Genomic DNA, 72,089 nt, shown 5'->3' with positions numbered 1-72,089 from the left:
TACGCCCAAGTCTAAAATCATGATACAAAATTATCAAAGCTATAAAAACACAGTTCCGGGGGTTATTTTCACAAAAGTAAAAGCTTGGTCAATATTTTTTTAATTTAAACTTCTAAGTCAAGAATCAAGAAAAGCTTGCTGGAACGAAACTAACCAACCCTGTAAGTCATAAAACTATAAGCACACATGTGTGAAGTATAAAAAGGGGATAACGGGGTGCAATTATACAAAATGACCAATCGGGTCGTTACATTCTCCCTCTCTTAAAACAAACGTTCGTCCTCGAATGTTCAGAAGGGCATACCTGGAGTGGTAAATAGGTGAGTATAACGACTCTACATGTCGTGCTCGGTCTCCTAGGTCGCCTCCTCGACCGGATGGCCCCTCCATTGAACCTTCACTAAAGCCATATTCTTTGATCTCAACTTTCGGACTTGTCTGTCCAAGATAGCCACATGCTCCTCAATGTAAGTCAAATCCTCGTCGAGTTGGACTGTACTGAAGTCTAGAACATGAGACGGATCAATGTAATACTTCCGGAGCATAGATACATGGAACACCAGATCAACCGCAGATAGACTAGGTGGCAATGCAAGCTCTTAGGCCACCTCCTCAATCCTCTCAAGGATCTCGAAAGGTCTGATATACCTAGGGCTCAACTTTCCCTTCTTCCCGAACTGCATCACACCCTTCATGGGTGAAACACGGAGCAAGACTCGCTTTCCAACCATGAATGCAACATCGCGAACCTTCCGATCCGCATAAAACTTGTGTCTAGATTGGGCTGTACGAAGCCGATCCTGGATCATCTTGACCTTCTCCAATGCATCTCAAACCAAATTTATGCCTAATAAATTAGCCTCTCCCGACTCAAACCACCTAACTAGAGAACGACACCGTCTCCCATATAGAGCCTCATACGGAGCCATCTTAATATTCGATTGGTAGTTGTTGTTGTAGGCAAACTCTGCAAGTGGCAAGAACTGATCCTAAGCACCCCCGAAATCCATAATGCAGGCACGAAGCATATCCTCCAATATCTGAATAGTGCGCTCGGACTGTCCATCCGTGAGGGTGAAATGTTATACTCAAATCAACTCGCGTGCCTAGCTCACAATGTATAGCTCTCCAGAAACGCGATATGAACTGCGTACCCCGATCAAAGATGATTGATATCGGTATGCCATAACGTCAGACAATCTCGCAGATATAAACCTAAGCCAGCTGCTCTGAAGAATAGGTAGTCACTACCGGAATGAAATGAGCCGACTTGGTCAACCTGTCCAAAATCACCCATACAACGTCAAATTTCTTCCGAGTCCATGGGAGCCCAACAACGAAGTCCATGGTGAAACGCTCCCATTTCTACTCGGGAATCTTAAGTTGCTAAAGCAAACCACCCGGCCGTTGATGCTCATACTTCACCTGCTGATAATTTAGGCACCGAGCTATATACTCCACCATGTCTGTCTTCATCCTCCTTCACCAATAGCGCTGCCTCAAGTCATGATACATCTTAGCGGCACATGAATGAACTGTGGGCCTCCTGAATAACCAAATCACGCAACCCATACACATTGGGCATACATAATTGGCCCTACATCCGCAACATACCGTCATCCCCAATAGGAACATCCTTGGCATCGTCGTACTAAACCGTGTCCTTGAGGACAAGTAAATGGGGGTCATCATACTGACGCTCTCAGATACGGTCATATAGAGAAGACCGAGAAACCACGCAGGCAAGAAATCGACTGCGCTCCGAAACATCCAATCTAACAAACTGGTTGGCTAAGGCCTGAACCTCCAATGCTAATGGCTTCTCCGCTGCAGGTAGATATGCTAATTTATCCAAACTCTCCACCTTTTGACTCAAGGCATCAGCCACCACATTGGACTTCCCAGGATGATATAGAATGGTGATATGATAGTCCTTAAGCAACTCTAACCACCTTTGCTGCCACAAGTTAAGATCCTTTTGTTTGAACAGATGTTGTAGACTCTGGTAGTCGGTAAAGACCTCACAAGGGACACCGTACAAATAATGCCGCCATATCTTCAATACATGTACAACAGCTGCCAACTCCAAGTCGTGGACTGGATAATTCTTCTCATGGGTCTTCAGCTTCCGAGATGCGTATGCAATCACCCTACCATCTTGCATCAATACCACGCCAAGGCCAACACGTGACACATCATAATACACAGTAAAAGACCTCAAACTCGTAGGCAACACCAACACTAAGGCTATAGTCAAAGCAGTCTTGATCTTTTGAAAGCTCTCCTCACACTACTCGGTCTATCTGAACGGAGCACCCTTCTGGGTCTATCTGGTCATAGGTGCAGCAATAGATGAGAAATCCTCTACGAAACGATGGTAATACCCTGACAAACCAAGAAAACTCAGGATCTTAGTAGCTGAAGACGATCTGGGCCAACTCTGCACTGCTTCAATATTCTTCGGATCTACCTTTATCCCCTTACTCGATGCCACATGACCCAAAAATGCCACTGAATCAAGCCAGGATTCACACTTTGAAATTCTTACATACAACTTCTTTTCTCTCAAGGTCTGGAGCATGATATTTAGGTGTTGCTCGTGATCCTCCCGGCTTTAGGAGTACACCAATATGTCATCAATAAACACAATGAAGAATGAATCAAGATAAGGTTGGAATACACTGTTCATCAAGTGCATAAATGTTGCTGGGGCGTTGGTCAACCCAAATGACATCACAAGGAACTCATAGTGACCATACCGAGTCCTAAAGGCAGTCTTCGAAATATTCGAATCCCGAATCTTCAGCTAATGATAACCTGACCACAAATCAATCTTTGAGAACACTCTAGCGCCCTGTAGCTGATCAAATAAGTCATTAATATATGGCAATGGCTTCACTATAACCTTGTTCAACTGCCGATAATCAATACATATGCATATAAAACCATTCGTTTTCTTCACAAACAAGACCGGATCACCCTAAGGCGACATACTAGGCCGGATAAAACCCTTATCAAGCAACTCTTACAACTGCTCATTTAACTCATTCAGCTCCGCTGGGGCCATACGATATGGTGGAATAGAAATGGTCTGAGTGCCTGGCAATAAGTCAATACCAAAATCGATATCCCTATCGGGCGGCATGTCCGGAAGGTTCGCTAGAAATACATCTAGACCAAAATTGGCTCAACGGTAGGCGTATCAACACTGATATCCCTCATGAAGGCTATATAAGAATCACACCCCTTCTCAACCATCCGCTGATAGAAATGATACAACCATTCTAGGAACATAATCTAATGCACCCCTCCACTCTAACAGTGGTAAACCTGGCATAGCTAGCGTCACAATCTTGGCATGACAATCTAGAATATCATGACAGGGTGACAACCATTCCATGCCCAATATAACATCATAGTCTACCATACTAAACAACAATAGATCAACTCTTGTCTCAAAACCACCAATAACAACTAAACATGACCGATACACACAGTCCACAACAATCAAATCTCCCACATGCGTGGACACATAAATAGGAGAACACAAAGAATCACGAGATATATCGAAATATGAAGCAATGTAAGATGCCACATATGAATAAGTGGATCCCGAATCAAATAAGACTGATGCATCTCTATGGCACACCGGAACTATACCTGTAATGACCGAGTCTGAAGCAACTGCCTCTGTCCTACCCGAAAAACCATAGAATCTAGCTTGGCCTCCCCCTCTAGGGCGACCTCTACCCTCTCGTCCCTACCCCTAGCTGGCTGTGTGGGTGGAGCGGCAACTGGGGCAGCAATCATGGCCTGAGAAGTTTGTGGACCTGACTGAATCCGTGGAGCATAAGTAGTCTGGGAAGGTGTACCCTTCCTGAGTCTGGGGTAGTCTCTAACCATGTGGCGAGTATCACCACACTCAAAGAAAGCTCTTGGTAGGCGTGGCTGCTGGGACTGGCTCAGGCCTGGTTGGATGGACTGACAACTGAAGGCACCCCGTGTAGGAGGTGCACTAGAAAGTGGTTGATCAACGTGTGCAACCTGAAACCTCAGAATACCCGGAACACCCCAAGAAGCTGGAAGTCTGAGTGAACTGGACGACTCACATAGCCTTTACCATGACGGGTTGAAGCTGCATAATGGCCACTACTAAATCCCCCAGTACCTCGAGGCCTCTTGGCCTCCCTATCATCTCTCTCACGGCTCTGCATACCCTCCAACCTATGTGCAATCTCTACCACCTACTGATATGGGATATCTGTCTCCAACTCCCTAGCCATGATGAATCTAATACCATAGTTGAGCCCCTCGAGAAATCGATGAACTCGCTCTCTGTCTGTAGAAACTAAGGCAGGTGCATATCTGTACAAATAACTAAATCGAACAGCATACTCCGACACTATCATAGTACCCCGGCGTAGCTACTCAAACTTTACGCCCCATGCATCCCGAAGGGTCTGAGGAACAAACTCTCCCAAGAATAACTCTAAAACCGAGTCCATTTAAGTGAAGCTGCCTCGGCTAGGCTACCCACCTCGTACGCTCGCCACTACTGATATGTCATTCCCTTTAGCTGGAACGTAGTAAAAGCAATCATACTCGTCTCCATAATGCCTGTAGTGCGGAGAATACAGTGGCACTCCTCAAGAAAACCATGTGCATCCTTTGAAGTTAAACTACTAAAGTAGGAGGGTGATACTTCTGGAACCTCTCGAGCCTAAGCTACTCCTCCTTAGATGTTGTTACCCTAACCACGGGCTGAACCGGAGCAACAAGTTGTACCGGTATAACCTGTGGGACCTGATCAACCCGGACCTGCTACTCTGGGGTATAGGCAGTGAGAGTCTGAGCTCCCCCTCCCCCCCCCCAGCCTGAGATATGGCTACTGCAAGTGGAATCAACCCTGCATGAGCTAAGGTACCGAACATGCTCAAGAACTGTGCGAGGGTCTCCTGAAGTGCTGGGATGGCAACAGGTACCTCGGGTGCCTACCCCCCAACTGGAGCTACTGGTGGCTCCTCTGTCGCAGCCCAGGCAGGTGCTCTGGCACGTGCTCCTCCTCGACCTCTGCCCGGCCCCGGACTCTCACGGCTCTAGCAGGGGGCGTGGGTGTCTGATCTTCGGATCCAGTTGCACGTGTCCTCACCAACTGTGAGAGAATAGAAAGTCAAAGATTCAGTTTCGATATCAACCAATTCGCATGATAAGGAATCAAAGAAATGAAGTTTTCCTAACAGTTCCGTACCTCTTGAAGAAAAGTACAGATGTCTCCGTACTGATCCGCAAGACTCTACTAAACCTGCTTATGACTCGTAACACCTATGAACCTAGAGCTCTTATACCAACTTGTCACGACCCCAATTTTCCTTCGTAGGACGTCGTGATGCACCTAGTATCTACGACTAAGAAAGCCTAATAGATAACAATAACATGGCAGAAACAATTATCAAAATACTAAGATAAAGCTGGATAATTGATATAACCTTCTGAAACAAAACAGAATCTCATTAATACACTCCCCAAAACCGTTGGAACAGAGTCATAAGCTCTATAGAATAAACTAGAATATCTAATACATCACTGTATGAAAGGAATACAACAGGAAGTAAAATTGGAAAGGTGACTCTGAGGCCTGCGGACATGGAGCGGTATACCTTGAAGTCTCCAAGCAGCAACTCAAATCAACTCAAGTGCCTGGCACGGGTAGACGTACCTGGATCTGTACAAAAATTATGCAGAAGCGTAGTATAAGTACACCATAACGGTACCCAATAAGTATCAAGCCTAACCTCGGTAGAATAGTGACGATGCTAGTTTAGGACACCTACCAGGATATAAATAAGTAGTGTGTAAATGTAATATGGATAAATAATTAAAAACAAAGAAAAAACCGATACGAAATAAGATAATAGCATGAATTAATATCGGAAATTAGACATGAAAGTAACATAAAAGAAGCAGCTAAAGAGAGCCAAAATGATCATGTACGGGCAACAACTGCTAAACAACGAAGAACAAAACAACAGAAATGTTACTACCAAAACTTCTTGTAAAAAGAGATAAACAACAAAGAATCATAACCGAGGTACCGCCTCGTATACACATTTCATATTCTCAATTATAATCTTTCCTTATACCGCCGCGTGAGCCTTACATTTGAAGTAGGCTTTTTTTCTAAAATAGTTTTCCCGAAATAGCTACACGTACTTTAGCCCAGCTTATGATGCCGCGTGGCTTCACATAGTTTCCCTACAAGCAACATGCATATAAGCCCCACCTTATACCGTCACATGCACATTAACCCCAAGCCTTATACCGCTGCATGCATGTCAATATCACATCACAATAACAACTCCCACCACAAATGCTCATATATCACAACTTGCCCACAATCAACAATATTAATGTCTCTACAACAATAGCACATGATTCCACCACAACATGTACAAGAATAGCAACAACAATGAATTTAATATGTTCAACAAGAAGATGTTTCAGCAATAACAATTTCGCCTCAACGTGATAATGGCTTCACAACTTCAACACTAATAACTCAACAATGAGAAACAATGTATAACCACGATATTAAATAAGAATAACTCACAATGCAATAGATAATGTATAACAATGACATCAAATAATGGAAATCAAAAAGGGAAAGGATAACATGAACAATAACTCCAAATAATTGAAATCAACAATGAGAGAGATAACATGATCAATATCCTCAAATAATGACAATCAACAATGAGAGAGATAACTTGAACAATAACTTCAAATAATGATAGTCAACAATGAAAGAGATAACATGAATAATAACTTCAAATAATGATAATCAACAATGAAAGAGATAACACGTAACAATTAAAGAGGCAACAAGTTAAACTAAAGCACGAGAGCAATTTATCAATTAGAATATAGAACAAGTGATAACGAAATCATTTAACGCATGTAAGTATGGACTAACACAAGTAATAATAGATTGAATATGAGAATTTAGAACATGATATGATGATTAAATTAAGACATGGAAGGAGTATAAGTAGCCTAAACCGGTCAAATACCACGTACAAACTGTGTACCCACTTGTCACCTTGCGTACACGGATTTCACATAACACAAATGAATCAAACAATACTAATACTAAGGGGTAGTTTCCCCACATAAGGTTAGGCAAGATACTTACCTCAACTAGGCCAATTCAACACTCGAAATTAGTTTTTCCTTTACAAATTTCCTCTACACGGCTCGAATCTAACCAAAATAGGCTCAATATCATCAAACAATGCTAGGGAATTCAATTACAATAGATAAAGCTAAAATCTTTATACTTTTCCTAAAAAGTCAACAAAAGTCAACTCGGGGCACGCCCGATCAAAATTCGGGTCCAATGGTAGATTCCGACTATCCATGATTTCACGAGTTCATATATTTTATTAGTTTCAAAATCTGAGTCCAAATCAACTCTCAAAACTCAATTTCTTATTTTTCAAAAAGTTGACAAAGTTTCACAAAGTTTCAATTTGATTCACATGATTTTGATGTTCAAATCTAAGATATGTTGATGGGATATAATTATAAAAGGATTAGAATCACTTACTCAAGGTTTGTAGGTAAAAATCCCCTCTCCAAATCGCCTCATACCGAGTCTAGGGTTTAAAAATGAGAGAATGAGATATAAATCTCGACTTCCAGCCTGTTTGATTAGTTGGAGATGTCGCAATTGCGACATGGGTTCACAATTGCGACATGGGTTCCCAATTGTGGTGTTTTTTTCTCAAATGTAGCCACTTTCAGCCATATGAGGAGGTCGCAATTGCGACTCTGGCTTCGCATTTGCGAAGCCTGTCTCCATCGCAAATGTGGCTCTTTTGTCGCAAATGCGAACTACCCTCTACATGAAGTTTTTTTCCCGCAATTGCGAGCCTGGAATTGCAATTGCAATACCTGAGGCCCCCTGCTAAGCTCTCAAATGCGACCATGGTGTTCGCAATTGCGACACCAGAGGCATAGACACTAGTTTTTTTTGCCAACTTCAGTCCAAAACACTCTGGAACATGTCTGAAACTCATCCGAGCCCTCGGGGCTCCAAACTAAATATTCACGCAAGTATAAAGACATCATATGAACTCGCTCGCACGATCAAAATACAAAAATAACATCTAAAACTACTAATTAAACTCTAAAACGTATGCATTTCAAAGTAAAGTTCAAGAATTGCTAAAAGTACAACTATACGTCTGAATCCTATCAAATCAACTCCAAACGACACCAAATTTTGCAGACAAGTACTAAATACCATGATGGGCCTATTCCATGTCCCAAAATCAAACTCTGAGTTTGATAGCTAAAAGTCAACCTACGGTCAAACTTTCCAACTTTAAATTGCCAAATTTTGGCAAATCAATATAAATCAACCTACGGACTTCCAAAATCAATTTCAGGCATAAGCCCAAGTCCGAAATCACGATATGAAGCTATCGGAGCCATAAAAACATAGTTCCGGAGTTATTTTTACAAAAGTCAAAATTTAGTTAACACTTTCTAATTTAAACTTCTAAGTTCTAAGTCAAGAATCAAGGATCCAAATTAACCCCAAAGCTTCTCGGAACGAAACTAACCAACTACGTAAGTCATAAAATCATAAACACATATGTATGAAGCATAAAAAGGGGTAACAAGGCGCAATGACACAAAACGACCGATCGGGTCATTACAACATTTAATATCAAATCAACTAGGGAGTGATGTATCATATATTGGAGAACACAACTATAGATTGGTGTACCCTATATTTGTAAAAACTAGGGAATGGTGTACCATGTATTTGAAATGATATAAAGGAGTGGTGTACCCTGCATTTCAGCTCAATTAAACAGTAATGATATCAGGGAGTGATGTACCCTATGTCTTAAAACATCATAAACTAGGGAGTGGTATACCCTATATTGGAAAACATATCTAGGGATTGGTGTACCCTATATTGGTAAGGAGACTAGGGGGTGGTGTACCTTATGTCTAGGAATGATATCAGGGAGTGGTGTACCCTGCGTTTAAACTCTATCAATAAAGATATTAGGGAGTGGTGTACCCTGCATTTAAGATCAATTGATAATGATATCACAGAGTGGTGTACCCTGCGTTTAAGCTCAACTCAACTAGAGAGTGGTGTACCCTGTATTTAATCTCAACTCAACTAGGGAGTGGTATACCATATGTTGGAAAATACAGGTAGGGATTGGTGTACCCTATACTGGTAAGGAGACTAAGGAGTGGTATACCTTATGTCTAAAGTATCATCAACTAGGGAGTAGTGTACCATATGTCTAAAGTATAATCCATTAGGGAGTGGTGTACCCTATGTTGGAAAACACAACTAGGGAGTGGTGTACCCTATGTTGGAAAACACAGCTAGGGATTGGCGTACCCTATACTAGTAAGGAGACTAGAGAGTGGTGTACCTTATGTCTAAAATATCATCAACTAGTGAGTGGTGTTCCCTATGTTGGAAAATACAGCTAGGAACTGGTGTACCCTATACTGGTAAGGAGACTAAGGAGTGGTGTACCCTATGTCAAAAATATCATCAACTAGGGAGTGGTGTACCCTATGTTGAAAAACACAGCTAGGTATTCGTGTACCCTATACTAGTAATGAGACTAGGGAATGGTGTACCCTATATCTAAAAGAATGATATCAGGGAGTGGTGTACCTTGCAGCTCTATTAATAAAGATATCAGGTCATGGTGTACCCTGCATTTAAGATCAATTGGTAATGATATCAGGGAGTGGTGTACCCTACGTTTAAGCTCAACTCAATTAGGGACCGGTGAACCCTATGTTTAAGCTCAACTCAACTAGGAAGCTTTTGTACCCTATGTTGGAAAACACATCTGGGGATTAGTGTACCCTATACCTGTAAGGAGACTAGGGAGTGGTATACCCTATGTCTAAAATATCATCAACTAGGGAGTGGTGTACCCTATGTTAAAAAATACAACTAGGGATTGGTGTACCCTATACTGGTAAGGAGAGTAGGGAGTGGTGTACCTTATGTCTAAAATATCATCAACTAGGGAGTGGTGTACCCTATGTTGGAAAATACATCTAGGGATTGGTGTACCCTATACTGGTAAGGAAACTAAGGAGTGGTGTACCCTATGTCTAAAAGAATGATAGCAGTGAGTGGTGTGCCCTGCATTTAAGCTCTGTCAATAAAGATATCAGGGAATGGTGTACCCTGCATTTAAGATCAATCAACTAGGGAGGGTTGTAACCTATGTTGGAAAACACAGCTAGGGATTGGTGTACCCTATACCGGTAAAGAGACTAAGGAATGGTGTACCCTAAGTCTAAAATAACATCAACTAAGGAGTGGTGTACCCTATGTTGGAAAACGCAGCTAGGGATTGGTGTACCCTATACTACCAAGATTTTGAATTTTCTTCTTTTTCTTTTAATTTAGAGAATGAGTAAAATGCAGGAAAGAATTTTGAGAAGACTTTTCTTTTTGAGAGTTTTTGTTGTTGCATAGCTGCTTTCGGTCTCCGCGCGATTTCCTTTTTGGTTGCACCTGCTTCTTGCGAGGTTGTTTTTGGATTATACTTGTTTTCTATTTTTCAACAAAGAACAATTATCAGTTCGAACCAGTGGTTGGTTTTGTGGCGTGTTTCAGTCACTTGATCTCAGCCCATCTTCTTTCGATGATGATTTCAACTGCAACTGGTTGTTTCCTGAATACCGATTGCATTTTTGGCCCCGGAGAACCTTTGACTTTTTAAACTTTTGCAATGACGGCTAGTCACGTAGCGGGACTTAACCCTTCCAACTTTATTTTGCCGTTGTGAGCATTTAACTTTTGACTTATTTGTTCAAAGTTCCAATTTCAGAGCATTGAGGAACCTTTGGATTTTCAAACTTTGCAAGATAGTTAGTTGCGTGGGACTTAACCTTTTCAACTTTATTTTTCCCTTGTAGGTACTTCAATTTGATTTCCTTTTTCCTAGAGTTTTCGATTTCGAAGCATCATCCACCATGACCATCTCTTATTTGCCTTAGTTTTTGGAACAAAGTTAGACCGATGGGGATTCAAAGAATAACAAGCAATTCAATGGAGAATCAGTTTAAACAAGAGGTATCCCTTTCGGGGAACAGAAAGAAGGATTTATCTGGGAGTACATGCGGACTTCAATGAACATGACATGCCTTTTGGACTGGATGCTTGATCTGATTAAACTGTCCGACTCTCAGAAACTCGTCACAACTTTTGTCTTGAAACCAACAAACCTTGCCTAGGACTGTGTTGATGTCATGGCTGTGTGGATCCTCTTTTCGATCAACAGTGCCCATTGCGGATTTTCACTAGCTGACCTCTCTCATTTATCTTCTCACCATCGCCTTATAGTGCCCTTTGCGGGTTTTCACTAATAAGATTCTCTCATCTTTAATTTATCTACTCATCATCGCCTTGCAATGTCCGTGATGATTTTCACCAACAAGACTCTCTCTTATTTTATTTTTCTCATTTTAGTTGCATCAGATCCAAATAATTATATCCTTCAATTCTTGAAAATTCTCGCTAATTAATCGGAAGGACTTGAAAAGCATTTGGGTAAAAAAAATTTAGATTGAATTACAACTTTAGAACCTTTCGGACGAAACCAATGTCGAGCCATTATAACATCTGCCCTAGTTTTCACTTTTGGAGAATGTGGATTTTTTGTTTCGGTGTGACCTAACCTTAGAGTGAGGCTGCCTACGTATCCTTTCGGAATCAGATAGAACGTAGTTCAATAAACTTGAACTTGTTTTGATTTTTTTTTGTTTTTCTTTTCTTTCTTTTGTTTTCTTTCTTTCTCTTTTTTCTCTTTTCTTTTATTTTTATTTCTTTCTTTCTTTCTTTCTTCCTTCCTTTCTTTCTTTCTTTCTATCTAACTTTCTTTCTTTCTTCCCTTCTTTCTTTTTAATTATATAGGGTTCCAAAGAGGGTGATCAAGGAAAGGGTAACCGGCTCAGCGGGTTGGAAAAAAGGGGCAACGGTGTTTGGGTAGCGAGAATGAAAGCTTTCGTTCCAATCAAAGAGCATTAATGCTGCGTAAAGGGTCAAACATAGTACCTTTTGACTGTATCTGCATTGACATTTTCTTCGATGTTTCCCAAGTACAACACTCCCTTCGGCAAAACTCTGCTTAGAATATATGGACTTTCTAATTTGGAGTAAATATTCCTTTAGCTTCTTCATGATGCGGGATAATACGTCTCAGAACGAGTTGTCCCATTTCAAATTTCCTGGGCCACACTTTCTTATTGTAGGCACGGACCATTCTTTGTTGGTACAACTTCCCGTGACAAACTGTGGCCGGTCGTTTTCATCAGTCAAAGTCAATTGTTCCAATCGGGTCTTGACCCATTCTTTGTCCTCAGTCTCGGCTTCGACAATGATCCAAAGAGAGGAAATTTCAACTTTTATGTGTATCACGGCTTCCGTGCCATAAACCAATCAAGTAAGGGTAGTTTCATTTGGACTTGGTTTAGGCTTACTATTCCAATTCTCTGTTTATTTTCTTGCAAGCCTTATCTTCAACACATTTTGCTTCTTGATAGTCTGACAGTATTTTAGGATCTAGGTGTGAAGTCTGCATGCATGTCATGTTATTAAAATCTGCATTAACAGAACTGAAAAGAGAATAAGAAAAGTGATAAGATTAAGAAAAGAAGCGTTTATGGATGATAGAATATTAATTTCATTCATTTGAATTTTTTTTTTAAAAAGAAAGAAAGAAGGGTTTACATCAGAAGGTAAGACAGTAAAGTAAAAATGTTTGGATTACACCCTGAAATAATTCGGATGCAGAAAGGACAGCAAGACCGGCTATCGAGACTTCCATATGATAGGGACCTTTTCAAGTTTGGCAACCGTTTTTTGGTTTTTCTTCTATCGCGACAATGGCTATAATGACTTTCAGGGCCGGATCAAATTCCCTATCATAAAAAATCATTCCAATGACTGGGCCATTATTGTGAGTAGGAAAGGATTATTGGTCACATTGGGAGCCTCTTCATCCCTAAGAATGATTCTTTTAGCTTCAATCAAGTCTTCACCTGCCCTCTTGAGGGTCCAAAAGTCCTATGTATCATGTCCCACTGCTCCAGAGTGGTATTCACATCTAGCATCAACTCGGTGCGAGGGGGCTCAAGGTTCAGCCGGTTCGGGGCCATTGGCTACAGCAGACCTAGGCTCATTAGCTTTTGAAACAAACTTGAATACGATTGACCAATAAGGGTGAACTGATTTCTTCTAAGAGACTCTCTTGGGCAAGGATTGTATTGGAGAATATTTTGCTATGGATTATATAGAGTTTGGTAGGGACGAACATTTATGGAAGATGGATCTCGATTTTGTGGGTAGTTATGTGGCCATGTGTAAGATTTCACATTCAGCACCGCATAGTGAGGCGGTTCCACGGTATAAGCAACATCGTGACGGGGTAATAGTGTTTTGGAACCTTAGGAGGCACATATGATTGGTTAAATGACTTGTGTGTCCCCCTCGAGCTCGAAGCCATCATGGTTCCCTCTTCTCTCCTGTTTCTATTGGCTAGACCCCCCGAACCATTCTGGATGGCCTATGATGTGGCTTTGAAGTCATCCTGACTCGGGATTCGACCCGTTTTCAAACCATTTTCGACCATCTCTTCAATTTTAATGGCTTTAGCGAATAGCTTCCCCATAGCCGACATCATGTTTGGGAAGTAATCCAACTCCTAGGCCTTTAGGAAGACCGTAACCATTTCTGCCTCATCCATTGGAGGCTTGAGCCTAGCAGCTTTCTCCCGCCACATGATTGCATACTCACAGAAAGTTTCCGCGATTTTCTTTTTCAAATTGGACAAAGAGTTTATATCAGTAGCGATGTCCACATTATACTGGAACTGGCGGACAAAATCTCAGGCCATATCATCCCACACATGCCAATGGGCGATCTCTTGATCCATGTACCACTCGGAAGCAATTCATGTGAGACTTTCTCCAAAGTAGTCCATTAACAACTCCTCTTTCCCACTAGCGCCCCTTAGCTAGTTGCAATATCTCTTCAAATGAGCGATCGGGTCTCCGTGCCCATCGTACTTTTCAAATTTTGGCATCTTGAAGCCGTCTGGCAAATGGATATGGGGAAACATGCACAAGTTAGAGTAAGAGACACTCTTTTGGCCGCTCAGACCTTGCATATTCTTTAAACTCTGCTCCAAGCTTTCATTTTCCAAGCCATTTATTCTTTCTCGGGATTCTTGGCCATTCTTTCTTGTTCAGCCGGGAACTTATACTATGGAGAATGAGTATATGAGTTTAGAGTGACATAGGTCATGTCTTGTTGAAATTGTGGGCCCTGGAATGTAAAAGTCGGAGGCTCAAAACATGGCCTGGTATTGTTAGTTGCGTTGCGGTGAAGACAGGTGCTGCCCTTAAATGGAGACATTGGTACAAGAGGAGGCTCGAGAGACCTCGAGCGTAATATACTCTACCATCGGAGAGACTTTAGCCATATCTTAACCCATGGTTGAAGAATGAGGCGATCAAGAAAGTCGCGGGGCTCGTAGTACTCGCATACAATAGTTATGTGGAGCTTTTTGGGACGAAAACCTGTTCGACGTCAGAACCGATCTCAAAACCCTAATATCACCCTTTGAAGAGAAAGGGTCCATGAAGGGTGAGTTGGGGCCTAAGATCAGGCCGAAAGGCGTAATCGATTGACAACAAGTGAATATTCTTGTACTGCCCCTTGTTGGTCCTGAGGGACGGAGGAGGCTAGGTTAGCTGAAAGATGGTTATCGGTTCAAGAATGTAAGGTGTCCCTGCTTTTTCAGGGTAATAAGGGGTAGAGAAAATGCCTTAATCCAATGTTCGAATACCAGGTGCTACGACGCTGAAATAACCTATGACATACTACCAGGAAAAGCTCGAACAACTTTGAGCAAGAGGGTACCTGTACCCGAAACCGATACAGGTGGGTAGGTAGAGAATACCTAGGGGCGCGAGACAACTCTCCCTAAGGAACTCGGCAAAATAGCCCTGTAACTTCGGAAGAAGGGGTGCCTCCTCCCTTTAATCTAAGAAAAACTATATATGGAAATACATTGTGTCCAATAGGATTTGAACCTATTCCAAAGGTTTAAAAAACCTATGTCCTATCTATTAGACAATGGGCGCTTTTCATTCTGATTATTTTCGTATTTTAAATTTTTTATTGAAAAAAAAAACAAAAAAGAATCGGATGTCAAAGATTTTTTGGAATTGTTTATTCAATCGGGAAATAAGATTTTCCTTTTCTTAAACCAGAAAAAAAATACATCCCCTTCTTTCTTACCGAGAATTTCCGAAAAATACTAATTTATTTTTGCGACGCGGCTGGTCGTAGAATAGTCTTTTTAGTAAGTGCTTTTGCAGTTGTAGAACCATTGACCATTGATTCTTCCTCGCAAGGGGCGGAGGAAGACTGATTTTGAGGGGTAGGCATTCCCGTCCGCCCTTACACACACCCCTCCCCCCCCCCCCCAAGAAAAAAGAAATGCGGTAGCGGTTGTGATCACACACTGGACATAAATCCGTCATTCTTATACTTTAGCTTAAACGGCAAAAAAAGTGCTAGAATAATATCATAAAGTCGAAGAGGAAGAAGAATGTCATCATAGAGGGATCAACGTGTAAACTTAAAGGGCTAGTGAACTCCTTTAGCTCAATAATGAAAGTGATGGTCGATCGGAGGAGGCCTTACCTCTTAGATGACTCAAGCAAGTCATTAAGCTATTGGATGGATCCTCCTAACTGTAGTTAATTAATGTAACGATCCAATCGGTCATTTTGACTGTTAGAACCCCATTCCCCTAAATAAGTCTCCCCGTATGTGCTTTTATTAATTTATGACTTGCGAGGATGGTTGGTTCGAAATTTGGAAGTAATCGTGTTGAAATCGGAACAACTGGTTCCTTAGTTTGACTTTAAAAGGCCAAGTTTGACTTCGGTCAACATTTTGATAAAAAGACCCCGGAATCGGGATTTGACGGTTCCAATAGGTTTGTATGATAATATTGGACTTGGACGTATGTACGAAACGAGTTTTGGATGACTCGGGAGCGTTTCAACGCCTATTGTGGAAGTTGGCATTTTGGAAGAATTTTATAAATTTGGGTTGAAGTACATTTCAATGTTATCGATATCCGTTTGGGATTATGAGTCCGGGAATAGCTCCGTATAATGATTCTGGTATTGGGAGCGTGTCCAGAAGTGGACTCGGAGGTCCGTAGATCATTTTGGAGTCATTTGGCGAAAGTTGGAAATTTGGATAATTTTGGAAGTTTGGCCGGGGAGTTGACTTTTTGATATCGGAGTCAGAATCCGATTTCAGAAGTTGTAGTAGGTCCGTAATGTCAATTATGACTTGTGTGCAAAATTTGAGGACAATCAGACGTGATTTGATAGGTTTCGACATCTATTTTAAAAGTTGAAGTTTCAAAGTTCGTTGAGTTTGAATTGGGGTGCGATTCATGATTTTTGATGTTGTTTGATAAGATTTGAAGTCTCGAGCAAGTTTTTATTATGTTATGGGACTGGTTGGTATGGTTGGACGGCGTCCCGGGGGCCTCGGGTGAGTTTCGGGGTGATTTCGGATCATTCCGGATTGTTTTGGGACTGCTGTTACTGGTATCTGGTTTAATTCTTCGCGAACGCGAAGGGAGTCCCGCGTTCGCGAAGAGAAATTTGAGGGGCTGTTGGTTTGGCCTTCGTGAACGCGAAGCAATGGATGTGAACGCGAAGAAGGATCTGGGCAAGCCTTTACGAACGTGGCCAAGGCAACGCGAACGCGAAGAAGAAAGGAAGAGATGGGTCCGAGGTCGTTGGCCTTCGCGAACGCGGAGTGTGGAATGCGAACGCGAGGCAAGAACTGGTCAATCTTACGCGAACGCGACGCAGTGGTCGCGAACGCGAAGATAGAAAGGAGCTGGGCCAGGAAGTGCTTAGCCTTCGCGAACGCGAGGCATTAGTCGCGAATGCGAAGAGGAATTTTGGGGCAGAGTCTTTTGGCCTTCGCGAACGCGAGGCTTTGGTCGCAAACGCGTAGAAGGCCAGACCTGGGCTGGGCAGAACATTTTTAAAGCGAGGTTTGAGTTCATTTCACCCATTTTTCACACGGCTTGGGCGATATTTGGAGCTTTTGAAGAAGGGATTCCATCATCAAGCATGAGGTAAGTGATTTCTACTAGTTGGGAGTTACATACAAGGTTTATACATGGAATTAGGCATGAAAATTTGTAGAAATATGGAATTTTGAAGAAAAATCTAAAAATTGGTATTTTTAGATTTTAACCACAAAAATTGCTATAGGATTGGATGGAAATGGTATATTTGAGTTCTTGAGATTATGGGTAACGTTTTTCTCCAGAAATTTCCGAAATCCGGGCACGTGGGCCCGTTGTGAATTTTAGGAATTTTACCATTTTGGATAGGTTAATTTATTTAATAGATAAATTTTGAATTATTGAACGTGTATTAATTATTTTATATAACTTTTGGATAGTTCAGATTTTTCGGTATTGAATTGAGAATTTAACGCGATGTGGTGATCGGAAAGTGGACTTTGAGACAAGGTAAGTCTCTTGTCTAATCTTGTGAGGAGGAAATTACCCCATAGGTAATTAAATTAATAATTGTTGTTAATTTTGGGGGCTACGTACACACGAGGTGATGGGAGTCCGTGCGTAGCTACTATTTATGCTAAAAGTCCAGGTAGTTTAGAACTCAAATCATGAATTACTTGTGTAAATTGTGATATATATTGTGAATTGTTAGGGAAGATAGTAAAAGATGGAAATTTTATATATTTAATTTTCTATTTAAACTAATTAATTGTTAAAATAAATTATTCATCCTCTCGAATTAATCCTATAATGAATATACTCTCCTTCCAGAGGTACATAAGAAAATGTCCTCCTTTCTTGTGGAGCATGCCGAACGCCTCGGCAGGATAGATGCATCTATGAATAGTGCCGCACGTCCCTCGGTAGTGTACACGACACTCTGGATCGGGCTGTATGACCTCGGCAGAAATCGTGCCTAATAATAATAATAATTACTCGATACTTTGCTATTTTAATTGCAGCTTGTAAATTTAATTAATAGATTGAGAATTGTTGCATTTGAAGGAATTAAAATAGATAAATTGGAAATTGATGGAATTGAAAGAATTAATTATCTCTGCTTGTTAAGGAAATTATTGTTATTCCTGTATTCTGCTGGTTAAAGAAAATTATTATAAATTTTATAAATCATGTCGATCTAGATATTGCTATTTTTATTTTATTTATTATTATTAACTCTTAGTGAGCATCAAAGTCGGCCATCTCGTCTCTACCTCTTCGAGATTAGGCTTGATACTTACTGGGTACACGTTATTTTTCGTACTCATGCTGCACTTGCTGCACATTTTATTGTGCAGGTACATATATGTCTAGCGGCCTTGTGGGCATAGAGGTGTGGTTTAAATGTGGAAACTTAGGTGAGCTGCATTCTGTATTACGATCCGCGGCCAACAGAGTCTCCTTCAGAGTTATTATATTTTTCCTATCTAACTTGTATTCTGGACAGATGTTGTATTTTATTTTTAATTCCCTAGTAAATGTTCATGCACTTGTGACACAGGGTTTTGGGAATGGTTATGAATTGTTTAGAAATTTAGTTGCTAAAAATATTTATCATTTACTCTATGAGTTCTATCTTTATTATTTCATTGAAAAAATTTTGATTTCAAAAATACTAGAGTGAGTAATTAAGCTAAGTATGTATTGTTGGCTTGCCTGATAGTAGTGCCCGGCGCCATCACGATCTTTAATGGATTTTGGGTCGTGTCAACATGGTATCAGAACACTAGGTTCACTTGGGTCTCACGAGTCATGAGCAAGTCTAGTAGAGTCTTGCGGATCGGTACAGAGACGTCTGTACTTATCTTCGAGGCTACATGGCTGTTAGGAATACTTCCTTTTTTGATTCCTTATCATGCAATTTAATTCCTTTGAGGCTTGTGCCTTTGTTCCTTTCCTATTCAATCTCGTGCGTCATGGAACGCCTGTTATATATCGAGAATTGCGGAATTGTAATGATACTACGTATGTGGTGCAGGATGTTTCTCCCTGCGTAATTGATTGGGTTATTGTCATCACCTTGCAGAACGATGTTCTATCATTTCAGCTCAGTAGCTATATTTCGGATGGTTTTGAGGCTATGCACAGGTTGATATGATGTTCATGAGTTATTATCTCAGGGAATTGATGTAATGGCGGGGTGCTCGTTTATGTGGCGATGCAGTGAATGACTTGAAATAAGGTTATTCTCAATATATGATGTAGAGGTTTGACGTTTAATTCCAGCAAAGGAAAGGTAATCGTACTATGAATGTTTAGGTATGGGGTTGATGGAGTAATGAGGCTTGATATTTTCGAGCGTGGTAGAGTTTTCAATTGTGATGTGGTGGCATCGCCTTGTTAAATGCGTTAAGGTTCGCCGGTGTTATGGTTTTCTTCAACTCGCCTTCACGGCGGGGTGTTAGGAATTGGTGTAGGGGGAAGCAGTTTTTAGAGATCGCAGTGTGCAGTGGTTCAGGATCGAAGCGGTGTTCCTAGTATTGATGGCTCGAGAAGGATGATCCTCGAAAAGGTTTAAAGTTGGTAACGATATATTGGTTCAAGTGCTACAGAGACGGATTTTGAGTTAAGGCAACAACTTTGCAGCGAAGGATGAGGAAGGACATGTTAAAGGTGTCTTGTGGTGGTTAGGTTCCGAGAAGGCCAAGTGTAAGAAACAGAAGTCGAGTAGCTGCTTAAAAGAGAGGGTTTGACCAAAGTGGGAGAGTGGCAAGGTAGCATATGGATTACATGGTAGGATAATTACACGTCTTGAGGAAAGTTTGGAGTGATTTTGGATTTAGGATGGACATTGACTAGGTCTACGGACTTAAGTTGTAATATTAGCTGCTATATTGAGGAAGATTGGATACAACATGAAGGAGTTTCTTAATATGAAGAAGGATGCAACATGACTTTGGGTTAGAATGTATCGTTGCACCTTTATTTGATGTCAATGGAGAGTGAAATGACTTGTACAACTGGTAAACGAGCACGAGCTTAGGATGGTTCTGGGAGTTATGACGGAAGTTTCGAGCTCATATTGGTCATGGGTTGGGAATGAGAATTGAACTCTATGAGATCGAATCTCCTGTTGTTCCTCAGTAGCTCAGTTGTAGAGCAGTCGGCTGTTAACCGATTGGGAACAATTATTTATTTCAGTTCAGGATTCCTTGTCTCTTTTTTTATTTGAAAAAGAATGGGGGGGGGGGGGAGAGATGACAAGAAGATATTGGAACATAAATTTGGAAGAGATGATGGAGGCAGGAGTTCATGAGAACATTACTGGCGATGCCCTTTAAACCAACGCTTAGGGGCGAACCACAAAAGGCATGCCGGGACCATTAGTCGGCATTAGAGGATACACGCATGGGATAAACGGGTTGGACATAGGGACGTTGGCAGTCGCACCTGATCTCGGGATCAACTCAGGAAACTTAGGAATTGCACTCGTAGGTTCCCTCCAATTTGACCATGCGTCCTATATGTCTAGCATGTAGAGACGCAACATTCTGTTATCTTCAGCAGTTGTTGATTCTGGCTGTGGAATAACTAGTGTCGGGCTATCCTTGGTGTTGATAATTGGTAGATTGCTTTCGGAGGCCATAGGAACCTTTCTTTAGATCTTGTAAAGTATGGATAGGAAACCAGATTACCAACAAAACCAACCACCTGAGCAAAACCTGGCTAATTTGCACACATAACAACCTTGTTAGTTTGAGATATTTAACATATAGGAAATCATACGTTGGGATGCAATTCACCTAAACAGTTAAACATTGCTACCATGTGTTTGCAACGATTGCGTGTTTCATCCCGACTTTCATTACCCTGTTTCCACTCTGTAACTTTTTTCTTCCATTTCTGGCTCTTTTTTGGTTTTACCGCTCTCTTTCTCTTGATTTTTCTCCTCCTATTTTGTGTCGCTTTTTATTTTCTTTTTCTTTCTTTTTTGTTTGTTTTACACCTAATTTTTCTCCTTTTTTATTTATTTTTCACTCAGTTTGTTTATGGTTATGATCGCATCCGATGAGGATTGCCTACGTAATGAGATCACCACGTAGTTCAGGGAACAAATGGCTCCTAATCAAGGGAAAAAAAATTTGATTGTTATTTTGTTTTTTTTTCTTTTTAAAGGAAGACTTCTAAAGATTTCTTTTTCTTTTTCTTTCTCTTTAGTTTTGAATTTTTGGGAATTTCGAAAGAAGAAAGAATTTTTTTTTGGATTCGATTCGTTTTTATCTTTTTCTAAAGAAGAAAGAAAATATTGTTTGGATTTTGAATGTTATCTTTGAATTTCCAAAAGAAAGGCCTCAATGAAAAAAATTTGAATTTCTGAATTTTCCTTTTTCATTTCCGAAATCAAACTTCTGAAAAAGAGCGAACATATTTTTGGGATTCAATTTTTCAAGTTTTATGAAATTATGAAAGAAAGACTTCTAAAGAAGAAAGAGAATATTTTGGATTTTGAATTTTTTTTATTTATTTTTTGGGAGAAAGGCTTCTAAAGAATGGAAAAATATATTTTGTATTTTGATTTGAAATACTTCAAAAAAAAAAGAAGGAAAATATTTTATTTCATTTATTTTAGACTTCTAAAGAAGGAATTAAAGAAAATATATTTTTTTGAATTTTGAAAGTTGGGGCTGGACTGATGAAGGTTGCCTACGTATTTCAAATCCGGTGAGAATCACACAAGCGTAGTTCGATCAATTTTGACAAAATAGGGGAAACATGACACTTGAAAATTTTGGCTCGTTTTGAAATGACTTTTTTTATTTTTCAAAACTTCGGCAGAGTTTCGGGATATTTTCAAAAAAAATTTAGAAATCGGATGAATTTTCTCTCTCCTACCTCTCACTCTTGTTTTTATTAACTTTTCTGTCCCTATTCTAGAAACCGGTCAACATGCAAACCAGCTTAAACAAAATGAACAAGTAGCACGTAAGATGTATCAGGATGGTTTTATAATTTTGGGTACAAACATTCCTACTAGAGATTCGACATGAGGTTATGTTATTCTAGCGGACAACTTATCCAAGCGGACAGCTCGAGCCGAAATGGGAGCAACGCACCAGGAGCGCGAAAGTCTACCCAGCCTAGTTACTAAACCAACCCCGTTCTAATTGGTACGACCTCTAACAAAAAAGTGGGCCACGCGCATGTGTGCACCATAAATTCAGAAGACTCATAAGGGAGGCGTAAGAAGACAGTTTATACAGTTCAAATAATATCAAAGCGGTAAATGAGCGGCATTTAGCGCATTAAGCCCCCAAACACAATAATATCATACAACCAATAAAGCCAAGTATATATCACATTACAAGCTCGAATTTTGAACCCTGAACCAGAAGTTCTGGATTTTTTTTCCCAGCAGAGTCGCCAGAGCTGTCACACCTCCGTTTTACAAGGAGAAGAATTTTTTCACTTTAAGTGACATTATTGAAATGAGATTAATTTATTTTAATTTTTAGAGTCGCCACTTGGAATAATTATTATAGTGCCCAAGTCACCGGTTTATTTTAAAATCCCAAATCAAAGAAAATTGACTCTGTTTATAGTCTGCGAAACACAGAAGAACGGGTAAGAAATTATGTTAACCCGGGAGAATGTATTTGGCATTTCCAGATTCTGTAGTTTTAGCGCGGTCGCTTTACAATCTACACTCAACTTATTAATTTTATTATTACGTATTTTATAACAAATGTGCATTTTAACCTTTTACCGCATTTACATTACTCGATTATAGCGTTATGTGTTTATCTTGAAACGAACCACATGTGTGTGAATCCGTTTTATTTAGTGCGCTAAAAATCATATCATGCATACGTGTACACAGTTAATAACACTTTATTATTATTAAGGTTGTGTGTCAAAGTCGCATGAACGCGTACCTTGATTTATTATGGGATCATAATTATGTCATGCGAACGTGTACATAATCACGATAGTATATTAGAGCGCGCTTAAAACATTCTACGAATATTCATAAGTTAATTAATCTCCTAGAAAAAACTTGTTTGTGAGGTATGATTATGAAAAGCATTGTGGATTTAAAAGGGTATTTTTAATTGTTTAACTTTGACAGAAGACTAATGTGTGGATCAATACTCCAATTCTATGGGGTGAAAAGGGGCGATCAGACTGCTAATTCAAGTTTATACTCACGAAATTTGGTTGATTGAAGGGCAATGGTGTTGGAGTTTATAATACCACTCATGCTTTATGATTTGGGCTCAATTTGAGCCTTTGTCACAATACAATAGGCCTGACCAAATTCCAGGTGGAACTCTTATGGGTTTGGGCCTGGAGGCCAGCGAAATGGGCTAGCTTAAAGTGAGGCTCGCAACAAGCCTTAGATAAAGCTGTTTTCTCATAACTGGGCTACAAGTGTTGCCCATACGTCAAAAGAAAGGGGTAATTCAACATATGCTCATTTGCGTAAGTTTCATCAGATCTAACATCACTTACACAATCATAGGTAGGAATAAATCAATTACAAAAATTTCAACCAATTTGAGAAAACTAAAGTAAGTAACAATTGTTAACCCACTGATTAATTACAAAACTGATGAACTAAATTGTTACGAACTCTCTAATTCAATCCTTAGACTCATGAAAATGGCTTCCCAAATTCTAAACTAAATTAATTAAAACAATATACAAATGACCTTCTTTGTGTTTCTTCTTCAGATTTCCAGATGCAAATGCACAATAATCAAAACAGGAAGACATGAGATGAACATTTTGAGATAACTCAGAAAACCTCGCCTCATAATCGGTCACTGACATCTGACCCTGCTGGAACTGCTCAAACTGAAACCTCAACTCTTCCCTCTGGGAGGGTGGAATATACCTGTCCAGGAAGATACAGGTGAACCTGTCCCAAGTCATGGGAGAAGAATCTGCTGGTCTACTAAGAATATAAGACTGCCACCATCTACGGGCTCTGCCCTCTAGCTGAAAAGTAGCAAAGTCTACCACATAAGACTCCAATATCTTCATATTGTACAGTCTATCCTTGCACCGATCAATGAAATCCTGGGGATCCTCATGTCGCTCACCCCCAAAGATAAGAGGATGTAGTCTAGTCCATCTGTCCAATAGTTTCTGAGGATCGGCGGCTACAATTGGCATGGGCTTAGGTGTAGCTGCTGCCACTGGTTGGGCTCCACCCACAGGTAGTGTACCCTGGGTCTGATATACAACAGCTGCTTGTCCATGAGCCTGCGCGGTAGGGGTCTGTGCTCCCCCGCCCGCCTGAGATGTGGCTGGGTCTGCCGAAAATAAACCGGCCTGAGTCATATTATCCATGAACCGCGGCATATGACCCATGATATCCTGAAATCCCGGTGCAGATGTGAAATCCATTGGAGCTGGCTATGCCACAGGCACCTCACTCTGCTCCTCAATAATGAGATTATCTGTTGGACCCACTGGCGGCATAACTGGAACAGTCCTGGGACGTCCTCGCCCTCTACCACGGGCTAGAGCCCTCCCTCGGCCTCTGCCTCGACCTCTAGCAACTGGGGAAGTATCTCTTCCCAGGTCTGGAACCTCATTAGAGCGCGTTCTCAGCATTTGTGAGAGAATAAGAGAAGGATATTTAGTACTACATTAATTGCACGATGGAATATGAAGAAAGGTAGTTTCCTAACACCCCATAACCTCTCGTAGATAAGTACAAACATCTCTGTACCGATCCGCAAGACTCTATTAGGTCTGCTCATAACCTGTAAGACCTACGTGAACCTAGTGCTCTGATATCATATTGTCACGACTCAATTTCACCTATAGGTCATGATGGCGCCCAACACTATAGCTAGACAAGCCAACTAATAAATTAAACATATATCGATAAAATTTAAATCTAAGAAAAATATAAGACACCAAATTCTACAAATGTGTGTGCCAAGACCTAGTGTCACAAGTGTATGAGCATCTGGTAGATTATAAAAAAATCACTAATACTGTCTGAAATAAAAATAGACAGAATAAAAAATACAATGAGAGACACTGGTAATTGCAGAACGGCTCAGAAAGGCAGCTCACCACTATGCCCCTGGATAACGTGGGTGTAAGACGATAGGTTCCCCACTATACTTGCCTTAGGTCCTGCACAAAAAGCACAGCAAGTGTAGTATGAGTACGTAAACAACGTGTACCCAGTAAGTATCAAGCCTAATCTCGAAGTGGTAGAGACGAGATGGCCGACTTTGACACTCACTATGGGTCAATAATAATAATTGAAATAAAACTAGAATATCTAGATCAGCATGATTCACAGAATATAACAATAATTTATTTAACTAGCAGAAATAATTAAATTCCTTCAATTTCAATAAATTTTCAAATTTATTAATTAGTCTCATTTACATGAATAATAATAATCCCTTAACAAGCAGGAATAATAACTCATTAAATTTTAAAGATTTCCAATTTATCAATTAGCTTCACAAGCTGTAATAAACTATCAAAGTATCGTGCAATTATTATTATTAAGCACGATTTTTGCCGAGGTCGAACGACCCGATCCAGAATTTTATGTACACTGCCGAGGGACGTGCGGCACGATCCATAGATGCATCTATCCTGCCGAGGCGTTCGGCCCACTCCACAAGAAATGAGGACATTTTCTTATGTACCTCCGGAATGAGAGTATATTTGTTATAAGATAAATTCAGAAGGAAGAACAATTTCTCTTAACCATTAATAAATTTAAACAGAAAAATCAAGTATATGAGATTTCCATCCTTTAATATTTTTATCTAACAATTCATAATATATATATATATATATATATATATATATATCAAATAATATTAGTTAAACATAGAATACAATTTACATAAGTAATTCATGCTTTGAGTCCTAAACTACCCGGACTTTAGCATTAATAGTAGCTACGCACGGACTCTCGTTAGCTCGTGCGTACGTAGCCCCCACAATTAGCAACAATTATTTAATTTTAATCACCTATGGGGTAATTTTCCCTCACAAGATTAGACAAGAGACTTACCTCGTCCTGCTCCAATTTAATCCACTAGAAGGCCCCTTCCACGATTATCCAACTATGTCTAGCTCGAATCTAGCCAAAAATAATTCGATATAGTCACTAAAAATTATAGGAATCAATTCTATAAGAAAATACTACATTTTTAATTAAAAAAATCCGAAATTAATTAAAACTTGGTCTATGGGGCCCACGTCTCGGAATCCGGTGAAAGTTACGAAATCCGACAACCCATTCAATTACGAGTCCAACCATACCAGTTTCACTCAAATACGACTCCGAATCGATACCGAAATCTCAAAAATTCGTTTCTATGAAATTTCTAAAATTTTCCCAAATTTCAATCTCAAAACACTAATTAAATGATGTGAACAATGATATATTCATGTTTATAGACCAAATCCAAGTTAGAATCACTTACCCCCAATGTCTTTTCTTTGAAAATCTATAAAAAAAAAATCGCCTCTCCTCAAGCTCCAATTTGTTAAAAATGACGAATGGGACGAATGCCCACTTTTTATAAAACTGTCGAGACAACCTTCGGAAATGGGCCTTGAACGGGGCTTCGATCGTGGCTTCGATCATGGCCCTCGAGCCTAGGCCTCGATCGTAGCTTCGATCACAGGCTCGAGCCTAGACCTCGGTCATGGCCTCGATTATGGCATCGAGCCTGGTCCTTCGATCATAGCCTTAATCATGGCATCGAGCCTGAGCCTTCAATTGTGACCCTCGATCTTGGGTCTCGATCCTGGCCCTCAAGCCTTGCCTTCGATCATGGCCTTCGAGCTGGACCTTCGATCATGGCCCTCGATACATAAGCTCGAGCCTGAGCCTCGTAAACCCTGGGCTCGATACCTGGTCTCGATATCTGGGCTCGATACCTGGGCTCGATCACAACCCAGAATGTCCAACAGAAGAGGAAAAAATGCAGCAGCTTTTTAAGTCCAACTTTTGATCCGTTAACCATCTGAAACTTACCCGAGGCCCTCGGGACCTCAACCAAATATACCAACAAGTACTAAAACATCATACGAACTTATTTGAAATCAAATCACATAAAACGACGCTAAAATCACGAACTTTGCTCCCATTCAAGCTTAATGAAACTTAAAATTTTCAACTTCTACATTCGATGTCGAAACCTATCAAATCAACTCCGATTGACCTCAAATTTTGCACACAAGTCATAAATGAAATAACGGAGTTATAAAATTTTTCGGAACTGGATTCCGACTCCGGTATCAAAAAGTCAACTTCCCGGTCAAACTTCCAAACTTAAATTCTTGTTTTTAGCCATTTCAAGCCTAATTTAACTACGGACTTCCAAATAAAATTTCGAACACGCTTCTAAATCCAAAATCACCATACGGAGTTGTTGGAATTATCAAAATTCTATTTCGGGATCGTTTACACATAATTCGACATCTGGTCACTATTTGAACTTAAACTTTTTATTTTTCATCAAAATTTCATATCCCGTGTTAGGGACCTCGAAATTTGATTGCGGGCATACCCCCAAATCTCAAATCACGATACGGACCTACCGAAATTATCAAAACACTGATACAAGTCTGTTTGCTCAAAAATATTGACCAAAGTCAACTCAGCTGAGTTTTAAAGCTCTAATTCACATTTTAATCCATTTTTCACATAAAAACTTTTTAAAAAATTTTACGGATTGGACACGCAAGTCGAGAAATGACAAATAGTACTTTTTGAGGTCTTAGAACACAAAATTAATTATTAAATTTAAAGATGACATTTTGGGTCATCACAGGTATGCAGGTATTAAGGTCAAAGTAATCGGAGAAGGGCCGAATGGATAGGTATTTCTATGGGGTAATGGGAGGGGGGAATGGGAGTAAGATCTTATTATGATGGTGTAGAGGAAAAGAGGAGAAGAAACATGGTGGTTTCACGTCGTTTGGCTGACTCCGGCCGGCGGAGGCGATTTTTGGCCGGTGGTCAACTGTGGCTTTGGGATGGCACGGGTAACAGAGCGATTACCGGTGGAGTGATTGATGGCAGTTGATGATAGAGATGAAGGAGAGTGTATTAGGTTAGAAATGAAGTATTTTAGGACAGTTTTATGTAACTTAATGGGCCAGTTCTCTACAATCAGATGAGATCTGATGGACGGTGAAGATTAATTGGTGCAGGAACGGTGTTGTTTTGGTGGCTGAAAGGGCTGGACCGGGTATTGGACTGGGTTTGGGGCGGATCTGGGTGGTAATTTGAGAAGGCAACTTGGCTGTTTAATTTGTTGGCCCAGTTCAAAAATAGAAAACAAACTGCCCTATTCTTTCCTTCTCATCTTTCAATTTTAAATTTTCAACTTTAACCACTTTTAATTAATCCACCTAAAATCAAAATTAATTTGCAAAATGGTCCTCAATTATCTATTTTGATCTATCCATTAACAAATCAATTAACTATTTGACAAAAGAAAGAAACTAATTGATTAAACCTAAAATGCCAATATGCAACATGTCTAATGTATTTTTTTGTGACTTTTCAATAAAATATAATTAACTCCTACGGTGCAATCTAAAAATCAAACATGAAGGATAAAATATTTTTGGTGATTTTTCTATTATATGTTCCTAGTGACACAAAAAATGCAAAATGGTCTATTAATGCACAAGAAATAAAATCAAATAAATAAACAAAAATCCTAAACTCTATAAGAACAATTTTGTGATTTTTTGGGAGTAATTTTTGAACGGGGCAAAAATTACGTGCTGAGAGGACCCTCGTGAGCTTTGGTAGTGATGGAAGCCTCTCACCATAAAGGAATATGGTTAAAATTGATGACTTCGATGGGACAACAGATATACCACACTTTCAAGGCACCCCAGAGTACCCTCTTGTGATCACATTTTAAAAGTTTTTATTAATGCTTGATAGAACAATAGGGTCTTCAAACTTCGGTAGATTTGACAGAGATTTGATATCAATTTTTATGCAAACTAGTGGCTTAAAGTCAAAACTTAATAAATGGTTTAAATTAATAAAGTTCGTATGGATTTTACTATGAACTTTTTTTAACGGTGGTGTTCGAGTTATCTTCACGCATCTTTAGCATTTACAAAACTTTATGTAACATTTAAGGAAATGTTCAATGTTAACACAATATTTTTTAAAATTTTCATCACCTAATATTTTTTAAACTAAGTAGAAAGTCAAAATAATAATAATAAAAAATAAAAATAAAAGCAAGAAAAAAAAATCTTACACATTAAGTATGGTAATTCAATAATTGAGGTATTGATATTGATAGGAAAACTTGAAGAAATTTCTACTATAGTGTCTAGTAATAAATGCTTTGGATGTGGACTCATGTAAATTTGCTATTTTTTTATAACAAAATGCGACGTTCACAGTTTAAATTAAAGTAGGTAGTTAGAAATAATATGGTTTTCCTCTTGCTAGGATTAACTTGTCAATGATGAAGCCTGTTTAATCACAAATTAAATGTTCTAGATGTTGATATTTACTTTGATTTATTTGATTCAAAGCTAAACTTAAATTCTATTCAATTATTGATTAATAATTTAGACTTGAAAAATTATTTAAAACTACTGTAAGTTGCATAGTTTCATCAAAATGATAAACATATTTTAATAATCGGACTAAACATTTTTGGTGACTCTTGAAAATAAATAAAATAACAATCACACGATCTGGAAGTATATCTAAAAACACCTAGTAGAAAAATGTAACTTTTACAAGTTTTTGGTGACTTGTTATTCATAATGTTTTACCAATTTAGTGGGTTCCAGCTTTACTAATTTTATCTGTGCCTCAGAAGTTGCATGCGTGCATTTTGACATTATGTAGCCATCATAATTTGAGACCACAAATAAAAGGAGAAAATAACTAGAGGATATATACTTGCAATCTACATTTCCTTGTCGGTGCATAATTTAGAATTAAGCTCGCAGATGAAGAGTATAAATAATTGTATTGCTCTCTTTCCCAACTCGGTGCACAAAGCATTCTGTATTCACGTAGGGTTTGGAGAAGGGTCGCACCTCTAGGGGTGTAATATAGACAGCTTACCATAATACAAATATTAATGATTATTTCAAAGGCTCAAACCCTTGACAACCTTACCTTTGTTCCAAGACTCCCATTCAAGCGATCTAAGAAATTAAAAGTTGAAAATCTCTTTCTCTTTCCTTTGTGATGTGTTTCTTGAAAAGGAGTGATAAATTCTTTATATATGGATACTACTTGACCAGGCTTAGTTATTTACTATACTTTTACCTTTTTGAGCTTCAAGACTTCCTCTACAAGCAGAATTTCTGGAAGAACGAGATGATTACAGTCAACTAGAGAAATACTTTTTAATCTCTTTCCCATTAGAATTGTTCATTTGGAGGCTACAATTATCATAGCAAACACAAAGTTGAACATAATAAGTACTCCATCTAATAGATTCTTAAGTAGTTAATTAGTCAAAATACCCTCTAGAAACAGCATATTATAGTAACTTTCTGCGAAAGATATGCTTAAATCAAAAGCAATTTCATTTCACTTATGTCATTACTCCCTCTCTCATGAACAGACTTGCAGACATATTCCGAAAAAGAAATTGAATTATTGGAGATTCTATGGACAACCTTGGATTGCAAATTCCAAGAAATTCTGAGATTTACTAACCTTGAGAAATGCTCCCAAAATATGGCTAATAATTAAAGAGCTACCAATATACTAATGAAAAGAACTCAATTGGCAAGATTGAGGTTTGAAAAGCTTAAAGTTTGAGTTTCACTCAAGCATAACATTAAGGAATGTAATGTAAATTGAAAGTGGCGGAGGAAATAAAAAGATTTGAGGACCTTTAGCGCAAGAATATCAACTCCATTTGGAAAAAAGGTACTCTTAAAATAACCAAATTTTGAAATTTGGCCAAACAGGCTGTTAATTAAATATATTTACAATTCTGGTGCATATGTGGAGGCTTACGTGTACTCTTTGATAGACGTGATCATTATTGCTAGTTTTAATTAATTCAAAGTTTTGGCACACATGGTAACCTTGTTTTAGTTAACTTTAATTAAGGATATACTAGAATATGGTATTATACATTATGCCTGAATGGCTGTACCTTGTGTCTAAAAATACATAAATACTACAAGTTATTTTCGTTAGGGTGAGCCCTTATTATGCTTTATTGTATAAATAGAAGTTACATACCCTGATTAAGTTAAGACCAAGTTTATAAATGGATAATTTCGAGAAAATACGTATAAATAGAAGTCCAAGTAGATATTTTCTTGAAAAAAAGAAAACATTAATAACCGAAGAGATTTTGTGATAGCTAAGCTTACACAACATGATCCAACCTATCTTACATGTCATTTACAATGACCAAATCAAATAAAATGCTCCCTGATCCGAAGCACAAAGAATCTCATACAACTACTTCCCAACGTACATTAATTATGTTAAATATTATATTAGTTTATGTGTTTTTTCTCCCAGTTTTAATTATTATAATTTCAAAATTTAGAGGAGGATACGTCTTCCATTATCGTACCCTTGTATAAGAATTATTAATAGATGAAAAGGATAACTTATGAGGGGCATTAGTAGTTTAGTACTATATATGTTATGCTGGGCTGCGGGTATTAGTGGCTATTCATTCATATTATGTACTAAAATAGATTGGATAATGATTTTTTTAAAAACAGGTCAATATGGATAAGAACCATATTATCCATTTAGAAAATGAATAACTAATGGGTTTAATTTTTACATTTGTAAAAACTCAAATTGGAGGTTCTCAAGTTTGGGAGACTAGGAATTTTTCCCAAAGTGATCATATTCAAAAAGCCATGGATAATATGGATATCCATATTATCTACCGGTTAACCCATTTTCTATCCATATTAAATATGGGCCGATCGGATAATTTATCCATTTTGCATTACCCGTTTTTAACCGACCCATATTCCACCCACCCGTTTGCCACCCCTAGTGCAGAGATATACCTTGCATTATTGTTTTCTAAAGCTTGTACGCCTTTAAAACTTAGTCATATCGTCGATTTAAGTTGATTGTTTTCTTCCATATCTAACATTTCTTTCGTATTCTAATAATGTGTGATTTGGCTAAAAGGCGTAACGTAACACCTTCACCTTTAAAACTCAATGTCTTTGTTAAGGTTTATTCTACTATCTCGCACAAGCCTACGCACAAAAGTTGCTTCAACACTAATGTAACAGCTCAAATCCATTAGGGTTATCATCCGCCTTGGCTTATGCTCGTATATATGGCTTCACAATGCGTTATTGGGGCCTAAGGCTTGCACTCTTACTTAAATATTCAAAAAAATTATTTTATTTTGTCGAGGTGAAATTTGTATAGAATGTTATAATATTAATTGGAGTTCAAGTTTTAATGCTATTTTCCTAAAGAAATGGCTTTTAATTAAATATGATGTGGATTTGTGAACTGCTGGATTGAAAGTCTAAAGTGGACCTACTTATGAATCATAACATTAGCTTCTTTTTCAACACTCTTTGTTACTAAATTGACAAAAAGAATGCTCCACCAAGGCTTTCATTATATGAATCTCACAATATTTTTTAAAGAGTGGTGAACGCTTGCTTAATAAGATATCAAAGAGGTCCAATAATAGTACAGACATAAACTTTGTTTTTTGCTAAGTTGTAGCTGTTTGTTCCTAGCTATATTATCGAGCTCAGCTCGATGCACTAAGCTTCCGCTATGCGTAAGATTCGGGGAAGAGCCGGATCACAAAGGTCTATTGTCCGTTGCCTTAACATTCATTTACAGAAGAAACTGTTTCCACGGCTCGAATCTATGACATCATGATCACATAGTAATAACTTTACCAGTTACGCCAACATTAAAGAGTTTTTTCTTTGCAACCATGATGTTACTAAAAGTTCCATTTTCCTTTTTGTTTCCTCGTAATGATGGCTTCAACTATTTCTTAATTTTTTATAGTCATTAGTTTTTGGAAATTATTGCAATTTTTGTAACGAGAAACTAATGATAGCTAGCCTAGTATATATTAAAACACTGACACTAGGCGCGCATCCATTTCCATTGTCACTACATTTATATAAAAGTTTGTCTACTATTGCTTTGTTTTTGTTTTGATTATGACACTGAGAATGCTTCTAACTTGAATTTCCAAAAACATAGTGGTTTCGAATAATGATGGAATCCAACATAGCTCGTTTCAATATTTGTTTTATATAAAGCTTCATTGCACATTGCTAATCTTGGTTTTGGATGCTTTGTTGCTTAGTTATTTGTCCATTCTTCTCTTGGATGCTATAGAACCTTTACTTTCATCACAATTGGGAATGAAGGATAAGACATTGAAAAGTTCAGACCAAAAGACAAAATAAAAAGTTATTGACACCTTAGGCCTTCACCTTTTATATTATATTCTTTCTTTAGTCCAACTTCTTAAAGTACTTGATTATCTTTTTTTAGTTTCCAATCGATGAATCCAATTGATTTATGAGTAACAACTAACAAGTATGTACTTAAATCTCAACTTTAGAAAATAACAATAGCATTCAAGAAGTAAATTTGTTTAAGAATTATTTTTGGTGGGAATTACTTTCTCTTCAGTGGATCTTATAAATCGTACGTGAATCTGAATTAATCATACTCGAATACTCGATTACTTACGTATAAAAAAACGATAGAAAACAAAATGGCCAAGCACAAAAAAACGACGTTTGGCTAAAAGAGGAAAGCTTAGCTAAATTATATTTGTCTTGATTACAACCGTAAGAATTTATTCACATTGACAACAAGACATTTGTATTTTCAATCTTTCTTTTTCTTGAGAACCTAAAACTTTGTTTACAGTACTTAGAGTGAGTGGTTGAGTGTGTGTCTTCTTATGTATTGTTTTTGTCCAAAATTATTCCAAAATACAAAAATTTCACATGGGGCTTATGTGAATTTTACTCAAATGCCACGAAATCATCACATGGAATACAGATGGTAGGATTTTCATGCAAGATTGTATGACACATAAGACGAAAATTTACAATTCCTTAATACATTAAACAAGCCAATTTGACACTTAATTATTCCTGTTAAAACTATTGAAACAACCACAGACAACTACACACAGGTACCCAAAAATAAATAACATATCCATAATTGTACTACTCCATATTTAATTCAGGACAAACACAGTGACTTGTCCTCACGTTGCATTACATGAAATCCAAAAAAAAAGATAAAATCACAAGTAAAAGTGAAACAGAAAAAGAGACCATAGGTTTAATTTTCATGAAAATTACTACGAGAACATAGAACACGAAATAGTAACACTTAATTTAACCTATATCATGACTAGTTCCGACGATAATATCTTGATCTTGGAAGATAATCAATGGATTCAGAAACAGTACAGGTGGTTTTGCAAGAAGAATACATGCTAATGAATCCAAATCTATCACTTAAACTTCTTATTGATGGTACCTTAGAAGAACTTCTCCAAATGCCATGACCAAAACTCTTATCATATTGTTGTTGAATATCATCTTTGGAACATTCCACAAATGCTGCAAAAAATGGATCTTTTTTAAAGCTTTCATTATTAGCACATTTTTTGGGAGAAAACTCATAAAAAAAACTATTTTTCTTGGATGAATTTGGAGTATTTCCAGCTGGTGGTGGCAATGGAAGGAGTTGGCCTAAAGAAAAGCTGTTTTTTCTGGAAATTTTTTGTTTTGGAATACCAGGAATTTGCTCCCAAGAAAAAGGTACACCTTTTGAGAATTGAAAAGGAGTAGTTGGGCTAAAAGGGGAATTTTCAAGATCATGAAAAGAGAGTGATGAACCAAAGGAAGAGTTGGAAGAGTGAGATGGGGAAGAGGAGAGAGATGGGCTCCGGCGAGTCGTCGGCCGGAAAACTGGAGTTGAGAATGTGGTGTCACTTTGATCTTCAGCATTATATGTTGGAGTAGTAGTAGTAGTAAGTGTAGAAGCCATTGATTTTTGATGGAGGGAGAAAAGGAAGAGGAAGAGGTTCTTTACTTAATTTGATGTTGTCCTCTTTAGTATCTTTACTCTCTCCTTATGTATATGTATATATACAAAAAAAAAACTTTTATGTTATCTTTATTATCTTCACTTTTTTTCTTAACTAATGGTGGTGTTGGCAAAAATTGGGTGCACTTTCATTATTTTATTGGGTATTACATTATCGTTCCAATCACCCTAAGTATCGAGTTAACTTTGTTTAATACTCATACAGTTTACTTTAATTGTTTTTTAATCTTTTTTATGATTTAAATATTGGATTTTTTGAGATATCAAGAAGGAATTAACTTCTTTTTTTTCAAAGTTGCCCTTGGAATAAAGAGTCATTTGTTATATTTTCAATGAACAAGTTAATATGATCAATTTTATTTTTAATTATTGCTAAAATGTGAATTACTTAATATGTATGAAAATATCAGAAACTAATTAAAGTAAATCGAAGTGAGTAAAACTTAGATGGATAGTGGGGTTTGTCTTTACTATCTTAATTTACTTCGTATATTGAGTGATTTATTCTTTAATATATATTTTATTTTATTTTTCGTGTCAACATCAATTTCACTCTCAATATTTTGGTGAAGGAGAAATGGAAAAGAGATAGATATTATTAACAAACAAAAAGACCCCATTGTTTTATGACAAGAATGGAGAGAAGGTAGAAGCACATGATAAATGAAATAAATAGGTACCTCTTTTTTTCTTAAAAGAAAGGAGAAAATGTTTTTGCAATATATACTTGAGTAGCAATTAGATTTATATTGTTAGAAACTCATAATTAGATCCAGATTGCGGTTCATTCTAAAAAATAATTTCCTTTTATTTATTTATGTCGTAGTTTGGGTCAAAATTTTGGAAGATAGCTAAAATTTTCTATGTACGTAATGTTTATTTAACATAGCCATATTTTACTTACCAGCTAAAATCTTGGGTCAAAATGTCTAGAATTAAAAGCTAATAACCTAGATCAAGGCCCCCCTCTACTTTGTACGTAATTTAATAAGTGATATTTTACTGGAAAAAGCTTCATATGTTTTAATGTTTGTTCCAAGTCAATGATATAAAAAACACTCAATATTTTTTGTGGTAGTCTAAATTCCAACGAAGCAATGAAGTAGCTAGAAATCCAGTCAAAAATTAGTCATGAATAATATTTTTTATTTTTTCTCATTTTTTTCGTATTTTTAATTGAGAAGAATGGGAGGAGACAGGAGAAATAAAGTATCATGAAGAATAAAAGAATTATTGGATTCCATCTTTCGTGGCTTAGTTTTCACCTACCAACTTAAGTCAGAGATATCATAGTTGTCGCAATTATTGGCAGGTTTATAAACATTAGTAATTCGAATTTCATGAAGCATGGGTCTCGAGCTACTTTGGTTGTAATAATTAATATAACCGATCCATAATTCTCTTTATATTCTTCTTTTTCCGCGGAAAATAGAATATTACGAGATAATTTAATTTGGTACACAAGTGGACTCTCCTAGCACGGACGACTTAACAAAGTTGGATGTGGCCTAAAGCAAAAATTTGTAATGAGGTTTTAAGTTTAAAAAAAAACTTATACATATATTTCATGTAAAGTCTATTTTTTAGTATTTTGAGATGCAACGTGAGCAATTTTTTTAATATAATTTTTTTTTTCAATTAACAATATAGCTAATCAATTACATGGATAAAATATTCTCTTTTTTTTTTTAATAAGATAATGATAATTTTACCTTAAAATATTAAGTAGTTTTTGAAGAAATTAGCCACAAAACCTACTGCATATTAATAAAAAAGGATACAAAAAAAGCATTACTAATAAAAAGGGGGCCCAAAAAATATGGGGGCTTAAATTAGGGCTACTTATCGGGCGGATTGAGCGGTTATTTACTCCTAACGGTTTGGTTTATCGGTTATCGATTTTTAAATGTATTAATCTGCTTGCCACCCGATAAGATATCAGGCGGATTGGTATCGGTTTAACTATTATCGGGCGGTTATCGGTTTAGTTTCAGTTGATTGAAATTTAACATTAGGGAGTACATCCCCGAGACAACAATATAGTCAACATTTCTCATACATATATATTAACTAAATTACACCATGAGGCCATATTACTAAAATCAAATGCTGGATATCAAATACTTCTTTTATCTTCTCATACTACATTCAAGTGGATGGTAAGAGATTGAGAAGTGCACAACAGAATACATCAACAGTATCATTTGAACATATTTCTTACTATTTAAGAAGATGACAAACTGTTAAAAAATAAAAACGCAACTTGGTTAAGATTGAACTTAACCAATTCGATAATGCAGCTGCGAAATCCGCTACCATGTCCTCTATCAAGATGATATGTTGGCGGGCTTCCATCGAGGCACACTGTTTGATGTCTCATAAACAAATAAATACTTAGTACTCATAGAAGTCTGCATGTGATTCTCTTTACTCTCTGTTGCTTAATGTATTGTGCAGTGGCACTGTGAACTATGGTGATATTGACAATCAGTTCTTTTTGAGCCATAATAGTAGTCAACATTGCTAGCAATGCTAACAAGAAGCTGGTTGTCATCCTGCAAAACATTCAAATTATTAAGCAGTTGTTAGTTCGTGCTTATATTGCTTTTTTATTTATTCGTGTATTACTATTGTTTATTATGAAACCTCCCACGCTGGTAATAAATAATTGAATCTTTCTTCTAAAGTTTAGAGAGCAACAGTAAACAAGTTCAATAATATGGATAAAAATAAATTTCATATATATATATATTCTTAACAGGTTAACGGATTATCCGTTAAGAAAATTGAATAATCCGCCCCCAAACTAATAAGCCGTTAATAAAAAAAATTCAATCTATTCCCCGTCTGTTAAACCGTTAACCCGATACTAATAAGTCGCTAAACTTCGATTTCGATTCGATTTTCGATTTCAGCTCGATTTTGAACCGCCCTAGCTTAAATCTTGTCTTAAGTGACTTTGGTCTTGAGCAGGCACCGTCTCCTAGAGATACTAGTCACTGGGATTCAAGTCATTTACAAAAATAAGTTGACACAAAAGGAAAATTGTAACAAAAGATATCTCCCGATAGTTATCGTTGTTACTGTATTTTGCTAGACTGTCACCTGATTGGCTTCTAATCTGTAGATGTACTTATAATTCACTTACCTAAGTGAGTCTGAACTAAGTCATGTACTTTCATAAATTGAAGAATTATAATGTTATCACATTTTTTTCACTTACTTTACTACTACGTACTATTTGTTGGATTAAAAGATTGGTGAATGAGAAATAGAGGAAATAAATGTAAAGGGAAAGTGAGCTCCATTATGCTTTAAAAAAAGCAATTGTCCCTCATTGGTGGTGAAAATAAAACGGAACGTGCTTATATTGATAAAGCACTTCCCTTGTTATTAAATGGGTTGGAAAGAAGGTAAGCTTCGTGTCGTCATCGTCGCTCGGCTTCTGCTTCCGCTTCGACTATTTTAAACGGGAATCGTTCCCGCCTGTTCCAACAGTCATGGCTGTTAATGGTTGTTGTTTCTGAAAGGTTACAAACTTTTAGAACAGTGCCAGCAAATAGTTATAAATATGCCTTTCCCAGAATCTTTCCTTACGAAGATTTCTGAACTTCTTCTCCTTCTTCTGCACAATTAAATTCCAGTGTGATTTACAGTCATTAAGTGGTTCGCCGTTCACCAGCGTTTTTAGTACCGATACACTAGTGAGTTAAATCGTTCTATCCCAGGAGGATAATATTCCAACACCTCGAGTACTTGAGAGAAATAATTTCTTTAAGGACACACTATGCATTCAGTGGGCTCGATTTCATTCCGAAATTATTTTCTAGATTCTGTTTGATTATTTCGACATTTTGTTACTTCTGATTTTTTGTTTCTGTTTTTCTGTTTAGAAAGTTTCTTGTTTCATAATTTATTATAGTAATACAAATTGACTAACAATCTTAAGAAAATTAATTATATTGTAATCTGTATTCTGTTTTGGTGATTAAAACCTTTGTGGTTTTCTACTCCTTCTAATTTTTTTGATTTTTGATTTGAAGATATAAAAACGAGTATTAAAATTCTGAAATGATTTGAAGAACATAAAAACCTCATCATTTTTCTTGTGAAACGGTATATACAAAACTTCGATTTTTGTTTATTAAACATACTATTTATTATTAATTACGGTATTTTTTATTGTTCTATTTTCTTTCCATTAATTGAATTCTTCTATTGTTCACAGTGAGAAATGGCGATATATATCCGGAAAATCCTTCTACGACTGTTGCGACAACGAAGATTGCCTCGTCAAACCGAACTATTGTGCCACTGGCCGAAAAACCGAAGAAATATTTTGGAGCCAACTTCAAAGGATGGCAGCAAAGAGTGTTCTTTCGGATTACCACGCTTGGTATACAGAAATTCACTAGTGAAGACCCTCCATGCCTATCGCCGACATGCCAGACAACGAGAAGTTTATGATTGTTGAGGCGTGGAAACATGCAGATTTTCTTTGCAAAGGCTACATCCTAAGTACTTTGGAGTATGACTTGTACAATGTTTACAGTGTTATGAATACTTCGAAAGAATTATGGGACGCACTTGAGAAGAAGTACAAGACTAAAGATGCATGCTTGAAAAGGTTTGTGGTTGCCACATCTGATCTCCCAATGTGCTGACCGCATATTTTTTTTGTGCTGTCCGCACATCCCACGTTCTGCGGCCGCAATCCAAATTGTGCGACCGCACTTCAGTAGCTCTACACTACCAGACTTCAGTAAATTGATCATAACTTTCTCTACTACTGATAAGTGGGAATTTTGACTACTTATTAGCGCCTTTTAACTTTCGTTTTAGTCCAAAAGTGTCTAATTGTATTCTCGAAAATTGATGAAATATGCTTACCTGCAGGAGTATTGGAAAATGAGCCAATACGATGAAATCCAACTCAAGAAGGAGTGATCTGAACAAGGACAAAAATCAGGCACATAAGCTCAAGTGCGGACCACAGATTTCTATCTGCGGCCGCATAATGTGAAGGAAAACCAACAGAGCCCCAGTGCAAAGTACGGACCGTGCAATTATTGTGCGGCCGCAGAAGCTACATAAGAGCCAAAGTTCAGAGAGTTTCATTTCAAGATCAAGAAGAAATGCGGACCGCACAATAATTGTGCGGCCACAGAAACAGCTATGCGACCGCACTCAGGAAATGTGCGGTCCGCAGAAGAGCCCAGTGCGGTCGCACCCAAAATTGTGCGGACCGCAGAACATGAGAGATGCGTCCGCAATCCAGAATTGTGCGGCCGCAGAATCAACTCCTGTCAAGATCTGAAGAGAAATGCGGACCGCACATATAATTGTGCGGCCGCAGAACCTCCGAAAGGGCAATTTTGTCCGAAAATTCCAGCTTTGTATAAATAGATAACTTTCACGAAATTAGGTCAAGTTTTGAATATTGAAAGTCCTGTAGCCGTTTTTACTTACCTCTTTAGGCAACTTTAGCTTACGTTGGTTATTTAACATTGGATTTTTATCTTTTAATCTTGCAATATGAGTTTTATCATCTTTTCTTCTCTATTTTCCTCCATACCCATTATGAGTAGCTAGATTTTTAGCTAGGGTTGTGACCCAACCCTAGTGTGTGAACCTAATAGGTGTTTGATTTATGGCTTGTTTATGGTTAAGTGTTTATTATTTAGCCTTGTTCTTACCTTTAATTGTAGAATTAATGGTTGCAAACATTAGTTTATGCCTATTTGACTTGGTCTCTACTTAAGAAAGAGAGACTTAGTCTAGGAAAACATGGCTAACAATAATTTAGGATAAAATCAAGAGATTGATAGTCCCAATTAAAGGGTTGAACCTAGAGATAGTAAAACCCGACTTGAGCATTTTATCAATTGCTTTGTTCAATACTCATTTGGACTTGAGAAAGTCAAATTGGGCAAAATCACTCTCTTACAGAGAGGTATTGACTGGGTATTTAACTGTTGATTGCTATAATACACCCCGACCAACAAAACAAGCTTTAAAGTTTACAACATGTTAGGCAAACAACTAGGTGAAGTTCATACACCTAGGACTTTTTATATATTTGAAAATCATCCAAAAACAATATTCTCTAATTTTATATCTTTAAAATTGTAATCCTTAACGTAATTTTAGAAGTAAAAATAAAACCCTATTTGTGGAAGTGCAACCAAGATACTTCACGTGCTTTATCCAAATATATACCACTAATCACATCTAAGCTCCCTGTGGATTCGATCGCGACTCCTTGTTGGGTATTATTATTACAATCGACCGTTTCACAATCCCGAATAGAGGTGTGACTTGGACGAGATCAATATTTGGCGCCGTTGCCGGGGAGCATAAAAACGGATTTAGCTATATATTTGGTTTATGTGTGAATTGTCTTCTTTTCCTTCTCTGTTACTAATCTTTTTGGTGAAACAATTGTAGGTGAAATAATAGCTCTCAACAACAATGATCCTCTCGGAAACATGTCTTTGGGGGATATGTACGTGGAAGATGACCAAGTTGAAGAGGTTCCTCTTGAACCTCAAGCAAATAGACGAGGTCGACCGCTTCAAGACAACGTTCCCGTTTCACCCCCAAACCCACAAAGAGCGGCTCCACACCGGGTGTTTCCGAATGAAGAGTATGCAAGTGCCATAGTCTTACCTCGCATTAGGGCGGGCAACTTTCAAATCACAAATGTTATGCTCACATTGCTAGAGTAACGGGGATTCTTCACCGGGGCTCCGAATCAAAATGCGTACAAACACTTGAAAGGGTTTGTGGACACTTGCTGGGGGAGTAAACAGACAAACGTCTATGAGGATACTTTAAGGTTAATGTTATTTCCTTTCTCTCTACGGGGAAAGTCTTGGATTAGTTAGAAAGGTTGCCAAACCATTCCATCCATACATGGGATGAATTGGCGGAGAAATTTATTTTCCAAGTTATTTTCTCCCGGGCATATGGCTACTCTTAGAGACGAGATTCTAGCATTCAAACAAGAACCCAATGAGTCATTGCATGAAATATGGGAGAGGTACCGAACTATGGTGAAAGAGTGCCCAAACAACGACATGACGGAGGTTATGATTCAATAAACTTTCTACAGGGGGATCAATACTACCAATCAATGCGTGGTCAACCAACTTGCTGGTGGAAATTTCATGACAACACTATATGCGGAAGCTTGTGAGATCTTAGATGAAATGGCAGATACTTCATCGGCATGGCAGAGTAGAGAAAATGTTCCTCAAGGTGATCCAAACGTAATTCACCTACATAAAGAATTGCATGATCACGGGCAAGCAATTACTGAGTTGACCACCACAATGAATCAATTAGCCAACGCTCAAATTCAACAAGTGCAAGGTCCTAAGCAAGTAAATGCAATGGAGGAAGTTAATATGATGGTAAACATGAGAAGGCAAAAGGGTCCTCAAGTGCAAAACCGTGCGGAACATTATGTGCAAGAAGATAGTGGGTTTGATCAAGATGAATCTTACAATGACCAAGAGAAGGAAGTACAATATGTGAACAACTTTCAAGGGAAAAGAAATAACTCTCAAGGCCCGAATCAACAACAACGGTGACCTCATGGTAATCAAGGGAATTGGAGCAATCAAAACAACCAAGGGAATTGGAACAATCAAAACAATCAAGGAAATTAGAATGGTCAAAATAACCAAAGCAGTTGGAGTGTCAATAGTCAAGGATATTAGGGAGGGAACAACCAAGGGGGGTGGAACAATAACCAAGAAAATCGAGGGTCCGTCTTTCAAAGGCCCCCGATGTATCAACAATCGAGCAACCTGCCTACATATCCTTCCAATGGTCCAAGCTCTTCCAACAGTGAGATGGGACGAATTGAGAATATGTTTAAACAAATGATGGAGAATAATGCCGACTCTGATGCCCAACTAGCCTCTCACAACACTTCAATTCGCAATTTGAAAGTTCAATTGGGGCAAATCTCGCAAGCATTAAACACTCATCCTAGTGGGGCACTACCAAGTGACATAGTGGTGAACCCAAAGGGTGAGAACAAAATGGGACATACCATAGCTGTGACTACAAGGAGTGGGAAAGGTGGGGATGCACCCACCTCATGTCAAAGGAAAATTGTGGATGATGAGCAAGTGGTACAAGAAGATGAGATCCCGAACAATGTGGTGCAAGAAAATAATGAAGTTAGAATTGATATTAATGACAATGTGTAGGAGACTCAAGAGGAATACATACCGGAACCGGTAGTGCCAAAGGCTAAGGCACCAATGCAAAGGTCTCCTCCTCCATATCCTCAAAGGCTTGCCAAGCAAAATGACGAGAATCAATTCAAAAAGTTCATTGACATGATTAAAAGTCTATCTATTAATGTGTCATTGGTTGAGGCTTTGGAGAAAATACCCGGTTATGCAAAGTTTATGAAGGACTTGGTGACAAAGAAATGGTCGATGAATTGTGAAATTACAAATATGACTCATCAAGTGAGGGCTATTGTGCACTCAATGGCTCCTAAATTGGAAGATACTGACGCTTCCTTGTACCATTGGAAATGCCACTTTGCTACATCTCTTTGTGATCTTGGGGCAAGTATCAATTTGATGCCTTATTCGGTTTTCAAGATTTTGGGAATTGGGAAACCAAGACCCACATCTATGAGATTACAAATGGCGAATCGTACCATGAAGAGACCGTTGGATATAATTGATGATGTGTTGGTTCGTGTTGATAAATTCATTCTCCCGGCGGATTTTGTGATTCTTGATTGTGAAGTGGACTACGAGGTGCCGATTATTATAGGTAGACCTATCCTTGCTACGGGGAAGGCTCTTGTTGATGCGGAAGCCGGTGAACTCACTTTTTGGGTAGGTGATGAAAATGTAGTTTTCCATGTGTGCAAATCTATGAGGCAACCGAATGGGGTCGTACACTTATGGACCCCACAAATTGTCCTTGGATCTTGAAAATCGGAAGACTCCTCCAACAAAGCCCTCAATAGAGGAGCCTCTAACTTTGGAGTTAAAACCATTGCCTCTACATCTCAAGTATGAATTCCTTTGCCCTTGTTCTACTTTACCAGTTATTCTTTCCTCTTGTTTGACTAACGTGTAGGTATACTCCACATTGGCGGTGCTACAAAAGAGGAAGAAATCTATTGGATGGACATTGGCGGATATTCGAGGAATAAGCCTCGCATTTTGCATGCACAAGATTAATTTGGAGAAAGATTTCAAACCCTCAATTTAACATCAAAGAAGGCTAAATGAAGCAATGCAAGAGATGGTCAAAAAGAAGATCATCAAGTGGTTAGATGCAGGGGTTGTTTACCCCATTTTCGATAGTTTGTAGACCTCTCCAGTGCAATATGTCCCAAAGAAAGGGGGCATGACGGTGGTTACCAATGACAAGAATGAGTTGATTCCTACAAGAACGGTGACCGTATGGAGAGTGTGTATGGACTATCGCAAGCTCAACAAAGTCACAAGTAAGGATCATTTCCCACCTTCCTTCCTAGATCAAATGCTTGATAGGTTGGCCGATCGTTCTTTCTATTGTTTCCTTGGTGGGTATTCCGGCTACAATCAATTTCTTATTGCATCAGAAAATCAAGAGAAGACTACTTTCACATGTCCTTATGGTACTTTCGTATTCTTGCGGATTCTATTTGGGTTATACAATGTACCGGTGACTTTTCCAAGGTGTATGATGGCTATCTTCATGAACCTGGCGGAGGATTTCCTTGATGTCTTAATGGATGACTTTTTGGTGTTCGGGAATTCTTTTGATGATTGCTTGAAAATTTTGGATAAGGTCTTGGCAAGATGTGAAGAGACGAACTTGTTGTTGAATTGGGGAAAATGTCATTTCATAGTTGAGGAAGGCATTGTCCTTGGCCACAAAATTTCAAAGAATGGCATTGAGGTCGACAAGGCGAAAATATAGGTGATTTCTAAACTTCCACCTCCAACATCCGTGAAAGGAGTGAGGAGTTTCTTGGGTCATGCGGGGTTCTACCGGCATTTCATAAAGGATTTTTCCAAAGTGATGAACCCCTTGTGTAAGCTTTTGGAGAAAGATGCCAAATTCCATTTCAATGATGATTGCATGAAGGCATTTGAATTGCTCAAGTTCAAATTGACAACTATTCCCATTATCACCGCCCCGAATTGGAGAATTCCTTTTGAGCTCATGTGTGATGCTAGTGATGCGGCGATCGGAGCAATTTTGGGATAATGTGTCAATAAGATCTTTCATCCGGTCTACTATGCTAGTAAGACCATGAATGATGCCCAAGTCAGTTACACTGTGACCAAAAAAGAGCTCGTTGCTATTGTTTTTGCTATGGATAAGTTCCGCCCGTACTTGATGGGTACAAATGTGATTGTCCACACGAATCATGCGGCACTTCGGTATCTTATGAGCAAGAAAGATTCAAAGGCTCGGTTAATGAGATGGGTGCTTTCATTGCAAGAGTTCTATCTAGACATCCAAGACCACAAAGGCAGTGAAAACCAAGTGGTTGACCACTTGTCTCGCTTGGAGGAGGAGGGGAGGCCACATGACGGCCTTGAAATCAATGACTCCTTCCCCAACGAGCAACTTCTAGCCATTTAAATGACCGAGATGCCATGGTTCGCTGATTTAGCAAATTATTTTGTGAGTGGTATTGTACCGGATGAGTTCTCTTCAAACTAAAGGAAGAAGCTCAAACGGGATTGCCTAGACTATTATTGGGATGATCCGTACCTCTTCCGGATTTGTACCGATGGCATGATTAGAAGATGTGTGCCGGAAGAGGAACAAGTTAAAATTCTTGGGGCTTGTCATTATTCACCCTACGGTGGTCACCATGGGGGAGCAAGAACGACGGCCAAAGTGTTGAGTTGTGGATTCTATTGGCCTACTCTCTACAAGAACGCAAGTGATCTAGTCAAGCGTTGTGATGAATGTCAAATGGCTGGTGGGATTTCAAAGAAAAATGAGATGCCCCTCACCACCATCTTGGAAATTGATATTTTTGATGTGTGGGGTATTGATTTCATGGGACTATTTGTAAGCTCTTGTGGGAACACTTACATTTTGGTAGTTGTGGATTATGTGTCAAAATAGGTTGATGTCGTTGCTCTACCCAACAACGAAGCTAGAAGTGTGGTGGCATTTTTGAAAAAGAACATCTTCACAAGGTTTGGTACTTCACGGGCCATTATAAGCGATGAAGGGTCGCATTTTTGCAACCAAGCTTTTGATACCTTGCTTGGCAAGTATGGTGTCACTCACAAAGTCACGACCCCCTAACACCCTCAAGCAAGCGGACAAGTGAAAGTCTCCAACCGGGAGATCAAGAGTATTTTATCAAAAACAGTGAATGTCAACCTGACGGATTGGTCAAAGAAACTTGATGATGCTTTATGGGCTTATAGAACGACTTACAAAACACCGATTGGGATGTCTCCATACCGGTTAGTATTTGGAAAAGCTTGTCACCTTCTGTTGGAACTTGAGCACAAGGCCATGTGGGCTTTGAAGAAGCTAAATCTTGAGTGGGATGTCGCCTCCAACGTAAGGGTGGCACAATTGAATGAGGTAGATGAATTTCGTTACCATGCATATACAAGTTCATCCTTCTACAAGGAGAAGATGAAGTACCTCCATGAAAAGTACATTCGGAACAAGGAGTTTAAAGAACGTGGTCTTGTGTTATTGTTCAATTCTTGGTTACGAATGTTTCTGGGAAAGTTGAAGTCTAAATGGAGTGGCCCGTTTGAAGTTGTGAGTGTGACACCCTTTGGTGCATTGGATTTAAAGAATAAAAATGATGAAGTGTTTAGAGTCAATGGTCATCGGGTGAAGCATTATCTGGGAAAAGTTAGCGATGGCCATGTAGTGGCAGTGAATCATTTCAAGTAATTGATGGTAATCTGCGTCGTACCGCGACGTTAAATCAGGCGCTTCTTGGGAGACAACCCATGTTTCTTTCTTTCTTTTTTCTTTTTCTTCTTCTTTAGATAGGTCTTGTTTTGTTCTAACTAGTTTTGAAGTGTGTGGCATGATTGAGTATGCTTTGCAGGAACTATGCTCAGGAAAAGTGGCTAAGTATGAAAAAAGTGCGGACCGCACATTTATTGTGCGGACCGCACAATTTTGAACGCCACAACAGAAAGGGATCTGCGGCCGCACAATTCTTGTTGCGGCCGCACAACTGGAGGTCAAAAATTGCAAACTCTCTGAAGTTGTGCATGTCAGAGAAACGGCCAAAGTGCGGCTGCACAATGAAATGTGTGGTCCGTACAAAAATCTGCAGCCGCACTAAAAAATGTGCGAACCGCAGATCATCAAAAGGGTAATGTGTAACATGTAAAGGAGTGCGGACCACACACAAAATTGTTTGGCCTCACTCAGCTCTTGAGTCCTTGCCCTAACCGGTCAAGTATAAATAGTAGCCTTCTCACTACTGTTGAGACTTTACGAACTCTAAAAAATTAACACAAAGGCAAACACAGTGCACTCAACTGATTCACACATCTAACACTCATTTCGTCATCTTTGATTCTTCCTTAGCATCACTACATTACTGGTATGCTCAATTAATCTTTAAATTTTTCAATTTTCTTAATTTTGTTCATAATTAGTTTAGTTATTTTTAGACCTAATGTCAAATTCATCATCATGTGAGCTTAAATTTGTGTGGGTAACTTCCTATTTGCTATTTGGGGGGATGGGTAAATTATGTATCATGTCTAAATTGCTACTACCGTGTCTAAATTGTGCGTGAATTAGAAACCTTAAGAATCTGCTTGATAAATTTTTGAATTGTGTGGCCGCACAAGGAATTGTGCGGTCCGCATATTAGTAGGCTAGGGCATTTGGTGTAGAATGATTGTGCGGACCGCACTTGAAATTATGTGGTCAATAGAAATTCATATGCGGTCGTAGAAATGTGTGTGCGGCCGCAGATCAAGCAATTCTCTGTCTTCAGAGAGTTGTCATTTTTGAAGTTTCAATGTGCGACCGCACCCACTTCCCCTCAACCTGCATATTGTTTGACTACAAATGTCTGATACTTTGGATTTGAACTATAACTGATTCATATTGCTATGTATTGAAGATAATGGTTAGATCACGAGGACGAGGTGATACATCCAAGGGGAGGGGTGAACCCTCCCGAGGCCGAGGCAGGGGTACCCTACCACTCTCCGTGCAAAAAGTGATCAGTAAGAAGGTAACAATAGGCCGAGGTAGAAAACTGGAGCCCTCCAAATCAAGTTCATATGCCCCGTCTAGGGAAGCATCGAAGGGCGACTCAGTGCAAAGACAGCATGTTGTGCAATCACAACCACAACTGCCCCAGGACAGATACCGACTGAGAGATGAGCCTACCTCTTCTGAGAGTACTTCTGAGGGGTCGGAAGGGAACAGTCAGGATTCAGAGCCCTCATCTACTCATGACCCTGCCGCATCAGTCACAATTGATGATGATGATGATATTCCGGATGACGGTCGCGGGGTGATACCAGAGTTGCAGGCCTGGAGAGGTCAAAGAAGAAGGAAGTTTGGGAAGATATATTTGTGAGCCTAACTACATTCAACAGGTTTTGAGAGTGGTGGCCGCAGAGATCGCTCACTCTTGAGCAGCAGTTTGTGTTGAAAGATCTGGATAGATACAACCCAAATGTGTTAAGACAATTTCGGGAAAGAAAATGGTAGAAATGGTTCACGAAAAGCGTAGTGGATGCCAAGGAGCACTTAGTCCGGGAGTTATACGCCAATGTGGCGCACATCAAGAAGGGGACTAAGGTGGGGAACTTGAAAGTAAGATTTGATCAGACCACCCTGAAAACTTATTTGGGGCTCGAGGATATGTAGCTGGTGCAGTATTTAGAGAAATGCACACTGGGTGATGCAGATCACCCTTGGCTAGATGAGATACTAGCAGCTCCAAGACCACCACTACCATGGATCACAGCAGAGGTTCCCATTCTGTGAAACACCCTCAACTTTGAAGCAAAAGAGTGGCAAACATTTGTGTGCAATCACATAGACCTAAGACGGAATGAAAACAATCTCCCAATCCCTCGGGCAGTCCTAGTTGCTTCCATCATGGCCGGGTAACTAATCAATGCGGGTGCCAACATGTCGGCTAACATGTCTCTGGTTGTCAGGCATGGTGAAAGCTCCTAACCATATCCCAACACTATCACGGAAGATCTCGCGGATGCGGGGGTGGAGCCCAAGAGCTTTGATATGAAGGTTAGGGCTAAGCAGCCCTTCTCCTAGTACTCTCTAAAGGACCCAAGGAACCCGAAGAACAAGGGTAAGTCGACTACTACCGTAGGCCAGTCTGATGAGCCATCGGTGGTAGTTGCAGATTCAGCTGCCATGCATTCCACCGATATAGCTGCCATACCTTCACCTCCATCTTCACGGTCATCAATATCAGTGTCTTTCTCCTCTGTCTATCCACTCTCTGCACTGCGAGTCTCCCAGATACTGGCGAGTCTCAACAACTGGATGCAGACAGCTACTGCAAAGCTGTCTGACCTATCCAATGTTGTTGCAGCTCAGACTTCTACCCCAGCACCCCATATTCCTCCGTCAGTGGAGGAAACTTTGAAGAAAATATTAGAGAATCAGAAGACCATCATGGACATCTTGGTGGCACATGGGGGAGCAATTGAGGAGCTTGGGAAGTAAGTTAAGAAGATGAGGAAATCTCAGGCTTCGAGGAAATCAGTTGACAAATTGAGACGAGAGGTGACCAAGATAGCAGCCGCTGGAGATCTTCCATTTGACTTACTAATGGAGGCAGATCCATCAGTACCAGCAGACCTAGTAGAACCATCAGCACCAGTGGCACCAGCTGGCCAGTCTGAGGAGCCAGACCTCGTTGTCCACACGGCTGAGGCGGTACAGATGTTCACCAACCCTACTACTCCCCGAGCAGAGGATGATAAGATCCAGTTGGAGGAGCCTGAGGGAGGTGATGCTGCTATGGACACTGAGACCACATAGGGAGTCCTTTATACTCTTTCTCTTCGTTGTTTTTATTTTGTTAAGCATTGAGGACAATGCTTATTTTTATTCAGGGGGTGGAGTCTATTTTGATTTGACATTTGACATTGGCCTGTAATAACTGATAACATTCTCTTTTTATTTTTACTTTCATTATGTACATAATCTTCTCTCTCTATTGATGTATATATTATCTTTCCCTTTCTCAGTTTGTATATTCATTTATGCTTTCAGCAGTTTACTTCATAGCTTCTTTATTTTGTTTTCTCAGTAGTCAATGTTTAGTCTAATAGCTTCTTATTTACTTCAATATCTTCTTTTTAATTTAGTAGTTTATTTTCATGTTTAAGTGATCAATAAGCCTTTGGTTTTCTTAATGCCACAGTTCTTTCCATGGGTGATTTTTGTGTGAACCGGGTGACTCTTCCCAACGATAGATGACGTGACAACCTTCTTAAGGGATTGAGCCCGTTTTTTTATGTTTAGGTAAGAACAGTAGTAATAATGAATAAGAGGACCTAATTGAATCGAACTAGAAGAGTCAAGCATGCTTCACTTGGTACCAATACACTTAACTACATGCTTATGATTAAAAATAAGTTCTTGGAAAGAAATGGCTCTAGTTAGAGACATGTTGACTCTTGTATTGACTTAAGCAATTATCGAGTGGTACGGACCGCAGAACATGAGAGATGCGGTCGCAAAATCAACTCCTGTCAAGATCTGAAGAGAAATGCGGACCGCACATATAATTGAGCGGCCGCAAAACCTCCGAAAGGGCAATTTTATCCGAAAATTCCAGCTTTGTATAAATAGACTATTTTCACGAAATTAGGTCAGGTTTTGAATATTGAAAGTCCTGTAGCCGTTTTTACTTACCTCTTTAGGCAACTTTAGCTTACTTTGGTTATTTAACATTGGATTTTTATCTTTTAATCTTGCAGTATGAGTTTTATCATCTTTTCTTCTCTATTTTTCTCTATACCAATTATGAGTAGCTAGATTTTTAGCTAGGGTTGTGACCCAACCCTAGTGTGTGAACCTAATGGGTGTTTGATTTATGGCTTGTTTATGGTTGAGTGTTTATTATTTAGCCTTGTTCTTGCCTTTAATTGTAGAATTAATGGTTGCAAATATTAGTTTATGCCTATTTGACTTGGTCTCTACTTGAGAAGGAGAGACTTAGTCTAGAAAAACTTGGCTAACAATAATTTGGGATAAAATCAAGAGATTGATAGTCCCAATTAAAGGGTTGAACCAGAGATAGTAAAATCCGACTTGAGCATTTTATCAACTATTTTGTTCCATACTCATTTGGACTTGAGAAAGCCAAATTAGACAAAATCATTCTCTTACCGAGAGGTATTAAGTGGGTATTTGAGTGTTGATTGCTATAATACACCCCGACCAACAAACACAAGCTTTAAAGTTTATAACTTGTTAGACAAACAACTAGGTGAAGGTCATACCCCTAGGACTTTTTATATATTTGAAAATCATCCAAAACTAATATTCTCTAATTTTATATCTTTAGAATTGTATTCCTTAACGTAATTTTAGAAGTAAAAACAAAACCCGATTTGTAGAAGTGCAACCAAGATACTTCACGTACTTTATCCAAATATATACCACGAATCCCATCTAAGCTCCTTGTGGATTCGAACGTAACTCCTTGTTGGGTATTATTATTGCAATCGATTGTTTCACAACCCCGAATAGAGGTGTAACTTGGATGAGATCAACTACCCTGCTGGAAACTAGACTCAAAGGGCTACAACTTTAGTTTTTGAATCATCTCCTAATTCTTTGTAGATATAAGCTTCCGAAGTCGGACCATCGAACTTGAAAATCACCTTTTTGCGGCCACGAGAGAAATTATGCGGACCTCATAATTTTAACTGCGGATAGCACAATTTCAACTGTGGTCCGCACAATTACCACTGCCTCCACACTTTGGGAGTTTGCACTCTAAAATGTGCCATCCGCACTTCAACTGTCCCAAAACATCATCAGAGTGTCGAAATGCCCAAACTCTCAGAATTTCAATCCGAGTCTGATATCGATAAAGTCAAATTCACGGTCAAACTTTGGAAATCTTTAGTCTTTAGATTTCTAGTTTCCGTTAAATGGCGATAATTTGAGTTAGGGACCTCCGAATTCGATTCTGGGCATACGCCCAAGTCCCAAATCACGATACGGACCTACCGGAACTGTCAAAACACTGATCCGGGTCCGTTTACTCAAAATATTGATCGAAGTCAACTTAGTTGAGTTTTAAAGCTCTATTTCACATTTAAATTATTTTTTCACATAAAAACTTTCCAGAAAAATTTGCGGACTACGCACACAAGTTAAGGAATACTGAAAGGTGCTATTTGATGTTTTAGAATAAAGAAATAATTATTAAATTTAAAGATGACCTATCGGGTCATCACAGGTTCAAAGATATCAAATCTACTGATTGACCGATTATATCCGATATAAGTTCAATATGAAAAGTTTAAAGAGAAACCAACTTATCCAGATGCAATTAATCCTTGCATGTAAATCACACACTCGTTCGTGTATTCCTTTGTCTTATAACCATTCCCCATTCGTGTGGGAGATTGTTGGGATTAAAAGATTGGTGAATGAGAAATAGAGGGAAGAAATGTGAAGGGAAAGTGAGTTCCTTTATGCTTTGGAAAAAGCAATTGTCCCTCATTGGTGGTGGAAAGAAAAATGAATGTGCTTATATTGACAAAACACTTTCCTTGGTGTTAAATGGGTTGGAAAGAAGGTAAGCCTCGCGTCGTCGTCGCTCGCTCGGCTCAGCTTCAGATTCGGATTCAGATTTGGTCAAAGATTGATTGATTAATCTTTTTGGACAAAATTTCTTTCAATTATTTAATTAATTAACAAAAGGTCAACCCGGAATAACCCAGGACCCATGACGCGATGTGACCCGGTCTGTTTCTTTCCCGGATTACTTTAAATTATTTTTCTGGAATATTTTAAACGGGAATCATTCCCGCCTGTTCCAACAACCATGGCTATTTATGAAAGGTTGCAAACATTTCAGAAACAGTGGTAGAAAATTATTATAAATATGCCTTGATCCCACAATCTTTCGTTACGAAAATTTCTGAACTTCTTCTCATTCTTCTGCACAATTAAATTCTAGTGTGATTTACAGCCATTAAGTGGTTCGCCGTTCACCAACGTTTTTGGTACCGATACACTAGTGAGTTAAATCGTTCTATCCTGGAAGGATAATATTCCAACACCTCGGGTACTTGAGGAGAATAATTTTTTTAAGGATACATTGTTCATTCAGTGGGCTCGATTTCATTCCGAAATTATTTTCTAGATTCTGTTTGATTATTTCGACATTTTGTTACTGTTTCAGAAAATTTACTGTTTCATAATTTATTATACGTAATACAGATTGACTAACACTACTTTTAAAATTTATACTTTCTAAAAAAAAAAATAGTTACTAAAAGGTCGTTTGGTTGAGAAACAAGTTATCCAGGAATAGTTATCCCGAAATTATTACTTCGCTCTTCCATAGAGATAAAAATAACGCCACAATCCCGGGATAACTAATCCCGGGAAGTAATTTAATCTCAATCAAATATGAGATAAACCCATCTCAAATTTAATCTCAGGATTAATTACCTCTTATCTCTCGTACCAAACATGGAGGCAATTCTTTGCGAAAATTCACATCTATCCATAAACATTCTGATGGAAATATTAGAAAGAAAGATTCCAACAGTAGGGGTGTACATAAATCGGGTTGGTTCGAATTTTTCAATTACTAAACCAAACCAATTTTCTCGTTTTTTTCGATTTTCTCGGGTTTTCCCGACAAAATCTTCATAGTATAAAATATATAATTTGTGCTCTAATATTTCTTAGGTCCTAGTTGGATAAAACTATATAAAATGTTACCCAATAAAATAATACAAAATAATATGAGATGAGTCATGGTTATACTAAAATACTCAAGAAATCACATAAAATAAATATTGCTAATTAATAAATTATAATAAAATAAACATGATCTAAAAGTACTAATTAAGTCATGCTAAAATAAGTACCACTAATAAGTACCATTTCCATGACTTGAGGGACTACGATATTGTACTTATATTTTCCCTTTCTGAAATATCTTCTTATTCCCTAGATAAAATTTAAGGACGTTTATACAAGTTGGATCTAAAGCTTGATAAGTCAAAGAGAGCTAGCTAATTCTTATTAATAAACATGTTTTTGCTTTAATTAGTTGTTGTCCAAAGAGCGACTTTAAAAAAAAATCAAAGCCTAAGATTAAAAGAATACTGCTTTGCTAAAATACAAAAGAACAAAGATACTACTGATAAGCACAAATCAATTGATTAAAACACCTGGCCACGGGATTGTCTATAACACAAGATGAGGAGAAGAAAGACCATATACTTCACTCTGCTAACGCTATGCAACACACAGAAAACAAAAACTCAACTGCTCGTGATCTGAAATGAACCTCTTATTTTTGGAATTTGGCATGTGATTATGGGCCCCTAATTCCTGCATAAATGTTTGTGATTTTTATCTGTATTCTTCTTTTTTTCTTTAATTTATAAATCTATAACTACAATTTTTGTTTTCTTCAAGTAGTATTTTTTTCTTCTTTAAGTATTCAATTTCTAAAATTTACTAACTCGACTAATCCTAACTTGTACTGAATATATAGGTCCATCACTAACAGTAATCCCTACTAAAAATATAAATATATATGAGCTATTAGGATTTAGGGAGAGTGTCATATTCACCATCATTCACGTGCAAAAGGGAGTTGGGCTTAGTCTTTCCTCTATTATTTTTTTTAAGAAGATATAGATCAACTCGTGATCAAGTGCTTTTGTCCCACTCTGTTTGTTATCATAATATTGCTATAATTCTGTCTTGGATTTAGTATATTTACTTGAGCTTTACGCTCCCCCCAACTGATTCACTATGCCTATGCTTTATTTGATTTGTTGCTCACATAACTTATTAATAGTCTGTTTGATCAACACGGAGAAATCAGCTTACTTTGAGAAGTATTTTGTGTTTGGCCAAGCTTTTCATAAAGTGATTTTAAGTATCAAATTACGAATAAGGACATTGATAGATTTACTTAATAGTTAATATTATAAATAATTAAATAATCTCAAAAATTTATTATTACAGGCAATACTTAAATCTTTTCATTTTATTTAAGTAAAATATGAAAATAAAATTTAAAAGTACGTAACTCTTTTAATATAACTTTAATATATTAAAAATCATTCAACAAATATAAAAGCATTCACCCCTAATGTCACTATATATTAGAAAGTTATCCTAAAAATAATGAAAAATATTTATACATTAATATCCTAATTATTAGGTTTAACTGTTATTTTGGTATATATTATATTTTGTTAAGGAAATTTTTGATAAGAACAAAAGTTAAAACTGAAATTGCTTTTGGGAAGAAACTATTTTTTTCTACTTCTCAGAAACTGTTTCTACTTCAGAAAAAAGTACTTTTGGCCTTTTGAGAAGTTTGGCCAAACAGGCTAACCAAAATTTTCCTTCTTGTGCCAAGTTACTCGTTTGTCCATAATTTTTATTTATTTATTTTTTTAAAAAAATATGTTTGTCCATAAAAAAATGAGTTTTTCAAAATTTTCAGAAAAAACTTTTTTGCCCACTCACAAAACTGTAAGATTTTTTCAAGTTAAATGCATGTCAAAAATTTTGAAAATGTATTTGTTTAGATAGAAAATATTTGTTAATAACAACAAAAAAAACTTTTGTTTAATCAGTCCTAACACGCTTCTTAAACAGAGACTTCTATGAAATGCTTCTTCCTATTTTCAACACCAAAAAAGAAAAAGAGTTGAGATAAGCTTGACTTGTACATTAATTGGATCCTTAAGGAATTCAATTGTGATGAAAAATACATGCGCCTAAAGTAAAGTATTCAAAAACTTGGGCTTGAGGTAGAAATGGCATCAGGTAGCCGATTTTAAGGGCATTATTTAAAATATAAAGAATTAACCCAAATAGTCGCTCACCCAAATATATATATATATATATATATATAAAATTCGTATATAATATGTTTATAATCTATGTATACTAGCTAAAAAAGAATCCAATGCATATCTAGTTTCCTTTTAAATTATTTAAAGTTTGGTTAGATTTCGCAAACTTCTCACCGCTTATCCTCCTCCGCTTCATTCTTCAGACCTTGGGGATCTAAAATTTGAACTATCAGAGTCTAACTTTAGGTCCAAAGGTCTGAAATTTCATTTCTATCTGAACTTTGAAACTTCATACTTCTAAGATGGCAAAATTTTAAATACTTAGTAAATTTTGATTATATTTAAATAGCATTTCTAAAAGTGGCTATTTGTGTACTTTGCCCCTATAAGAGAGGTACTTCATGGTACATTGTATCACCCTTAATGTTTTCCTTGTAAACTAAAATGCACCTTACTTGAATATACATTCACTTGAATACAAATTATACATTAGAAAAGTATATAAATTTCTTCTTCTTCTTCCTCTCAACATTGTGGTATAAAAAGGTAAGAACCTAGTTTGAATATACATTCAGTAGAAAATAAATTTACTAACAAATATTTTAATATTTCATTGAAGTTCAATTATTGAAACTTTAGTGTTCATACATACTTTAAGTTTTTTTAGTACTCACAGATTTTTTTAATGTAAATATTAAAAACAATAGTGAAGAGTGATCCCGCAACTGCAACAGCCTTTGATTCTGGGTAAATTTTCACTGTGTAATAGCCTGCAAATCATAAACCGCACTAGGCAAGCCCGTGCGACTAGCTCAGACCCAGAGGGAAAAGTATTCAAAAAGTTGGGATTGAGGTAAAAATGGCATCAGGTAGCCGATTTTAAGGGCACTATTTAAAATATGAAGAATTAACCCAAATAGTTGCTCACCTAACCGCTTAAACTAAAAATAGTCATCAGACGTATAATATATGTATAATTTATATATAATATGTTTAAAATCTATGTATACTAGCTAAAAAGAGATTCCAGTGCATATCTAATTTCCTTTTAAATTATTTAAAGTTTGGTTAGATTTCGCAAACTTCTGACTGCTTATCCTACTCCACTTTATCTTCAGACCTTGGGGATCTGAAATTTGAACTACCAGAGTCTAACTTTAGGTCCAAAGGTCTGAAATTTGATTTTTATGTGAACTTTGAAACTTCATACCTCTAAGGCGGTAAAATTTTAAATACTTAGTAAATTTTGATTATATTTAAATAGCAATTCTAAAAGTGGCTATTTCTGCACTTTGCCCCTATAAGAGAGGTACTTCATGGTACATTGTATCACCCCAAATATTTTTCTAGTAAAACATAATGCACTTTACTTGAATATACATTCACTTAAATAAAAAATATACATTAGAAAAGTATATAAATTTCGTATACTTCTTCTTATCAAAATTATGGTATAAAAAAGTAAGAACCTCGCTTGAATATACATTCACTTGAAAATAAATTTACTAACAAATATTTTAATATTTCATTGAAGTTCAATTATTGAAACTTTATTTATGTACATACTTTTAGTTTTTTTAGCACTCGCACATATTTTTAATGTAAATATTAAAAATAATAGTGAAGAGTGATCCCGCAACCGCTACAGTCTCTAATTCTAGGTAAACCCCCATTGTGTAATAGCCTGAAAATCATAAACCGCACTAGGCAAGCCTGTGCGACTGGCTCAGACCCAGAGGGGAAAGTATTCAAAAAGTTGGGCTTGAGGAACAAATGGCATCAGGTAGCCGATTTTAAGGGCACTGTTTAAAATATGAAGAATCTGAAATAGTCGCTCACGTAACCGCTTAAACTAAAAATAGTCATCACACGTATAACATATGTATAATTTATATATAATATATTTATAATCTATGTATACTAGCTAGAAAAAGATTCCAATGCATATCTAGTTTCCTTTTAAATTATTTCAAGTTTGGTTAGATTTTGCAAACTTGTGACCGCTTATCCTCATCAGCTTCATTCTTTAGACCTTGGGGATCTGAAATTTGAACTACGAAAGTCTAACTTTTAGTCCAAAGGTCTGAAATTTGATTTCTATGTGAACTTTGAAACTTCATACCTCTAAGGCGGCAAAATTTTAAATACTTAGTAAATTTTGATTATATTTAAATAGCAATTCTAAATGTGGCTATTTGTGCACTTTGCCCCTATAAAAGAGGTACTTCAGGGTACAATGTATCACCCCGAATGTTTTTCTGGTAAAACATAATGTACCTTATTTGAATATACATTCATTTGAATACAAATTATATATTAGAAAAGTATATAAATTTATTCTTCTTCTTCTTCTCCCTCTCAACTTTGTGGCATAAAAAAGTAAGAGCCTCACTTGAATATACATTCACTTGAAAATAAATTTACTAATAAATATTTTAATATTTCATTGAAGTTCAGTTATTGAAACTTTAGTGTGCGTACATACTTTCAGTTTTTTTAGCACTCACAAATATTTTAATGTAAATATTAAAAATAATAGTGAAGAGTGATCCCGCAACCGCTACAGCCTCTGATTCTAGGTAAACCCTCACTGTATAATAGCCTGAAAATCATAAACCGCACTAGGCAAGCCCGTGCGACTGGCTCAGACCCAGAGGGGAAAGTATTCAAAAAGTTGGGCTTGAGGAACAAATGGCATCAGGTAGCCGATTTTAAGGGCACTGTTTAAAATATGAAGAATCCCAAATAGTCGCTCACTAACCGCTTAAACTAAAAATAGTCATCACATGTATAACATATGTATAATTTGTATATAATATATTTATAATCTATATATACTAGCTAGAAAAAGATTCCAATGCATATCTAGTTTCCTTTTAAATTATTTCAAGTTTGGTTAGATTTTGCAAACTTGTGACCGCTTATCCTCATCCGCTTCATTCTTCAGACCTTGGGGATCTGAAATTTGAACTACGAAAGTCTAACTTTTAGTCCAAAGGTCTGAAATTTGATTTCTATGTGAACTTTGAAACTTCATACCTCTAAGGCGGCAAAATTTTAAATACTTAGTAAATTTTGATTATATTTAAATAGCAATTCTAAATGTGGCTATTTGTGCACTTTGCCCCTATAAAAGAAGTACTTCAGGGTACATTGTATCAGCCCGAATATTTTTCTAGTAAAACATAATGCACCTTATTTGAATATACATTCACTTGAATACAAATTATACATTAGAAAAGTATATAAATTTATTCTTCTTCTTCTTCTCCCTCTCAACTTTGTGGCATAAAAAAGTAAGAGCCTCACTTGAATATACATTCACTTGAAAATAAATTTACTAACAAATATTTTAATATTTCATTGAAGTACAATTATTGAAACTTTAGTGTTCGTACATACTTTCAGTTTTTTTAGCACTCACAGATATTTTTAATGTAAATATTAAAAACAATAGTGAAGAGTGATCCGGCAGTCGCTACAACCTCTGATTCTGAGTAAACCCCCACTGTATAATAACCTGCAAATCATAAACCGCACTAGGCAAGCCCGTGCGACTAGCTCAGACCTAGAGGGGAAAGTATTCAAAAAGTTGGGCTTGAGGTAGAAATGGCATCAGGTAGCCGATTTTAAGGGCACTATTTAAAATATGAAGAACCCCAAATAGTAGCTCACCTAATCGCTTAAACTAAAAATAGTCATCAGACGTATAATATATGTATAATTTGTATATAATATATTTATAATCTATGTATACTAGTTAGAAAAAGATTCCAATGCATATCTAGTTTCCTTTTAAATTATTTAAAGTTTGGTTAGATTTCGCAAACTTTTAACCGCTTATCCTCCTCCCCTTCATTCTTCAGACCTTGGGGATATGAAAGCGGTCAGAAGTTTGCGAAATCTAACCAAACTTTAAATAGTTTGAAGAAAATTAGATATGCATTGGAATATTTTACTAGCTAGTATACATAGATTATAAATATATTATATACAAATTATACATATATTATACGTGTGATGACTATTTTTAGTTTAAGCGGTTAGGTGAGCGACTATTTGGGGTTCTTCATATTTTAAACAATGCCCTTAAAATCGGCTACCTGATGCCATTTCTACTTCAAGCCCAACTTTTTGAATACTTTCCCCTGTGGGTCTGAGCCATTCGTACGGGCTTGCCTAGTGCAGTTTATGATTTGCAGGCTATTACACAGTGGGAGTTTACCCCGAACCAGAGGCTGTAGCGGTTGCGAGATCACTCTTCACTATTGTTTTTAATATTTACATTAAAAATATATGTGAGTGCTAAAAAAACTGAAAGTATGTACATAACTAAAGTTTCAATAATTGAACTTAAATGAAATATTAAAATATTTGTTAGTAAATTTATTTTCAAGTGAATGTATATTCAAGCGAGGTTCTTACTTTTTTATACCACAATGTAGATAGGAAGAAGAATACGAAATTTATATACTTTTCTAATGTATAATTTGTATTCAAGTAAATGTATATTTAAGTAAGGTGCATTATATTTTACTAGAAAAATATTCGGGGTGATACAATGTACCGTGAAGTACCTCTCTTAGAGGGGCAAAGTGCACAAATAGCCACTTTTAGAAATGCTATTTAAATATAATCAAAATTTACTAAGTATTTAAATTTTGCCGCCTTAGAGGTATGAAGTTTCAAAGTTCAGATAGAAATCAAATTTCAGATCTTTGGACCTAAAGTTAGACTCTGGTAGTTCAAATCCTCCTTCTCTTCATTCTTCAGACCTTGGGGATCTGAAATTTGAATAATCGGAGTCTAACTTTAAGTCCAAAGGTCTGAAATTTGATTTCTATGTGAACGTCTAAACTTCAAACCTCTAAGGCGGCAAAATTTTAAATACTTAAAAAATTTTGATTATATTTAAATAGCAATTCTAAAAGTGGCTATTTGTGCACTTTGCCCCTATAAGAGAGGTACTTCATGGTACATTGTATCATCCCGAATATTTTCCTGATAAAACATAATGCACCTTGCTTGAATATGCATTCACTTGAATACAAATTATACATTAAAAAACTATATAAATTTATTCTTCTTCTTCTTCCTCTCAAGTTTGTAGCATAAAGAAGTAAGTGCCTCGCTTGAATATACATTCACTTGAAAATAAATTTACTAATATATATTTTAATATTTTATTAAAGTTCAATTATTGAAACTTTAGTGTTCGTACATACTTTTAGTTTTTTTTAGCACTCACAGATATTTTAATGTAATATTAAAAACAATAGTGAAGAGCGATCTCGCAGCCGCTACATCCTCTGATTCTGGGTAAACTCCCACTGTGTAATAGCCTACAAATCATAAACCGCACTAAGCAAGCGCGTGCGACTAGCTCAGACCCAGAGGGGAAAGTATTCAAAAAGTTGGGCTTGAGGTAGAAATGGCATCAAGTAGCCGATTTTAAGGGCACTATTTAAAATATGAAGAACCCCAAATAGTCGCTCACCTAACCGCTTAAACTAAAAATAATCATTAGATATATAATATCTGTATAATTTATATATAATATATTTATAATCTAAGTATACTAGCCAGAAAAAGATTCCAATGCATATCTAGTTTCCTTTTAAATTATTTCAAGTTTGGTTAGATTTTGCAAACTTCTGACCGCTTATCCTCCTCCGCTTCATTCTTCAGACCTTGGGGATCTGAAATTTGAACTACCAGAGTCTAACTTTAGGTCCAAAGGTCTGAAATTTAATTTTTATGTGAACTTTGAAACTTCATACCTCTAAGGCGGCAAAATTTTAAATACTTAGTAAATTTTAATTATATTTAAATAGCAATTCTAAAAGTGGCTATTTGTGCACTTTGCCCCTATAAGAGAGGTACTTCATGGTACATTGTATCACCCAGAATATTTTTTTAGTAAAACATAATGCACCTTACTTGAATATACATTCACTTGAATACAAATTATACATTAGAAAAGTAACTTTGTGGCATAAAAAAGTAAGAGCCTCACTTGAATATACATTCACTTGAAAATAAATTTACTAACAAATATTTTAATATTTCATTGAAGTTCAGTTATTAAAACTTTAGTGTTCGTACATACTTTCAGTTTTTTTAGCACTCACAAATATTTTAATGTAAATATTAAAAACAATAGTGAAGAATGATCCTGCTGCCGCTACAGCCTCTGATTCTGGAAAAACTCCCACGGTGTAATAGCCTGCAAATCATAAACCGCACTAGGCAAGCCCTTGCGACTGGCTCAAACCAAGAGGAGAAAGTATTCAAAAAGTTAGGCTTGAGGTAGAAATGGCATCAGGTAGCCGATTTTAATGGCACTGTTTAAAATATGAAGAACCCCAAATAGTCGCTCACCTAACCGCTTAAACTAAAAATAGTCATCAGACGTATAATATATGTATAATTTGTATGTAATATGTTTATAATCTATGTATACTAGCTAGAAAAAGATTCCAATGCATATCTAGTTTCCTTTTAAATTATTTCAAGTTTGGTTAGATTTAACAAACTTCTGATTGCTTATCCTCCTCCGCTTTATTCTTCAGACCTTGGGGATCTGAAATTTGAACTATCAGAGTCTAACTTTAGGTCCAAAGGTCTAAAATTTGATTTCTATGTGAACTTTGAAACTTCATACCTCTAAGGCGGCAAAATTTTAAATACTTAGTAAATTTTGATTATATTTAAATAGCAATTCTAAAAGTGGCTATTTGTGCACTTTGCCTCTATAAGAGAGGTACTTCATGGTACATTGTATCACCCTGAATATTTTCTTGGTAAAACATAATGCACCTTACTTGAATATACATTCACTTGAATACAAATTATACATTAAAAAAGTATATAAATTTATTCTTCTTCTTCTTCCTCTCAACTTTGTGGCATAAAAAAGTAAGAGCCTCGCTTGAATATACATTCACTTGAAAATAAATTTACTAACAAATATTTTTATATTTCATTGAAGTTCAATTATTGAAACTTTAGTGTTCGTATATACTTTCAGTTTTCTTAGCACTCACAGAATTTTTTAATGTAAATATTAAAAACAATAGTGAAGAGTGATCCCGCAGCCGCTACATCCTCTGCTTCTGGGTAAACCCCCACTGTATAATAGCCTGCAAATCATAAACCGCACTAGGCAAACTCGTGCGACTGGCTCAGACCCAGAGGGGAAAGTATTCAAAAAGTTGGGCTTGAGGTAGAAATGATATCACGTAGCCGATTTTAAGGGCACTGTTTAAAATATGAAAAACCCCAAATAGTCGCTCACCTAACCGTTTAAACTAAAAATAGTCATCAGACGTATAATATATGTATAATTTGTATATAATATGTTTATAATCTATGTACACTAGCTAGAAAAAGATTCCTATGCATATCTAGTTTCCGTTTAAATTATTTCAAGTTCAGTTAGATTTCGCAAACTTGCGACCGCTTATCCTCATCCGCTTCATTCTTCAGACCTTGGGGATCTGAAATTTGAACTACCAGAGTAGCGGCGGAGCTAGCCTTATAGGTGCAGGTTCGGCCGAACCTAGTCACTTTTGCAATGACCCAACCGATCATTTTAACTTTTAGAACCCCGTTCCCTAAAATAAAACTTTTCGTATGTGCTTTTAATGATTTATGACTTGCGGGGATGGTTGTTTCGGGATTTGGAAGTGTTTGGGTTGAAACCAGAACACTTGGTTCCTTAAGTTGGCCTTAAAGTGTTAAGTTTGACTTCGGTCAATATTTTGAGAAAACGACCCCAGAATAGAATTTTAACAATTCCAACAGCTCAGTATGGTAATTTTGGACTTAGGAGCATGTTCGGAATTTTATTTGAAAGTTCGTAGTTAAATTAGGACTGAAATGGCTAAAATAGGAATTTAAGTTTGGAAGTTTGACCGGGGAGTTGACTTTTTTATATCGGAGTCGGAATCCAGTTCTGAAAATTTTCATAGCACCGTTATGCCATTTATGACTTGTGTGCAAAATTTAAGGTCAATCGGACTTGATTTGATAGGTTTCGGTAACGAATGAAGAAGTTGGAAATTTTAAGTTTCATTAAGCTTGAATTGGGGGATGAATCGTGGTTTTAGCAATGATTGATGTGATTTGAGGTTTCGACTAAGTTCGTATGATGTTTTAGGACTTATTGGTATAAGAGGTCCCGAGTGGCTCAGGTGAGTTTCGGACGACTAACGGATCACTTTTGGCCTTTGAAACACTACTAGTATTTTTCTTCTGGTATCCTTATACGCGATCGCGTAGGTTGGATTCAGTTGTGCTATGCGAACGCGTGGCTAAGGTTGTGTTCGCGAAGAGTAAACGAAGCTGAAGCTGACCACGCGCTTAATGCTTCGCGATCGCATGAGGAGGCTTGCGATCGCGTAGGCTTGCAGAGACTGTGCTTCGCCATCGCGTGGAACTTTCCGCGTTCGCGTAGGGTTAGTGTTTGGGCAGTAGAATTTGTGCTACGTGATCACGTGAGGAAGTTCGTGATCACGTAGAAGAAATCACTGGGCAGAGAGTTTAAGTTCTCTATTTTTAACGATTTTGAGCACGGATTTAGGCGAATTTTGGGAGATTTTCAGAGAAAATAACGGGGTAAGTGTTCTTAACTCAATGTTGGTTAAATTACCCGAATCCATCTCTATTTTTATCATTTAATTGGTAAATTGAGTTGCAAAAGTTTGAAAACTCTTTTGGATAGATTTGAGGATTTGAGGGCCGAATTGTTATCGGAATTTAGTGATTTTGGTATGGGTAGGCTCGTGGTTGAGTGAATGTTCATATTTCGTAACTTTCGATTCCGAGATGTGGGTCCTACAGATGAATTTTTAATTAATTTCAGAATTGTTATTAAAAATATAGTATTTTCTTATAGAATTGATTCCTATAATTTCTAGTGATTGTATCAAATTATTTTGGCTAGATTTGAGCCAGTGAGAGTTGGATAATCGTGGAAAAGGCCTTCTAGTGAATTAAATTGGAGTAAGACGAGGTAAGTCTCATGTCTAATCTTGTGAGGGGGAAATTACCTCATAGGTGATTAAAATTAAATAATTGTTGCTAATTGTGGGGCTACGTACGCACGAGGTGACGAGAGTCCGTGCGTAGCTACTATTAATTCTAAAGTCCGTGTAGTTTAGGACTCAAAGAATGAATTACTTGTGTAAATTATATTCTTTGTTTAATTAATATTATTTTATATATATGAATATATTGTGAATTGTTAGATAAAGATATTAAAGGAAGGAAATCTCATATGCTTGATTTTCTGTTTAAATTAATTAATTGTTAAAAAAAATTATTCTTCCTCCCGAATTTATCTTTTAATAAATATACTCTCCTTCCGGAGGTACATAAGAAAATGTCCTCCTTTCTTGTGGAGCGGGCCGAACGCCTCGGCAGGATAGATGCATCTATGGATCGCGCCGCACGTCTCTCGGCAGTGTACACGACACTCTGGATCGGGCCGTACGTCCTCGGCAAAAATCGTGCTTAATAATAATAATTATTATACGATACTTTAATAGCTTATTTCAGCTTGCGAAGCTAATTGATAAATTGAAAATCCTTAGAATTTAATGAATTATTATTCTTGGTTGTTAAAGAATTAATTATTATTCCTATGAATGGTATTTAATTGATTAATTAGAAATTATTTGAATTGAAGGAATTTGATTATTTTCGCTGATTAAATAAATTATTTTAAATTCTGTAAATCATGCTGATTTAAATATCATAGTTGTATTTTAAATTATTATTATTGACCTATAGTGAGTGTCAAAGTCGGTCATCTCGTCTCTACTACTTCGAGATTAGGCTTGATACTTACTGGGTACACTTTGTTTTCGTACTCATACTACACTTGCTGCATATTTGTTTTGTGTAGGACCTGAGGCAAGTACTAGTGGGGGACCTATCGTCTTACACCCACGTTATCCAGGGGCATAGTGGTGAGCTGCACTTTCTGAGCCGTTCTGCAGCTACTAGTGTCTCTCTTTGTATTTTTATTCTGTCTATTTTTATTTCAGACAGTATTTGAAGTTTTGTATAATCTACTAGATGCTCATACACTTGTGACACTAGATCTTGGCACACACATTGGTAGAATTTGGTTTTTATTATTTTCTTGATTTTAAATTTTATCAGTATATGCTTAATTTATTAAGTTGGCTTACCTAGCTGTAGTGGTGGGCGCCATCACGACCTATAGGTGAAATTGGATCGTGACAACATGGTATCAGAGCACTAGGTTCACGTAGGTCTCACAAGTTATGAGCAGGCCTAATAGAGTCTTGCGGATCGGTACAGAGACGTCTGTACTTATCTTCGAGAGGCTATAGGGTGTTAGGAAATTTCCTTTCTTATTATTCCATCGTGCAATTAATGTAGTACTAAATATCCTTCTCTTATTCTCTCACAGATGGTGAGAATGCGCTCGAATGAAGTTCTAAGCCAGGGAAGAGCTACTCCCCCACTTGCTAGAGGCCGAGGCCGAGGCCGAGGGAGGGCTCCGGCTCGTGGTAGAGGGCGAGGACGTCCCAGGACTGTTCCAGTTATACCGCTAGTGGGTCCAGTAGAGAATCCCATTACTGAGGAGCAGGGTGAGGTGCCTGTGGCAGAGCCAGCTCCGGTGGATTTCACATTTGCACCGAAATTTCAGGATGTCATGGGTCATATGCTGCGATTCATGGACAATATGACTCAGGTCGGTTTATTTCCGGTAGACCCAGCCACATCTCAGGCGGGCTGGGGAGAACAGACCCCTACCGCGCAGGCTCATGGAGATGCAATTGTTGTATATCATACCCAGGGTGAACTACCCGTGGGAGGAGCCCAGCCAGTGGCAGCAACTACACCTGAGCCCAGGCCAGCTGTAGCCGTCGATCCTCAGAAATTATTAGACAGATGAACTAGACTATATCCTCGTGTATTTGGGGGTGAGCGACATGAGGATCCACAGGACTTCATTGATCGGTGCAAGGATAGACTGTACAACATGAGGATATTAGAGTCCCATAGGGTAGATTTTGCTACTTTTCAGCTAGAGGACAGAGCCCGTAGATGGTGGCAGTCTTATGTTCTCTGCAGACCAATAGATTCTCCTCCCATGACTTGGGACAGGTTCACTCGTATCTTCCTGGACAAGTATATTCCACCCTCCTAGAGGGAGGAGTTACAGTTTGAGCAGCTCCAGCAGGGTCAGATTTCAGTGACCGATTATGAGGCAAGGTTTTCTGCATTATCTCGCCATGCACTTATGATACTCCCTACTAAGGCGGAGAGAGTGCGGAGGTTTATAGCCGGTTTACATACTGGTATTCAGGCCACTATGGCTTGAGAGGTTGAGATGGGTACTTCTTATGAGCGAGTTGTGGAGATAGCCCGGAGGATTGAGGGTGTGCGTCAGCGGAGTCGAGAGCAGATTATGAGAGATAAGCGGTTCAGGTACTCTGGAGAGTTCAGAGGTGCTCCGTCTGGGGGAAGAGGTCAGTTCGTGAAGGGGCAGTCCAACAGACCCCCATTTCCAGCACCACCACCTCCTTGAGGTGCTCCAGTGCGACCTTATCTTAGTGCTATACCAGAGAGTTCCTACCGCCCACTAGTTATTCAGGGTCCTCCCAGTGGGTATTCATGTCCCCAGGGCCAGACTCTTAGTCAGCAGCCCATCGCACTGAAGAGTTGTTACAAGTGCGGGGATCCCAGTCACATACGAAGGTTTTGCCCCAGGCTTCGGGGTAGACTAGTACAGCAAGGTCAGCAACCTATACTTACCGGACCAGTTGCTCCACCAGTAGTCCGACCACCAAGAGGTGGAGGACATATAGGTAGGGGGTCGTCCTAGAGGTGGAGGTCAGCCAGGCGGAGGCCAGCCAGTTGGCGCTCCAACTCGGTTCTATGCTTTTCCGGCAAGACCAGATACAGAGGCCTCAGATGCTGTGATTACAGGTATTATTTCTGTTTGAGACAAAGATGCCTCAGTATTATTTGATCCAGGATCCACGCATTTATATGTGTCATCTCTATTTGCTCCATTCCTGGGTGTTTTTCGTGAGTCCTTGAGTACTCCTGTTTATGTGTCCACTCTTGTAGGCGATTCTATTATTGTGAACCGAATCTACCGGTCTTGTATTATTACATTCTGTGTTTATGAAACTAGAGTAGATCTCTTATTGCTCGAGATGATCGATTTTGAAATTATTCTGGGTATGGACTGGTTATCTCCATATTATGCTATTCTAGATTGTCATGCCAAAACTGTTACCTTGGCTATTCCATCTTTGCCTATGCTGGAGTGGAAGAGTTCATCGGTTAGTTCATTTAATCGGGTTATTTCTTTTATAAAGGCTCAACACATGGTTGAGAAGGATTGTTTGGCTTATCTAGCCTATGTTCGGGATACTACTGCAGAGACTCCGGCTATTGATTCAGTGCTAGTAGTTCGGGAGTTCTTCAATGTATTTTCTTCAGATCTTCCAGGTATGCCACCCGATCATGATATTGATTTTTGTATTGACTTAGCTCTAGATACCAAGCCTATATCTATCCTACCATATCGCATGGCTCCGAAAGAATTGAAAAATATTGAAAGAACAACTTGAAGAGTTACTAGCCAAAGGGTTCGTTAGACCGAGTGTATCACCTTGGGGTGCACCGGTATTATTTGTGAAAAAAGAAGGATGGAACAATGTGGACGTGTATTGATTATCTCCAATTGAACAAAGTCACTATTAAGAACAAGTACCCGTTACCGCGTATTGATGATCTATTTGACCAGTTGCAGGGTGCTAGGGTGTTCTCTAAGATCGACTTGAGGTCAGGGTATCATCAGTTGAAGATTCGAGATTTAAATGTTCCGAAAACTGCTTTCCGTACTAGATATGGTCATTATGAGTTTCTGGTAATGTCTTTCGGTTTAACTAATGCCCCGACAGCGTTTATGGAGTTGATGAAAAGGGTATTCAGGCCATATATTGATTCATTTGTCATTGTCTTCATTGATGACATTTTGATATACTCGCGCAGTAAGGAGGAGCACGAGCAACATATGAGAGTATTGCTTCAGACATTGCGGGAACAAAAGCTATATGCTAAGTTCTCAAAATGTGAGTTTTGGCTAGAGTCTGTAGCATTTTTTGGGCAATTTGTATCGGGTGATGGTATTAAGGTTGATCCCAAAAAGATTGAGGCAGTTCAGAATTGGCATCGTCCCATTTTGGCGACTGAGATCTGGAGTTTTCTGGGTTTAGCAAGTTATTATCGTCGGTTTGTGGAAGGTTTTTCATCTATTGCAGCACCTTTGACCAAATTAACCCAGAAGGGTGATCAGTTTCGATGGTCCGATGATTGTGAGTCAAGCTTTCAGAAGCTCAAGACACCATTGACTACAGCACCAGTATTAGTGTTACATTCCGGTTCGGGAATGTATACAGTGTATTGTGACGCTTCACACGTCGGCTTGGGTTGTGTATTGATGCAGGAAGGGCAAGTTATTGTATATGCTTCACGTCAGTTGAAGCCCCACGAAAGGAATTATCCGGTACATGATTTGGAGTTAGCTGCGATTGTTCACGCCCTTAAGATTTGGAGGCATTATCTTTATGGGGTGTCTTGTGAAGTTTATACTGATCATCACAGTTTGCAGTATTTGTTCAAGCAAAGGGACCTAAATTTGAGGCAGCGCAGATGGATGGAATTACTAAAAGATTATGATATTACTATCCTATATTATCCAGGTAAAGCAAATGTAGTTGCATATGCCTTGAGTAGAAAGGCGGAAAGTATGGGTAGTTTGGCTTTCATTTCAGCAGAAGAGAGGCCATTAGCTTTGGATATCCAATCCTTGGCCAACAGACTTGTGCAGCTAGATATTTTAGAGCCCAGCCGAGTTCTTGCATGTGTCGTAGCTCAGTATTCACTATTTGAGCAGATCAAGGCTCGCCAGTATGATGACCCACACTTAATGGTTCTTCGAGAAATGGTACTACGAGGTGGTGCCAAGGAAGTTACTATTGGTGCGGATGGTGTTCTGCGACTCCATGATCGTCTGTGTGTTCCTAATGTGGATGAACTGAGGAAAAAGATCCTGGAGGAGGCACACAATTCTCGGTATTTTATTCATCCAGGTGCTACAAAGATGTATCGTGACTTGAGGCAGCATTATTGGTGGTGATGAATGAAAAAGGACATAGTTGAGTATGTATCTAGGTGTCTAAATTGCCAGCAAGTTAAATATGAGCACTAGAGGCCAGGCAGCCTACTTCAGCAGATGACTATACCAGAGTGGAAATGGGAACGAATTACCATGGACTTTGCAATTGGGTTGCCGCGGACCTTGAGGAAGTTTGATGTAGTTTGGGTGATTGTTGACAGGTTGACCAAGTCGGCACATTTTATTCCTGTTGTGATTACGTTTACTTCAGAAAGGTTAGCCCAGATTTATATTCAGGAGATAGTTCGGTTGCACGGTGTGCCAATTTCCATCATATCAGATAGAGGCCCTCAGTTTACTTCACATTTTTTGAGAGCAGTATAGAGTGAATTAGGGACCCATGTAGAGCTCAGCATAACCTTTCATCCGCAGACCAACAGGCAGTCAGAGCGAATATTTCAGATTTTGGAGGATATGCTTAGGGCATGTGTGATTGACTTTGGAGGTCAATGGGATCGTTTCCTGCCTTTGGTCGAGTTTGCTTATAATAATATTTACCAATCCATCATCGAGATGGCTCCATTTGAGGCTTTATATGGCCGTCGATGCCGTTCACCAATCGGATGGTTTGAGCCCAGTGAGGCTAAGTTATATGGTACTGATTTGGTAAGGGATGCCTTGGAAAATGTAAAGTTGATTCAGGAGCGACTTCGTACAGCACAGTCCAGACAGAAGGGTTATGCGGATTAGAAAGTGCGTGATTTATCATTTATGGTAGGTGAAAAAGTTCTCTTGAAGGTTTCGCCGATGAAGGGAATTATGAGATTCGGGAAGAAGGGCAAGTTGAGCCCAAGGTATATAGGCCCATTTGAGGTGTTGAGACGAGTTGGAGAGGTTGCTTATGAGCTTGCATTGCCTCCCAGTCTATCGGGAGTTCATCCGATTTTTCATGTATCTATGCTCCGAAAATATCATGTCGACCTATCATATGTGTTGGACTTCAGCACGGTTCAGCTAGAGCAGAGTTTGGGTTATGAAGAAGAGCCATTTTCCATTGTTGATAAACAAGTTCGCCAGTTGAGGTCCAAGAGGATTTATGCAGTAAAGGTCTAGTGGAGGGGCCAACCAGTCGAGGAAGCGACTTAGGAGGCCGAGGAAGATATGCGGAGCAGATATCCACACTTATTCAGCACCCTAGGTACAATTCTAAACCCGTTCGAGGACGAACGTTTGTTTAAGAGGTAGAGAATGTAATGACCCAACCTGTCATTTTAACTTTTAAAACCCCGTTCCCTAAAATAAAACTTTCCGTATGTGCATTTAATGATTTATGACTTGCGGGGATGGTTGGTTCGGGATTTGGAAGTGTTTGGGTTGAAACCGGAACACTTGGTTCCTTAAGTTGGCCTTAAAGTGCTAAGTTTGACTTCGGTCAATATTTTGAGAAAACGACCCTAGAATAGAATTTTGACAATTCCAACAGCTCTGTATGGTGATTTTGGACTTAGGAGCGTGTTCGGAATTTTATTTAAAAGTCTGTAGTTAAATTAGGCTTGAAATGGCTAAAATAGGAATTTAAGTTTGGAACTTTGATCGGGGAGTTGACTTTTTGA

The 72,089-nt window shown here is 37.9% G+C and overlaps 2 protein-coding genes across 2 annotated transcripts; one reads left to right on the top strand and one right to left on the bottom strand.

Moving 5' to 3' along the window:
• Positions 1-34,226: 34,226 nt before the first annotated feature.
• Positions 34,227-35,255, bottom strand: LOC108945853 (uncharacterized). Its single transcript, XM_018772155.3, has one exon. It carries the CDS (start codon positions 35,185-35,187, stop codon positions 34,546-34,548), a length of 642 nt encoding a protein of 213 aa, XP_018627671.1. The 5' UTR covers positions 35,188-35,255; the 3' UTR covers positions 34,227-34,545.
• A 10,276-nt stretch (positions 35,256-45,531) lies between these two features.
• LOC138894668 (uncharacterized) lies at positions 45,532-47,160 on the top strand. Its single transcript, XM_070179385.1, has 2 exons — positions 45,532-45,768; positions 46,762-47,160. The coding sequence occupies exons 1-2, from the start codon at positions 45,532-45,534 to the stop codon at positions 47,158-47,160; spliced, it is 636 nt and encodes a 211-aa protein (XP_070035486.1).
• The last annotated feature ends 24,929 nt before the right edge of the window (positions 47,161-72,089 follow it).

This window comes from Nicotiana tomentosiformis, chromosome 6, assembly GCF_000390325.3.
Source record: "Nicotiana tomentosiformis chromosome 6, ASM39032v3, whole genome shotgun sequence".
In the NCBI taxonomy this organism is placed as follows: Eukaryota; Viridiplantae; Streptophyta; class Magnoliopsida; order Solanales; family Solanaceae; genus Nicotiana; species Nicotiana tomentosiformis.
Note: the sequence above shows the minus strand (reverse complement) of the source record. Positions and strands in the feature narration are given on the sequence as shown.

Excerpts from the sequence above, each read along its gene's own strand:
- LOC108945853 (XM_018772155.3), bottom strand. The coding sequence starts at position 35,187 with ATGGCTTCTACACTTACTACTACTACTACTCCAACATATAATGCTGAA.
- LOC138894668 (XM_070179385.1), top strand. The coding sequence starts at position 45,532 with ATGAATGATGCCCAAGTCAGTTACACTGTGACCAAAAAAGAGCTCGTT. Across the intron at positions 45,769-46,761 it reads ACAAAGGCAGTGAAAACCAA|GCCATGTGGGCTTTGAAGAA; the intron begins GTGGTTGACCAC and ends CTTGAGCACAAG.